Genomic DNA, 70,031 nt, shown 5'->3' on the forward strand with positions numbered 1-70,031 from the left:
GGGCCTTGAGGCCTGGAGCAGACCAGCACATCATGACCCCTTGCCCCAAGGCATCTGTGGCACCCTCCCAGGGACTCTGAGGTGCTGGGAGGGCGAGGGTGTCCACATGTTTCAGGTGAATACCAAGCTCCCTGAACCGTGAGGTGAATACCAAGCTCCCTGAACCGTGAGCGAAGTACACACCAAGAGGCCAGCTACTCAGGGCCTCAGTGGTGCCCTGAGGGTCCCTGGCCATGATCACTCTGAGTGTTGTGTTCAGGGGGGAAATGTGGGTTCCTTGTGTGGTGTCAGGGCAAGGCCTGAGATGGAAGTGTGCGCCCACCCACCCACTTCCCAGGACGGCGGCTTGTTAGCACTCTCAGGGACAGAAACGGCGTCCCCACAACACACATGGCTCCCACTCACAGTCAGAGTGGACTTTTATTAGGAAATCTCCCTGCAAACACACCGAGAAGCGCTGTGCTGTGGGTTCAACGCATTTCCTGAGGAAGGTGGGTCACAGTATCAGAGCTTCCAGGGATGGAGCCAGTGAGCGGGCGGCTGCTCAGCGCGGCCGCAGCCGGCACTCCCCCAGCGACAAGACAGCCATTGCGATCAGCACACAACGCGACAAGAGAAACACCTGGCACACACCACTGCGCTACACACATAGGAATCACGGACACAAATCCGCTGGCTGTGTTCCGTGCCTGAAACACAGGGGACCACAGGGATAAAGAAAAAGGAACCAGAAACCTCCCTTTCCATCAGACCAAGGGGAGAATATCCCCACATTATCAAAATTCCTGTTACAAAATACATTTTTTAAAATTCCAGTAGTAAAAGAATAAATAACAAAATATATAAAAAATAACTTGATAGCATCAAAATTATAACTGGAAGTTACAGCAAGAGTTTTTTGTGTGGCCTGTCTCATAGTCAAATATTGGGTCTTCAGAAAAGTCATGACGTATTTTGTGTTTTTCAAAGGTCATTTATTTATATAAAGAACAAAGATCAATCAATGATATATTGCCTGTTTTGTTCAATAACCGTTTGCCATCTTTCAGTGAGCTTCATAATTCCTCATTCATAGAAGAACCTCCCTTTATTTGTGAAAAAATGAACAAGGTGCTGATTTACGGCCTCATCCGAATTGAACATTATGCCACGCAAGGAGTTTTGAAGAGGGCAAGACAAGTGGAAGTCTGATGGTGCATGGTCAGGCAAGCATGGTGGCTGTGGCAACACATCCCACCCAAGCTCCAATAAATTTTGACGGGTGATCAAACTTGTGTGTGGTCTCATGTTGTCGTAATGGAACACAACTCCTTTACAATTAACAAACTTGGACATTTCTGGATGATGTATTAGTTCAAACTGTCCAATTGCTGACAGTACACATTCGAATTGATTGTTTGGTTTCTTGGTAGGAACTCGAAAAACACACCTTTAAAATCCCACCACATTGAGAGCATAACCTTCCTCTGATGAATGTCTGCTTTCGATGTCGTTTGAGGCGAATCATCACATCGGGACCAAGACCGTTTGTGCACCGCATTGTTGTAAACAACTTCTCATCACCAGTTATCAGTTGCTTCAAAAAAGGATCGTTTCCCTCACGCTTAATGAGCATATTGCAGATGTTTATACACGGTGTCAAATGAACTTCTTTTAGTTCATGCAGAACCCAAATATCGAACTTGCTTACATATCCCAGCTTCTTCAGGTGGTCGTGAATGGTTGAATGATGAATGTTCAATCTTTCTCCAATCTCTTGTGTCGTGTAACGTGGGGTTTGACTCCATCAATGCCTTTATTTTGTTGTCATCAACCTCGGTGGGCCTCCCTGACCGAGGAACGTCGTTGAGATAAAAATCACCAGCACGGAATTTGGTGAACCATCGTTGGCACTGACGTTCTTGTAGAGCATTGTCACCGTAAACTTTATGCAACTTTTCACAAGCTTGATGTGCGTTCTTCCCATTATGGAAGTAAAACAGTAAAATATGGCAAAAATGCAGTTTGGTTTTCCATCTTCAACTTGTTGTAAAATCTCCAAAACTCAACCAAATCACTCGATTTTTTTTTTAGAATGAAGCTAGAACTGTTAGCTATCAAATGACATAGCAATAACACAGATGCGAATGTTGCAAACATGTGTCATGACTTTTCCAAAGACCCAACAGTTAGTTTTGCTTACATTTCATTTGTTTCTCATGGTGTCCTGGTGCGGGGTCTAGTTAAAATAGTATAAAATTAATAAATAAAAATGTTAAATAAATAGCAAACATTAACATAACAGGTTGTGAATATAAATACATCTTGACAAAATTAAATAATTTACAGAATAATTAAACTAACTACTTTTTTATTTCTTCCAGGAAGAGCAATTTCTCTACTTTTAAATAACTAACTTGGAATTGCAGTCACAATCAATTTCAACTCTATTTACATGTAGGAACATTGTGTTCTTAACACATTGAATTAAAATTTACCTTTTCTCGCATCTTGACTAGATCTAAAAAAAAGTGAAACCTTGGTGGTCTACAATTAGGAATGTGTCCCCGACCTCGCTGGCATTGTCCCCATCTAGGTCAGGCTCAGCCGTGACCCAGGTAATTCGGCAGTGAGGGTCACGGGCCTGGGTGGACGCACAGAGAACCAGAGGCCCTGGCCCGGTGGAGGGGCCTGACCCCAGGCCTCACGTGTCTGCAGGTTTGGAGGGCCAGCTGCCCAAACGACCGGCCTTCAATGTGTAGCCAGCGCTGACTCAGAGGCGTCCCAGGTGCAACCCGTGGAGCTGACACTGGGCTGCAGGCCCATTCCTAACATTTCCCTGGAACAGCGCCTTGTTCCATCTTCACACAAAACGGAATTTAAGGAAAACAGAAAGCACAGTGCCGCGCTGGCCTGGCTGAGCCGATGCTGGGCTGTGCCCCAGCCCGACCGGCTCACCTCCCAGCCCGACAGACAGGAATACTGTGGTTGCAAACTCCAAAACTTCCCTGAGAACCTTGTCCATCAGCTTCCCCTGGAGACTTCGAGCTGCTCTTCGGGTTATTTCCCGGAAAGAAAAATAAGTCAATTTGTGATGCTTGGCGGCCCGCACGCACACGGGAGGCCGAGGCCCCCGGCCTGGCAAGCGTGGAGGGACACACTGGTTTGTAGGCACCCGAGGGCACCCCTGGCTGCCAGGCTGTCACTGTGAGCGGGGACTCTCCACCAGGAAGGCAGGGTGAGGGAGGTAAACACTGGAGCCAAGTGGGATACCCTGGGCACCCCAGATCCACAAGGCCAGGCCTAGACCTGGATGCCCCGCACAGCCTGCTTGATGCTGTCCAGGAGGTCCTTGTCACTGGGGTCCTGCTTGGAGCACATGTCGGTGAGCGTGCTCACGTAGGCGTCGAAGTTCTGCTCGCATATGGGCTCCTGAAGGAAGAAGCGGCTTAGCCAACCATGTCTGGGCAGTGGCCCCCTGTTCTCAGAGAGGAGGAGCCTCAATGGGAAACACTAGATACACCCCCCATGCCGCCTATACCTCCCATGTGACCTTCACCCCCCCAGGCCACCTGTAACACCTACACCACCTGAGACCACCCCACATGTCCAGGGACGACACTTGGACTGAAGCAGCACAAGGTCCCAATAGTGCCCCAGTGGGCACAAGGCTGGCCCTTACCCTCCCGTCCCTGGAGCCAGCCCTCGGCCGCCTACCATGTGTGGAAGGCGGATGTTGGCCAGACTCTGGATCAGGGCCTGGCTCAGGCCTGACAGCTCCAGAAACAGGGCTTCGTTCTGCTCCTCGATGAGCCTGTTCTCATCCTCGATAGTCTTCAGGCTCCTCTCCATGGATGAGATCTGCACGGACAGACGTGGGAGCCCAGCCCCGTGTCCTCCCGGGCACGGCGGGCATGCTCACTGTGTCCCACCCCACGTCTCAGAGTGCATGAGGAGGCGGGGCTCTGCCCCGTGGGGGCACTGCCACAAGTGAGGGCTGGTCCTGCCCTGGTCCCCGGTGGAGGCGGGGTCTTCCCACTGGGCTGGGGATGGGAGGAGCACAAAGCGCAAGCTCCAATCCCGGCCCGCCGGCAGCCATGCTCCATAGTCCTGGCCGTATTGGGAATACCACGACAACCTTGGGGGGTGTCCGGCTGCTTCTGAGCCCCCAGAAAGACCCACAGAGTGTCTAACGCAGCTGAGTGCAGCCATCCGGCCACACAATAAGTACCCAGCATAGACACACCTGCTCCAGACCCACAGGTGAGAGTCCCACTCAGAAGCCCAAACGCTTCTACCAAGGGGGCTCTCAGGGTTCCACAGTGGGATCCCACAGGATGGAGACAACAAGGCTGATGGCCGGGGCAGTCCTGCCTGCTCTAGGTGGCCCAAGCCTAGAGTCTCAGGGTCGATAGCCCTGAGCAGAGGCCCCACAGCCAGTGCAGGAAGGGTGGGCAGCCTGCCCCGCGGCCTGGTCTGGAGAAGACGTGCTTGGGAGGGCAGCCCCGAGCTGGACTAGGGCTGGAAGGAGCCTGGGGCGGAGGCAAGTTCAGCGTCTGTCACACAGAGGGCTGTCCCCCAGTGTGCAATGGGCAGCTGCCGTTTAGGAAGCTGTGCACCAGGCAGCGTGCTTTCCTCCAACCACGTGGCTCTGGGATCTGTGGCTGGGGAACATCACGCTTCTGTTACCTGGTGACAAGTCGTGGACTTGAAAAGGGCTGAGTATGAGTTGGGAGATCGGCCTTCTCTTTGCCTGAGCCCTTCTGCAGAGCCCGTGACCCAAAGCTCCCTCGAGGGTAAAGGGGTCCTTGAAAAAGGAAGCTGGTGATCATCTGTCTTTAAACAGGTGGGCCTTGGCAAACACAGAACAATCAGAGGTGCTGGCTCAGGGTTCGGACTGTGGGAGGCCCTTGGGCTTTGAGAAGGGCAGGGGCAGGGGACAGGGGGTGGCAACCACACGGCCATGTGTCTCGGCGCTGAGTCAGTTGGACACTTCCTCTCTGCTTCTACTGCCTGTGGACTTGGGAGGACACTGCACAGCACAGCGAGGGGCCTTCCTGATCTCCACGAGCTGAGGCTGTGCTTACACGGGGTTCTGAGTAACGGGGCCGGTGTAACAGTCTATTAGCCGGCAGAGGAAGCATCGCATGACCCGTCACACTGCAGACTCTGGACAGGAGCCCCACCACCTTCCCACCGTCCTCTCTGCCCTCAAATCCTGCAGGGCCTGGTCACCTCCTTGTCCCCTTGTCCCTCCAGCCATAAGGACAGGACTATGTGTGCCCAGCTCTGCTCCGGCCTACACTCATCAGCTGAGGGTGGGCCAGGGTCTTCTCTTCCCAAGAAAACCTTTACAGCTTTGCTCTGATTACAGGTGTTCATTTTAGGGAAGCAGAGATACGACACACCCACTCAGAGTGCATTGTAAGCCCATCACTCAGCAACAGCAGCTCCTTCTGGCTGAGACGCCCATGCTAGTTTCTTTCCTCATAGAAACGCATCGTCTCACAACCACCATGTGGAGTTGAGTGCGACTACTGTGTGCATCCGACCTCGAGGACACACCGATGAACAGGTTGGCTAGGTCTCTTTGCCAGCATGTGGCCATGCTGGGATGGAACCCGGCTGCAGCCAGGCTCTTAGAACCCGCACTGCGCTACAGCTCCCGCTGACAGGACAATGGCACCACTCATGCTAACAGCCACCAGCACCAACCGGGGCGCTAGCGCTGTAAAACGCCAACTCTGATGGCAGAGTGCGTGCCAGGTGTTCCTCAGCTCCCACCTCACAGGAAGAGGCCAAGAACCAAGGACAGAAGGACATCCTCGGGCTGGACCCCGGCGGCGCCACCCACCTGGGACTGCAGCTGCACCATGGCGGCCTCCATCTCTGAGTTTGACTCGTTCAGGTCCCGAATCTCCTGATTGAGCTGCTTGATCTCCTCGTCATTCTCCAGCACTGCCCCAGGGAGAAAGCCGATGGTGCTCTCCCTCCAGCCCAGGCCCACCAGTGGGGGTAAGGGGAGGCCTGGGTTCTGGATGGAACTGGGGGCTTCTCCCAGCAGAGGCCCCTGCCCCAGCTCCCCGGGGGGGTGGCTTCAGCCCACGTTTCATGATGGGAAAGTTGGTCTTGGAAACTATCAGCGGTGTCTGTGGTTTGCCTGCTGGCCCTGGGCCACAGGTGGCAAAATATAAATCCCTTTGGCAGGTATTAATTGCCAGGATAAAAATGGAAGTTTCTTCAGAGGATGCTGAATTTCCTCAGCTTCCATCTTCACTGGGACTGAGTGAGTTCACAGCTCCACAAACCCTGAGAGCACTCACTAATGCCCAGGTTAGGGAGCTCGGACATGGGGCCACCAGAGGGTCAGAGCCACGGTCAGGAGACCCATCGGCTCGAGTCAAGGGGTGTGTCTCCACCATGACTCACTCCAGGACGGGAGTGTCTCCCTAACCCCTTGCCACCGGTGACGCTCACACACCCAGGCTATAAGGGTCCCACGCAGGGATAGCAAGAGGGGCGTCCTTACCGTCACTCGTCTTGAACTTTGTGCTGAGAACCTCGTCCCCTGAGAGTTTTCCCTTCTTTCCAGCAAAGGTGGCTCTGGGACAGCCAGACAAGCTGGAAGCAAAGGCCACACACCACATTCAGAGCCAAGTGCTGACCGTCTGGAAGCCTGGAAGGATCCTGGATGGAACTTTCTAGCTCATTCCCTTTGCCTTCTGACCCCGGGGCAAGTCCCTGGCTCCTCACTCCTCATCCAGCAGCCCAGGCCACTGCCCTGAAGGCTGGTCTCCCAGACATCTTGGGGCAAGCTCCTGCCTCCTCTCGGAGGGGCCGCCCTCCCCCTCCCCACAGCGCCTATCACCTCTCGCCATACTGGACGCTTTACTCGTTTGCTGGCTGGCAGTCTGCCCCCCCCCCACCCGCCCTGCCCAGGTCTGCAGAAGGGCCAGTTGTCATGCTCCTTTTCTGGTCCATTGCCAGAGCTGGTGCTCGGTGGACTCTCAGTAAATGCTTGGGGTGCGAAGGAGCTAATTAATCTTATAGGAGGAGAGACAAGGGCAAAAAAAAAAAAAGAAGAAAAAGAGAGTTTCTGATAGGACCAGGTGGTGACCCAGGCACAACCGCCATCACCGTGGCTGCCTGGCAGAAAGAGAAAGAGGGCTGGCGAGGCGAGGCCCCAGCCCCGGGCAGGTGAGGGCCTGTCGATGCTGCCCAGGCCCACTGCCCAGGCAGGAAAACGTCTTGTCACCAGGTCCCTTGCAAAACAGGCAGAGGCCCAGCCCCAAACTTCAAAGAACAGGCCCCGTGGGAGTGGCACGGCATGAGGTTTGACAGACAAAGCTTTCCACGAGAAGCTGGCAGCCTGTTACAAGAACGCATGTGCTAGGTACAGGGCACACTCTTGTCAGGGGGCTGCATCAGATGGGGTAGGGAGGCTTATGACAACAGACACATAGGGTGACACATGTCACAAACATCATCATCTGGTACCAACAGACTTCCTGTAGCCTTCCGCGGTCGGCTACCAGACAGGCGTCGCTTTTTCCTCGAGAAACGTCAGGTCACACCTGAGCCCTCGTCAGGGCCTTCCTGGGCTCCCCACTGGAGGCATGCAGAGAGCAGGGCGGGCAGGGCAGTTACCTGCGGTGAGTGAGGAAGCTGCCGTTGGCATGGCCAGAACCATCACAGCCCGGAGTGGGGCAGGTGGGCCCCTCATTCTTCAGCGACTTCCAGGAGAAAGAGGAGCCGTTGACGGAACCCTCTTTCTGCCTCCGGGCGGCCAGCGGGCAGCCAGACGCACTTCTGTGTGAGGCGTATTTGCCGCTGATGTGACCGAGCCCCACGCAGCCTGGAACTGGGCACCTGGGTGCAAAGAGGTCAGAGGTGGGCAAGGGTGCTGGGGGTAGGAGGAAAGGCCCAGAGACCCTCCCAAGCCAGGCACTGAGATCGGCTGGTGACTCCTGCATAGACTGCCACTGTTAGGGCAGGTCCTGGAGCCTCTGGGAGCTGCAGGCAGCAGGCTCCATGCTCTCTCGCCAGCCTTGGCCTCACGTCCCCTGCATGGCTGGAGGGTCAGCAGCCGCCTTCTCTCCCTGTCCCCCAGCGAACCCCAGCATGGCCTCCCAGGGCCGTGGAGCTGGCTTGCAGGGTCCACACCTAGACCTTACTTCCAGCATCACTTCTGTGTCACTCCAGCAATGTGGAATTAAGGTGTCAGCTGAGCTTGCACCAAGCATGGGGCCTGGGAGCCTAGGAGTCACAGGATGTCAGAAGTGCACACTGAACCAGGCAGCTTGGGACAGCCGGGGCCCTGTCACCCCACAGTATCCCACAGTTAGGCTGGTCATGGCATAATGCCTGCGGATGTCCCAGCTCTGCTACTTCTGAAATGTGTGGTCTGGAAGGAAGAATGTGAGGCCACAAAGCTCAGGAGGGAAAGATGTGACTTGGACACCCCACAGTGACTCCTGTATGAGGCTGGCTTGGGGCGGCATTCCCCTTTGCTCAGGCTGTTCAAGAGGATGCAGACAGACCACCATGGAAATAACAAATTCCCCGGAGACAGGTGAGGTAGCAGAGAGAGGTTCAGAGTGCCCGCCCCTCGTGCTGCCATCAGCATCTGTGCGGTCACAGGAAACGACAGTGCCGACAGCTCTGGGCATCCCCCCTCATGGCCGTGGGGAGGGACCTGGACCCAGATCTCCCAGCTGTGCCTTCTGAGCTCCCCGACATGTTAGGCCCACCTGGAACCAACACTTGACATGGGACAAGTCCTCCGTTCTTGCCCTCGAACAAATGAGACTCATTTAGCTCTTTGTCACCCACTTTCTATGTACTACACCCAGCAAACACACAGGACCCCAAGAGGGGACACGTTGTCCAGCGTAGAGAGAGGCTCCTGGGTACAGAAGTGAGAAGCAGGCAGCCTTGGAGGGCAGGGTGTCCCGGGGCTCCCGCTATGGCAGCGGGGATGAGGACAGTCTGTGCTGCCCAGTAGCAAGGCTACGCCAGGCCCTGTCCTCATGTGAGAAGTGGCCGCTGGGGACACTTTCCTGGTCTCCTCGCTGGGACCCATGCTTACGTGTCCCCCTCTGCCGGCTCTCATCTCCTTCTTATTCATCCCACCTATGTGGACGTCAGATGTGTGGGACGTCCACTGAGCTAGTCCAAGGTCATCTCAACCCAGAGTCCAGTGTGGAAACACTGCCCGGGGCCCCCGCAAGCTGAGGAGGTTGCATTGTACACCTGCCCGCAAATCCCACACCTACTGGCTGTGGGGTCCCAAGGGACGTCAGAGCCGGGTGCTCCAAGTGCTCATAAGGCTCCATCACAAGATCAAAAGGCCAAATGAGAGGCAGAGCGCCTGAGACTAAGCTCTGATTTCCCACTTTCTCTGCAAAAGCCTAAGCAAGCCCATCAGGAGGGGCTGCTGAGTTTCCCGGTGACACGCGGGCGAAGTCCAGGCACGTCAACAATAACACTGCTGTTCCTTCCACCACACCCAGTGTCCAGAGCTTCAGGACTGTCGGGTAACCTCACATTAGTATGTGTATGGGGTGCCAAGCTGGGTGACTTCTGTACTTCCGGGGCAAGCCTGTGCTGGGGTGCAAGAGCGACGTGCCCCTGGGACCCCAGGGTCAGAGGAGCCATCTCTTCTCAGATGCAGCGTGGCCGAGGACAGTGGGACCTCCCCAAAGGCGATCAATGGGCCTTCAGCTTCCGAACTCCAGCCTGGAAACTCCACAGACTTTGATGTCCAGTTAGTCAATTGTGGCTGAAAGGATTTAGCACAAAGCGCTGCCGTGACTTAATCTCCAACAGCGCGGACACGAGATGTCAGAAACGGGATCTCCTCTTCCAATAACCCATCCAGAGTCATGGCTGTACGCGCTAACAAAAGCCCGTCACGCGTGCAGCAGGACCTCAGCACCTATGAGTTTTTGCTGCAGTCGGTTGGCACTTGTGCAAGGACACTGGTCATTGACAGATACGCTTATGGCTGGTGGCTGGAGCAGAGCCTGCGAACCAGAGGCTGAGTGGTGGCCCCCATGGAGCCACTTCGGCTGCGTCTGTCCTGCAAATGATGAGCTGTTTCTGAAAGTCACATATCCACCTGGCTGCAAAAATCTTGTTTTATTAGAAGCAAAGTTGACAGCACATTAGAAGGAGGAAAACCGTTTTTACCTTGAAAAATGCTGACCTTGACTTTAATCATTTGCAAAGGCAGCACAATTCACTCATGATGTCCCTACCAGCAGGACTCTTGCTAAATCCATCACAGCCTCACATTTCCATGTTCACTTTCTGTGCTTATGGGCAATCTCCTGGACTCTCCGAAAGAAAATACTCTCACCCCAACCCCCAGAGACTAGTAGGCAGCACTCACCAGACGGGCAACAATGTATCTGCATTTTTGATTCAGCACTCCTTACAGTGTTACTGTACAATGTAAACCAACAAACAATCCGCCGCCTGCTACACCAAACAGCTCATGGGAAGGGTGTGATGCTGGTCAGGGAGGCGCCTACTCTGGATCAGGCAGATGTATCAGCACAGCTGGTGTGAGCTCCTAGGAGCAACCAAATCCTCAGCAGAGGTGTCTGGCTGTTGCTGGCCCACAGGTAGCACAGGTCAGGCCCACTGATCAGGGCACACCTGCTCCCCCTCAACCTGACACACCTGCCCCCACCACGCCAGCCGTAGGCACCAGGCCACAAGGGAGCCAGAGCCGTCCCTCCAGTCCTCACCTGCCAGTTTTGCCCCATGTCAGCTCCGAAGCTCTGGGAAACCTGGATGGGGGGGTCACACTGCCTGCACCTGTGGCCTTGCCCCCACCTACAAGGGGAGAGGCTCAAGGGGGCAGGTTCCCTCTGGAGGGATAAGCTTGCAAAGAAGTACAGCAGCCCCCACGGAGTGGAGCTCATGGTCAGAGTGCACCCACAAGCCCCTAGTGACATGTCAGGCGCCCCTAGTGAGAAAGCCAGTATAGGTTTCCAGGACTTCAATTACTGAAGGCCCAGGATATCCTCTGTCCTCCCCACAGCTGGGTCGAGGTCCCAGGTCAGGGTGAACCTCTCGGGCTCTCTCGTGCCACACCAGCTCCCCGCGAAGGCGTGTAAGCGTGCCGATATGTGATTCACAGACCGGATATCTCCCTCACCACACTCTCCTCCTCGACTCCTGCACCTGACCTTCCCCTCCAGACCGAAGTCATGCAGACAACAGTGTCCATGAGAGCCCTGTGGGGCTGCCCCATGCCCTGAGGTCTTCCCAGGTGGCCCCCAGGTGTGTGGGCTTCAGGGTGCTTTGCCTTCCCAGCCCAACTGAGAGGCCCAGACAGGGTCCAGAGCCTGTGCATGCCCTTGACACGCACGTGGCCCATGCCTTCGAGACGTCCATGTGCCTGGTAGGGGAGCTCCTGTAAAAACTGCCATCAGTCAGCTGTATTAATGGAAAGGGGGTATAGAAGGAGCTTGTCTAAATTGTAAAACACAGGAAACGCCCAATTCTGCAAAGCGACCAAGCGCCAGCAGGACCCGCCTTACTTCATGAGCTCTGGGTCTTCCTTGTCATCTTTCGTGGGTGTCACCTTGGCTCCACTTTTCTTGGCACGTGGGCAGCCTGACAAGCTAGATGTAGAAGAGGAAAAAACAACTGTAGCCCAGATCACAGCTCCTCATGCCACCTGTCTCCCCTTCTCTCAAGCCTGGGTCACCAGCCCCGAGCGCCCCAGGGAGCCTTCCACCAGCACACACTCTGCTGGGCAGTGGGACCACGGACAGGACATGTCCCCATGAGCCCTAGGTGTGCCTGCAGAGCTCTGGGACCACCGACAACCAGATTGAAGGACTGCTCGAGCTCAAGCCAGCAACTTTGATGTTTTATCTGGAGCTCACAGCTCCACCTGAGGAAGCACCCAAGCACCCCGGGCGCAGCAGGCTCACCTCCGGTGCGAAGCGTAGTTCCCTGTTATGTGGCCAGAGCCGTCGCAGCCAGGCGTGGGGCACCTGTGGAGGAGAGTGGAGCTGGGACCAGCCCTGAGGACGTGCGGCCACAGAAAGAGTCCCAGCCCACTGCGGTCTCACAAACAGCAGTGCTGGTCTGTCCCTTCTTCTACCGTGACCTCCAGCTGCAGAACTTTGCCAGCCAGGCCCCAGGGAGACCAGGAAAGCCACGCAGAGAGCACAGCCCCATTGCAGGGTTCTAGGTGGGACTGGAAGGTTCCAGAACACACATGGGCCTTAACCTTAAACACTGCTCTGGAAGGCCCACCTAACACCTGGGACCAGGTTCCCTTCTGTGCTGTCTCTGGGAGAGAGAGGGCGTGTCCTGGGAAGGGTGATCACTGTTGTGAGGACGCAAACACATTTACTGAGCACCCATGATGGCCGCCTTGGCGTGATGTTTGCTCGATAAGCATGGAGCTCACATGGCCGGAGACTTCCGAGGGGCGGCAGGAGGTAGAGGAGCCACAGGACACAAAAGTCCAACTTCACACACCCACAGTGTTTGACAAACGTGTCACGTAGAAAGTAAAAACTCCAATATACAGGTGTGGGTTTCCTTAAATTGTTTCCTGAACATCCAGAGGAAACACGGTACGTTCCTGCTGGTGTCAGAGTGGGAGGTGTGCCCGGTTCTGCGAGAGAGCCCACAGGAAGCCTCTCCTCCTGCCGCTTCATGCCTCGCCCTCATGAGGGGCCACGCAGGGACGTGCTGCTCGCATGCGCAGAGCTCGCCCATCAGAGTGCTTATCTGCTGTTTCTGGTTCATCCTCACAGAGAGAGAACCATGCAAACCAAGGTCGTTCTGCCCCAAAGAGGCCCCAAGAGGGTAGAGAGGACGCACGCCCGCTGGAACAGGACACCGGACTCTGCCTCCCAGGCAGCAGAGGTGCTCAGGTCCCTGCGCTGTGCCCTCCTCCATGTGTGGTGTCTGGGGCAGGACAGCCGCAATGTCTGGGCCACCTCCCAGACCCCCACAGTCTGGCACTGCCTGGTGTCCACCCAAGAACCCTCACATCTACATGGCGATGTGGGGGGCTCAATGACCAGGGGTGTCCCCTGCCCCCAGCTCTTTCTCTGGCCCCAGGGGCTCTCTTGCAGTCCCTTCCTCATCCCTGCCCATAGGCCACACATCGAGTGCCTCCCTGGCCTGTCAGCCAACCAACTGGTCAAATCGCCCTCTGGCCGGGTTTTGGGGTACCACCAGCCCCACTGAGGTTACAATGGTTCCTGGCACACTCACGTGTGGTCACATTGCAACCCACACAAGTCTCGGTCAGGGAGGTTTTTGCATTTTAGTAGATACCACCCATCACCTCCACCTAGGTGGGCGTCACCCAATTTCTGCAACACCCGTCCTGATGCTGTGTGTCTGCATTGTCCCAGCTCCCAGGGTCCTCCGGGCACAGGAGCTGAGGGTGCCAGCTGTGCCCACCCTGCTCCCCTAGGTGAGTGAGGGCGGGGCTTCTCCTTCCTGGTTGGGTAGCTGCTCAGCGGCCACTGGGGCTCTGCTTCTTCTCAGCTTCAGGGCAGCGTGACAGAACTCAGAGGCTCAGCTGTGTGGGTGGTGGCCAGGCGGCAGGGCCCCAGCAGCCCTGGGCCTGCGTGGCCGTTGGTGCAGCTCTGGACCGCGGGTAAAGGCCCTGCGAGGTGCAGCCCCCGACGGGGCCCGATGTGGGTGAGGAAGGCGGCCACACACATGAGGGTCCCTGCCAGGCCCCAGCACAGGTGGGACCAGCACTCCCAGGGGTTCCACTGAGGCATGCCTTCTCCAGGCAGGTGGTGCCATCACACACTCCTGCTGAGAGACCCAACACAACGGTTTCTCCCCACTTGTGTTCAAGAGAGGACGGAGTCCATGTGGCTGGGGAAGAGGGTGTTCGTGTGAGGTGCCAGCAGCATCAGCTGCTCTCGTGACCCTGAGTACCTGCAGGGTCAACTGCAGGAACCTTCCCACGCTGGCTTCTGAGTGCATTGTCGGGGCAGAAGGAACCCCGACTCTAAGGGGCACACTGCAGCTTGGCGGCGCACACCAGGTCCTGCCTCTGAGCGCCATCCCTGTCAATGCCCTGTGCAGAGCCCCCATCACACCCTTGAAGGGTGTGTGGCTGCACACAGAGTGGGCTGAGTGGCCGTGTCCCAGCCCCTGACCACACTGGCACATGAAAGGGAGGAGCAAGCGCCCTTGAGATTTAATTAAAACACAGAAAACACATCATACGAGACTCACTGCTCCCAGGTATGGTAGGGAATACACCAGCACAGCTCGTTTGCAGGGCAGAGCATATGTGTCTGCCCCCTGGGGACAGGCCACCTTCACCCATTGCTGCCACAGGCTGGTCGGGAGCAGCCCGTGCCACGTGACCACTGGACAGGAGGAGGGCGAGGGAGAGGGAAGCGTGGGGACACCCGGCAGTGATGGGGCCCAGCCCATGCCCACGCTGAGGCCTGAGGAGGCAAGTAGACGGCTCCCCTGGGAGACCCCCAAGGGAGAGAAGCGCTTTGGAAGGAGTTGGGGACACCGTGACCACCTTGCTGAGGCTGGTGAGTGACTTGTTTTCACATAAGGAAGACTTTCTGTTGCCATTTCTAAATGTGTTTTGGGTTAAGTCCCTCACAGGCTTTTAGTCTGCTAACCCTCCCTGACAACCACGTTCCTGGACGCCGAACAAGCCCACGTTTTCCATCCAGCTGCCCTCAGCATTGCTCTGCAGGAAGGAAGGACCCTTTGTGAGTACATGTGGTCACATCTAGGGCTCAGAAGTTACCCAGGCCTCAAGCTGGAAGTCCACAGGCAGTCACAGGCAGAAAGGCAAGTAGAATTGGAAAGCCAAACAGGAGAAAGGAGCATGAGAATGAAGGGAAGAGACGAGAGGAAGGAAAGAGGGAGAGGAGGTTACGGAAAAAGGTCCCAACAGGACTGAGTGTTCCTGCTGGATTTCTGGGGCTGGACGCCATGAATGAACGAGTGACATGGACTGTGCCATGACAAGTGGAGCCTCAAGAAACACTTCTGGAAAAGCTGTGACTCCTGGAAGGGCCATTCTGGTGATGAACCCCAGCCTTCTCTGCAGGAACGGAAGGCTCATAGCTAACGAGGGGCAGACACGCTTCTCCTGGCTGCTGGGACCAGACATACCCCCAGAGCACCCTGCCCTGTTTCTAAGTCAGCTCAGCTCCCTGGAAGCCTTCAGCAACAATAGCCCCTCATCTTAGAGGCATCAGGGTCCCAGGTCCTGTCTGGCCCCAGAATGAACTGAGCATGTCCTGGATTCAGGGCCTCCCAACACAGAGGCCTGAGGGAGGGAGGGATACCCCTGCAGAGGGGCGACCTGAAGGGCAACAGTGGGACCACCTTCCTAGCCTGGGAGCCCACGGTCAGCGCTGTAAGTCACAGCTCAACAGAAGGCATGAGAACCAAAGGCAATGACAGTCACCAACTCCAGCCCCAAGAGGACACAGATACCTTGGAAACCTCTGGGTGCTTGCATGTCATTCGAGCAGGTCTGCCAAGCAGGCAAGCTTGTGCCCACAGCACCTGCCCTGCCATGCGCCAGGGGCGGGAAGGAGCAGAAGCAGAAAGAGGAACGCTCAGCAAAGCGAAGGGCTGAGCTTGGCGGAGAGGCACATGGGCAGGCGCCAGGGCCAAGGTGGAGCAGCTGGAAGGGGTGCAGCAGAAGGGAAGGGCACAGGGCTCTGGCTTTCGTCATCAGCATCCAGCTCGTTCAATAAGAGCTTCAGCAAGACTTACAAGGCAGGGCCAATGCCGGGCCTCTCCCAAACCTCAAGTGTGGTGAGGAGAGCAGGCCCAGGCAGCCCAAGGGGCTCTCTGGAAACAGAGGGTGGGCTGCGTCATCAGCAGCCGGAGGCGGGTCCTGCTCCCCTCTCCCCCGGCCCGTGGCCCTCAGAAAGGCTGGCAGGGCAGAGGGCAGCACGAGAGCCTACAGCAGCCCCCAGCTGGAGGGGACAGGTGACAGCAGCACTCAGAGCAGGGAGCCTACAGCAGCCCCCAGCTGGAGGGGACAGGTGACAGCAGCACTCAGAGCAGGGAGACACAAGCAGAGTCGGCCCCTCCATGGCCCCGCTGGGCGGGGCTGGCCTAGGGCTAGAGCCCAGAGACAGCTGATTCTGGCTGGCGCCTCATGGAGGGAGAGAGCAGAGCAAGGGAGCCACCCAAGAGATGGGAGGCCAGGAGGGCAGACATACTTGAGGTCAGCAGAATGGGCAGCCATGAGGTTTCTGAGGCTCTTGTCAGCAAGAGGGCAACCAGAGAGGCTGAAAGAGAAGAGATGGGACACCGGGGTAAGCCAAAAAGGAGAGCAGGGGAGAAGAGGAGGAAGACCCACCACGCAGCACCCCGGCCAGGCTGGACCCAAGCGGGGGACGAACCTGCGGTGGGAGGCATAGTTCCCGGTGATGTGGCCACTGCCGTCACAGCCGGGGGTGGGACAGCTGGACAAAGGAAAAAGAGCGTCAGAACAGAGAGCAAAGCACCCTGCCAGGCCTGTCCCCGGCCGAGCCTACGCAGGGAGGATGCTGGCACCTGCTCCTGGCTCACCCACGAGCCAGAGGCTCCTCCTCTGAGTATAGCCATTGCCTCTCGGACTGCAGGTTTCTCCCGTACAACTTAACTCAAGAAGGAAAAAGGAACCAAATTAAAGCTCAACCTCAAGTTAGGATGCCTCTGTGTACACGTGTTGCATGTGCGCACGTGCGTGTGCCCTTGAACATAAAAATGCCTCTATGCACACATGTGTGCACGTGTGTGCCCATTGACATGCAGGATGTCTGTGCATGTATGTTGTGTGTGTGCACATGTGTGTGCTTGTGGACACGTAAGGTGCCCCTGTGCACACGTGTGTGTCCTTATGGGCATGGAAGGTGCCACTGTGCACATGTGTTGTGTGTGTCCGTTGACATGTATGATGTATGTGCATACATGTTGTGTGTGCGAGTGTGTGCATGCCCTTGAGTGTATAGGGTGCTCTGGAGGCACATGTGTTGTGTGTGCATGTATGCATGCCCCTGTTTACACCTGTTGTGTGTACACATGTATATGCTTATGGATATGTAGGATGCCTCTGTACACATGTGTTGTACAGAGTAGGAGGAAGCTAGTGGGGTTCAGGACCAGGAGAAAAGGAACCTCAGGAACAAATGTTCATCACAGGTGAGGGCTGGATCGCCTGTGCTGCAGGTGCCAGGTACAGCCTCTCCCAGAGGCGGTTGTCAATGGGGGTTGATCAGAAGGCTTTGGGGTGGCTCGCATCTACCAGCAGCTCCCTGCTCTCCAATGACGTCTGCTTAAACCGTATAAGGACTGGCTCAAAGGGGCTGCCAGGCTGCCAGAGCCAAGGGCCTGAGTCCTGAGGCAGAGTGCACACCTGGCCTGGGCGCTGAAAGCTGGGGAGACAGCTGTGGCTCGTAGAGAGAGGGTCAGTGCCCCGCAGCCCTCTTCCTGCTCTGTGGGCACGTCCTCGTTCTCAATTGCTTTAGAGGGTTAACGCCCAGCACCGAAGACGGGGGCCTGAGCCCCATTGCCTGGCTCAGGAGTGTTCTCATAAAGGACACCCAACCTCTGCCCACTGCAGCGGTCAGGCCAGGACGATGGTCAGAGCTGGCCAGGGCAGGAGCAGGCCCCACTCCTTGACATGCTGTGGCGCTTCTCCGAGCAGGCCTGTCGGCCCAGGTGGGGACTCACGTGAGCAGCTCCTTCTTTATGTCCTTGGAGAGAAACTTCAGCTTAAAGTTGGTGAGGGTAACTTCCCCAGGGTACTTCCGCTCCTCAAAATTCTCCTCCAACACTTCCTGGTCATCTGCTTCAGAAGAAGCAAAAGAATGGGCTGCTGGCTCTGACTGCAAAAAACCAGCAGGGAGATGTTTTAACCGCTGGTGGGCCAGGCGCCCGACCCGGGGCTGAGGGCGAGGGACCCTTCAGGACAGCGTCCACAGAGACGTTTCTGCAGTCTCCTGTCTTCTGAACGAGGGAGGGGGACTTAGCACCCCAGACACAGAAAAAGCACTCCGAGGGACTGGAGTGCCCCCACCTTGGCCAGAACTGCCCCAAGAACACGGGGGCTTTGGGCACTCGGTCACCTCTGCCCAACGGCCGCTGGGCCACCTTCTAAACACAAGCGTGCCACACAGGGCGGCTCCCTCACAGGAATGGTGCTCAGCGGCAGCAGGCACTAAGAGGCGTTTGTCGAAAGGCTATGATGATGAAATGGCACAAGACAGGAAGGATGTTCAAAGGGTAGTGCAACTACTCCCAGTGACCTGGGACCACCTGGCCCCACGTCCCCGCCTAGCATGATGTCTTGGCCACAGCAGGTGCTTAATAAGCAGTTTGAACCGGAATGCTGGGTCTGGAGGGGTTCAATCACCACCTGAGGGCAGGGTGCTGTGGACTCGGCAATAAACAAGGACAGTCCCTGCTACTGAGGAGGAGGGGGGCGGTTCTGCAAGAGTCAGGAAGGTCGACGCCCTGGGCTGGTCCCTAACAAGCAGTTTGGGAGGGTCACCGTTCAGACCCCAGGCAGGTTGTTCAACCTCTTGGGGCCTGGGTGCCACTTTGAAACTGGAGACAATGGCAGTCGCTCAGGAAATGTGGGGCTCAAAGGAGGAAAGGGCCTGGAGCCCACAGCTCAGTGTGAGGACAGCTCTACCTCCAGTCACTGGTATGAACTCATTCTCCTGATGAGATGGAAGACATTGCTTCACTTCAGCTGAGTCTCCAGGATGTGTGGGGGCTCCCAGAAGCTCAGAGCAGGGACAGCATCCCCGAGGCCCAGGACATGGGACAGGGAGGCCAGGCTAGGAGGTGAGGCTGAAGGGTGGAGGCAACAGCCTCACCCAGGAGGGGTCACGAGCCTCAAGCAGAGCTGGAAGGAGGGTCTGAATCGGGAGTCCAGGGCTTTGGTGCAGGGACCGAGAGGGCCCGGTTCAGGAGGTGCTTCTGAGGGTGACCCAATAGGATGTGGGGTAGCCGTGCCTCGGAGAGGGGGCCTGGAGGACAGGAAAGGTCTGGGAGCGAACTGGGACTGCCCGGGGACTGGACTGGTGGCCACGGGGTGGAGTGTGAGGGCCGGCTGCAGTGGGCGGGAACCTCTGAGATCTAGGTCATCCCACAGATGATGCTGACAGTCTGGGAGGGGATGAGGGTGCTGAGAGGACATGTAAAGGGAGAAGGGGAGGAGCAAAGCAGCTCAGGGAGACCAGCCGGAGCTGGGGGGTGAGGAAAGGGGCAGTGAAGGAGCCGGGGGGACCGCTGAGGGCGAGGGGTGAAACGAGGCCGAGAGTGGACGTGGAGACATGGCACCGATGGCCCCGCCTGCGGCAGACAGGGCTCCCGCCAACCATAGGAAACTGCCTGCACGGCACAGCCCCAGGCGGGCGCTCAGGCCAGCCTCCTGCACTCGGGGGGCACCTCTGCTCCGGGGCCTAACACCAAGCCACAGCCCGGTGACCCAGATACGTGACCCCCAGGCTGTCTGGGGAGGAGGTGAGCCCAGCCAGCCCTCAGCCCTGTGGCCCAGCAGCCCACACCCACCTCCTCAGGTTCCTCCTCTCGCTGGCGGCTGGGCTTCGTGTAGTCCAGGGGCCGGTCCCACTCGTCCTGGCGGGGGGCCTGGCTGGACCGGGACGAGGTCATAGAGCTGCTGGGGGTGCTGGCGCCGCCCTGGCACTGGGAGGCGTCGGGGGACCTGACGCCTGGGCTGCCGCCACCGCCGCCACGGAGGGTGTTCTCCCGCCTGCGGTGTGTGCGCATGCTCAGGTCCAGGGTGCCGTTCTCGTCCACCTCGATGTCTGCAGCCTGCGGTGTGGGGGCCTGTGCTCGTGACCGCAGTCTCCCATGGGCGCCCTGGCCTGAGGGAAGCTGGTCGAGGGTCCAGAACACCGTCCCTTGGACGGGGCAGAGCCAACAAGACAGACTGCCTCCAAGGAGGAGTCCTGAGCCTCTCCTGCAAGTCTCCCCAAAACCATGAACCAGCCCCTCGAGGCCGGGACCGTGGTGGGACAAGCACATGTGCACGACCCTTGGACTCGGGGAGACACGGGGAACGTACGTGTGTATAGCCATGTGCCCCCCTAGGGCACAGCACACGAGCTCTCTGGGTGTCAGCCATGGGTAGGGGGAGGAAAGGTGAGAGTGAAGATCACCAGGTAGACACTGGGAGTTTCCAGCCCATCAGATTTGGGGCTGTGAGCCACCCATCCCTGCCTCAGAGGCTCCCTGGGGGAACACCGACCTTGTTGGGCACATCCTGCGGCTTCGTGCTGAGGTTCTCCGGCATTTCCCAGCAGCGCGTGGAGAGGTTCAGGATGGCGGTGGCGGCCATGTGGGCAGCCTCGGCGTCGTGTGTGTAGTCGAAGCCTGCGGGAGAGGATGCAGTGCGGGAGCTGTGCCTGGGGGGAGAGGCCTTTGGGAAAGGTTTGGCTGCAAAAAGGGAACAACACCAGGCTGCTATGAGCTGGACCAGGACGCGGCCACGCAGACGCACATGGCACAGCTGCATGGAGGGTGGGCTTGGGGCTCACTCAGCACACTCCCACTCACCCCTGTTTGGTGCTGGGGAGGCTATTTCTGGCCCAGCCAAAATTTGTGAAGAGCGAAGCCCTTTTTAAAGACATTTCAGCATCCCTGAGATTTCAAACCAAAACAAGCGTCTGCTGGTGGACAGTTACTGAAGGACTAAAGAGCTCTGAAAGCAGCGTGGGTGTCGGACAATTATGTCACGCTCTCCAAAGACTGCTTTTGCTGCCCCCATAATAGTCCATCTTTAATAAAGTAGCTTCATTGTTCAAATAACAGTGAAAAGTGAAGGCATAAAGTATTATCTGCTGTCGTAATTGTGCAGCAGCCGTAAAATCACTCAGGTTGCTATTGCTGCGTAGTCACAGCATCACCAGCAAATGTGCAGACCTAAGAAGGCTCCACAGCAGTGGGTGCCTGGGCGCGAGGCCCTGAGGCCCTGGCCCTAGCAAGAGGGAGAGGTGGGCGCACTCCAGATGGCAACTGTGTCATCGGTGTGTTTATTATTAACGCAGGCACTCGTCAGCGGCTGCATTTGTGGGCTGATATCCACCAGGAGACGCCAGGTTCCATCTCATGTGCACTGAGAGTCCTTTTCCATTTCAAATGCATTTCCAGGGCTAATGGGCTTGCAACCCACAAATTAGTACAGTAAGTGACAAAATGCACAGGAAGGATTATTCTCCAAGGTTCACTTTTGTTAGTACAAGTACTCAGAAAATGTGTTGCTAATGTCAGATAACATCTGCCTCCAGCACGATGGTCCCCGGGCAGGGAGGCAAACAGCCCCTGTCAGGGTAACCAGGCTCAGCATAGCAGTTGTGTGACTCGCCCCAGACACCACACACACCACCACCACCACCACCACCACCGCCCTCCCCCTGCCTGCCGTGTCGCGATAAACGGGCTGGGAGAGGGCGGCCCGGAGAGGGAGTTCTTGCAGGGTGGACCACGTCAGCCAAGTTATTCTTAAGCCTTTGGACACGAACACCACAAAGGACCCATTTTGTGTCGCAAACAGTGGCAGGTTACATCAAATCTGATGGTGAACATGGAGGCGGCAACACGGGCAAGACACAGACTCCAACAAAGCCACCGCAATGGATGCTGTGACAGCTAGGACCCTGGGGTTGGAGGGTCGAGACCCCCACATGCTCCTGACCAGGGGACCCTCCTGCACTGCTCCTCACGCCGCACCTCCCAGGAGTGACTGTCCCCAACTTACATTTAAAGGCTTTAGGTGAGGTTTCGCTGGTCTGAATCTTTGGGGCAAGCATGCGTTTGCCAAAAACCTGAGCATCAAAACTTGCGTAGTCGAAGGTGACCTTGGAGAACTTCTCCAGCTCCCTGGCCACGTTGGCCCTGGGCGTGGTGGGGGCCACACTGGGCCGGTAGCTTCCGTATGGAGGGACCTCGAGCTGCTTCACAAAGCACATAGGTCTGGGGTGCAGGAGAGAGATGCAAAACCATGAGGACAGGACCCAGAGACCCCATGCTGCTCATCTCCATTGCCCCGTCCCCAAGGGCACAGGGACCCCTGAGGGCCCAGTGTGGACAGACCTGGGAGACCCGCCCCCCATGTCCCAGCGCTGAGGGTGGCGGGGCCTGATCTGTGTCAGGAGGAACGGCATGTCCCCTTGAAGACAGCATTGGCCAAGGGAGAGAGGGCCAGAGTCTTTCCCCCAGAACTCAGGAGAGCAGGTTTCCAACAGCTCAGCCACACTTAGCAAGAGCCCTTAGCCAGCGACTCCAAGGCAGAGCTCCCCAGTGAGGGGGCTTGGGTGCGTGGAGGGGACGTGGACCCGGGATGTGGACCACTGCGGATGGCCAGACATGGACACTTCCAGTTTCTTGGAGAAACAGGGAGCAGGGTGTCCACTGAATGTGGGCAGCAGTAGGGAAAGGAGAGGGCGAGTGTGTCTCCAGCCAGGTAGGCACTGCACGCCCCAGGAACTCCACTGGGTAGAGAATTGTGGTCAAGGACAAGACTCTGAAGCCAGGCTGGCTGGTGTGGATGCTGTTTCCCCGGCCCCATAAGGGTGGTCTTGGGCACGCTCCTGAGCCTCTGGCCTGACTTGTGGCACCCACTTCCCAGGGTCACATGGAGGGAGGGGATGCTAAGTAGGTGTGTTCTGAATGCTCTTTGAAAAGGCCCCTTATTGATGAGACACATCTACACTCACACACACACATATGTGCACACACATGTGCACATGCACTCACACACAGGCACATGCAGCTAAGCACACACACGCCTGCTGCTGTCTCAGAACCTCGGAGGCCACAGGAGGCAGCTCGCTGGACAGCTCCGCCTGCACCCGCTCCTGTCCCTTGACTCAGGGTCTGTCCTGGAGTGAGGGAGGCTGAGGCTGGACAGCAGGGACGAGCGGCTCCGTGCTTCCTGGACGGCATGGCCCTCAGCTGGGCAGTCAACTCCCTCCAGACAGGACCAACGTCTCCACAGACATCTCCGACAATCTCGAGCGCTGAGATCAGGGAGAGCACGGCAGGCGACCGAACGGGCGGTGCCCCTTCAGTCACTGGCAGAGGCAGCAGACGTGACTGTCCTGTGTGCCTGGGATGGCTCACAGCACCTGAGGCCTCAGCACACGCGCGCACACACATGTGCAGCCTAGCGAGACGGAGCAGCCCTCTGTGCTGCAGCCCTGCCACTCACCTGAGTATCCGGTCTGAACTGGAGCCGTTCTTAGAAAGTTCTCCCGTCTGCGGCTGTTGCTTCTCGTGAGATTTGGCTAATTTTTCAGCAGCAGCAATGGGACACCCAGACAGACTAGAGAAAGGACAAGGACAGCTGAACCCTCTCTTCCAGCCCTACCAGTCGGAGCCGGGAACTGGCACCAGCAGGAGCCCAGGAAGGCCGTCACTTCTGGGTTTTCTCTGCTCTGTGTGGAGCCTTCACAGTACCAGCTGCTCAGGTGGCTTCTGTTTGGGGAAATTCTAAGCCAATGACACACAGACGAGATACACTGTAATGGCCCTCAGAGCTCTAAGCAATGGCGCCTTGTCTGGGTGGGTCCGAGCAAGTCTGGATGGGTCTGTGCGAGTCTGGGTGAGTCTGAGCAACCAGCCTGCCTCTCACCTCCCTGTCCCCTTGCCACCAACCACAGCTGTATTTTGGACCCGTCCAGCTCTTGTTCTGGCAGCCGACTCAGGGAAGCCCAGGGCCCCACAGGCCATGACCAAGGTGCTGACGCCAGAGAACATGGACTGCCAGGGTCACACCAGGAGGGTGAGGCCCTTCCCCAGAAAGCTTCATCTAGCAGAACAGAGTCAACTGCCATTCTGGACAGGTGGCAGAATCATAACAGTGCTCAGAAACTAGCCTCTCTCCTTGAAGGCGTGACCTCGAAAGCTCTGGCCATCCCTTCAGCTGACCGTGTGCCCTCTGGAGCAGGGGCACATCCCATCACAGTCACCCATGCGCTCAGGTGAGGTGGCAAACATGCTCACCTGTCACCGTGGAAGGCAACAGGCAAGTAAAGTCCAATGCAGCTGGAAACCTCGCTTCTAGCAGGTCCCAGAGCTCCCATAGAGCAGCCCAGAGCCGACTGGCCTGCAGAGGCTTCCCCAGGGATGGCAGCACGGGAAGCCTGTGTGCCCATGGGTCTCTGGTAACCCCACTTACGGAGCACAAGTGGCAACACCATCAGGGGACCGCACGCCCAGGAGCTCTGATCTCACACCAGCTCTGAGGGGCAGCACATAGGGACACAGCAGGCCCACGCCCCGGCCCCAGCCTGCACCACGCCCGGGTGCCCAAGTACCTTCTGTGTGTGTTGCGGTTGCTGTTCACGTGACCTTGGCCCGTGCAGCCAGGGGTGGGGCACTTGAGGACATTCTCGTGCATGGCCAAGACTGCAAGAGGACAGGGGACAGTGAGCAGGGCCAGGCAGTGTGGACGAGCCCCGTCTAAAGGCTACAGCTTTGTCAGACGGGGACAGGGTGGCTCCAACCCCCAGCCTCTGTCCAGTCAAGGCACCCCCTCCCACCATGGCCCCCTGCCTCCCTGGGGCAGAAACCAACTCAGCTTTATAACTCTGGCTGTTCTGTGACTCCCTCGTATCACCTAATGTTCACCGTCACTGCCTCCAGCCAAGAAGTCAGGGCAGGCTTCTGTGGAGTCCTCCCCAGCTGGCTGACTGGGGGCCCTCCTGTATGCCTGTATCTGTGGCAGGGACCCCGACCCAAGCTGCCATCTCAACATGAATGACCGGGCACGCTCTGTGTCCCCAGCCTTGTAGGGCTTGAGTTTGAGCGTGTGGACAGTGCCAGTCCAAAGGCACAGGGCCCTGAGTGGCCACTCCTCCATGAGCACACCATCTAAACACCTGACATGGCCCGAGCTACGCAGACCTACTCACTCTCTGGAGGGATCCTGTCCTTGTGGGGGCAGCCGGACAGGCTGCGGTGGTGAGGGTACAGCCCAGTCACGTGGCCAGTGCCGTCACAGCCCGGTGTCGGACACTTGATCTCCCGTTTCTCAGCTCTCGAGGAATCTAAAAGCATAGGTCAGTGGGTGGTGAGGAAGCCGTGTGGCACGTGACAAGCGGGGGAGGACAGAGCAGGCCCTGGTCCTTCACTCTGCCATCCAGAGAGGAGCATGGCCAGACAGCCCAAGAACCCAAGCAGGACCAGGGGCTGGACAGTGAGGTGACCCTGGAGAAACTGGTCCACACCACTTGTCTGCGAGAGACTGCCCAAAGTGCCCCAAACAACAGCACGTACAGTGTTTTAAAGACCACCCACAGGGCGCTGGCACCCTGCCTGCCCTCCCACTGGCTTCCATAGGGGGTGCGCCGCCAACAGCCCCACGCCTCGAGGTCTGGCCTCTGCACAGAGAGGTGAAGGTACGTGACAAGTCCCTGCCAGGACATGTCTTTGGGATTTGACAAAATGATAACAAAGAGCTTAAGTAACCTGCCAAAGTCACGTGACTAATAAATGCCTGGACAGAAATTTAACCTCGAATCCCAGTTACTGGCCTCATCTGGCCCAGAGAGGTCACCAGTGAGTGTGGGGACAGAGGGAACACTTGTCAGGATGCTGATCTCAGAGCACAGTTGATGTCCCCATAAAAAGCCCTGGATGGAGCTGCCCCCCTGGGAGAAGCTGGAAGTCACAGAGCCATATTCCTGGGGAGGGCCTATCCATAGGGGCTCACAAGCCCATCCCCAAGGCCTGCATCCTGGCTTGACACCTGCCCTCTGTCCAGGGAGGCCACCGTATCTGCACCTCAGTGTCAGGCCCATGTGATCCCAGCTCTGCCCCCTGCATCACCCCGATGCTCGCCCCCTGGGTCCATACCCTCGACTTTATCCCTGAAGGCAGGATACCCTACATCTGGGTCCCCTAATGTTTGTCCCACAGGTAGGAGTCCCGAACACATGGCCTGGGGCTGTCACTCTGTCTGTGTCCCCGTGCCCTCATCATGCCTCTCTCCAACAGTGCCCCCACTGATCGGTGGGCTCCAAGCCCACCCCCAGACTGACACCCTACACAGGCTCCTACACCATCCCTGAGTCTGTCACCCTCACCTGGGTCTCTTTGTGTTCATGTCCCCTCAAGGCCTGTGCCTGAGGCTGTGTTGGTCTGATTATGATTCCCAAACAGCGTCCCTCCAGTCTGTGCCACCCTGAAGGGTATCCCCTCAATAGCTATATTCCAGGTTAAAATAGCCCCACCTGTGCTCCCTCAGCTGTGTCCCGAAATATCTGTACCCAAGCTGGTCTCATGTGAGTAAATGTTCCAGAAAATGTGGCCATGTGTCCCCATCAGCTAGGGTCTCCTGAGCAATAGCTCACTCAAGTCCCTCCGTGACCCCGGTGTGTCCCCCAGGCTGTGGCTGAGTCACTGGGCCTGGCTCACTGTTCTGCCACCCACCTCCGCCCACCAGGTGTCTCAGCTGTGCGTTTCTCCCTGATCACCATATGTGAGCCAATTTCCTTGGATTCAGTGACCACAGTCTGTGGTCAGGTGTGTATTCGCCTCTGGTCTGCGTCTGCCCTCAGCAGGAAGGGGCCTCAGGCCACGTCTCGCAGGCATCACCCCCACCCCTGGGTGAGGGACAGGTACGGTGCCAGCCGCCCTACCTTTGCTGCAGCAGGCCTTCCTGGTGGCATCCAGGGGCCTCGTCACTTTGGCCGGCTCGCCGGGGCCCAGGGGGTCCTGCTCTGCAGGCGGGCAGCCGGGCTCGCAGACGGCTTGTCCCTGCTCGGCCTTCAGTGCGATGGCCTGCTCCAGGAGGCCCAGGTTCCCGCGGGTCATCATGTCGTACATCTCAGACTCGTCTGTGACTGCGGACTTCTGGGAGCGCGTGTCTTCGTCCTTCCCATCGTCAGAGCACACCTCCACGATGACTGCGTATTCCGGCTGGGGGCTGGCGGGCTCCGCAGCCTTCGGGGTGGGGCCGCGGGGGGCGTCCTCCTCGCAGATCACATCGGGACCGGCGTCGTCCTCGTCCTCAGCCTCATCCTCGTTAACCAGGGCGACTTTCCGCTCGCTGGACTCCTCACCAGTCACACCCTCCAGGGACTGGGGACACAGCTCCTGGGAGTGCTCGCTGGTGACTTCGATGACTTCCTCTGCATCCTCTGGCTGGATAAAGACATCCTTGTCCCCTTCGTCGCTGGTGGCCCCTTCTTCAGCTTCCTCCTGAACCAGGCTCACCGCCCCAGGGCCCGGTCTGGCTTCTGGGCCCAAGTCCTCCCGAATCAGGGTCTCTTCGGCGATTTGGCCCAAGTTCAGGAGCGAGGTTGCAATGCTCTCCTGGTAGCTGCTGTAGACGCCCTTGCAGGGGCCCGTGGGGCTGCTGACGGGGTTGGGTCCCAAATGAGACTTGATGGGGCTCCTTCCTGCACAAAATCGGAAATGCCACGTGGGAGGAGCACGTGGGGAAGGCGGAGGGGCCTCCAGGCCTCTGGTCCCTGCGCCCTGCCCTGCCACAGCCGAGGGGACCGAAACCCCTGGAAATGCACCTCTGCCTGGAAGTGGAGGTCACGGGCACTGATTTTAGGAGATAGATGGGTCACTGCTGCTGTATTTCACAGCCATTATGTGCACTTCCTCAAATCAGAAAAACCTGCATTCCACACAAGAGCTCAAAGAATACACCACAACCTCAGTTGTTCCACAACTGAGAAACAGTAAACACCCACATTTAAATCTTCTATCCGCCGTGACTAAGATGCTGTGGTTTCCTCGACAAGCACTCAGGCTCACAGGAGCCAGCCCTGCCATCAGCTCGTGCCTGCGTCCGGAGGCCAAGCCCCAAACGGCACCTCTATAAGGAAGCAGGTGAGCTGGGCCCTTCTACCCGGAGCCCAGGAGGCTATGCAGCACTTGAGGCCCGCCAGGGCCCCAGGAAGAAGGCAGGTGTGGGGCCCTCCCTGGATTGGCTCCAAAATATAACAAAAGTGCTCCTCAGACCCTGCAAGGTCAGACGATACCAGAAGCCCGGGGGTGCAGGCAGGCTTGGACCTCAGGCCTCCACACCAGCATTCGCCACAGGCTGGGTGCCTGACCAGGCCAGTCCTGCGGGACCCCACAGGGACCAAGTGCGGGCAGGGGGACCCCCCAGTACCCCTCCCCCTCCTGGCTTCCTGGGTGCCTCCACAGTCTCGCCCGGCCCCAGGCAGCTCTTCCCAAAGGCCGACACACAGCCCACGTCCACGTGTCCGTCCATCTCCCACCCACAGGCCCCAGACTCGCTGTGCCGGCCCCTCTCCAGGAAACCCGGCCAGTATCAGGACAAGACATCACTTGTTCTCAGGAAGGGCTCTGTGGGCGGGAGTGGGCCCCCTGCTCACAGGCTGCGATTCACCAGAAGCACACTAAGCGCCCTTTATTGGGAGAGGGAAGAACAACAAAGCACCTTCAGCTGCCTCAGGGCGATGAATCTCGTCCTGTCCTGACATCTCGGCCTCGTCCTCCTCCAGAGTTCCTTCCGATTCATCCGAAACAGAGGCGTCCTTCACCTCGGCGTCCTCACTACCGTCGCTGTCCACGCTGTAGCCCTCGTCGAGAGCCAGCTTCAGGGGGTGTGACTTCCGCTTGCACGCCAGGCGCTGGGCCGCGGCTCCCTCCAGCTTCCTCTTCTTGGCCAGCGGGCAGCTCTGCAAACTGGGAGGAAGGAGACAAGGCCGGGGCCACCCTGTCAGTACCTCCCAGGGTCCTCCTGTGCCCTCTTCCGTTTCCCTTGGCGTTCCCTCGCACCCCTCGGCTAGCCACCCAGACGCCTGGCAAGCTGACGTGTTTCAGGTGACTGTCCACATCACAAGGTCCTGATTGTGCTTTGACTGGCATTTCCTGCTTTGCTCAGACCTCCCCTCAGTGGCCCCTGCACTGGGGTGGCCCAAAGTGTGGGTCCTGCCCAGCAAGCGGGTCCGGGGAGAGCCCCAGCCTCCAGCACCCCCAAGACCTTCACACCCCAGCCACAGTCTGTCTAAACCAGGCACTGCAGTGGGGGTGCCTGAGCTCAGTCTGACCCCCTGGGATGACAAGAGTGACACCCAGGTGGCAGGTCAGTTGGGTCACCCTGATGTGTACCCGGTCTGCTCCGGGCTCTCCCAGTACGCACACCGCGGCCACTCGGCCTCAGCGGTGAAGGCCCCGTGGTAACAGGGTCACGTGGGACGACACTGCGCCCAGCAGCCATGGGCAGACACGGAAGTTTCTAGATCCACAAAGGGCCCAGGGCGGGAAAGGGGTTCCAGTGCCCCAGCAACCCATCCTCGCTCCCCGGAACCCGGGGGGGGGGCCCATGAGCCTCCTTACCTTCGGTGCCTGGAGTACTTGCCTCGGACATGTCCCGAGCCCGTGCATCCTGGGGTGGGACAGCTGGGGGGGACAAGCAGGAGCGGTCACTCGGGGCAAGGGCTCCGCCCGGGTGGGGACAGGGTCTGAATCACAACCCACCCCAGATCCTCACCCTGGGGAGCAGAAAACTGTCTCCAAACAGTTCATTTCAGGACACCTGTGTGCAGTTTGCTAAAAATTTATGAAATAACCCCCACTTAAATAAATGAACGGCTCGTTACAATTTTATGAGTGTGCTTAATTAAAGATCTGTATGTATGAGATATAGCTCCCAACATCAGCATCTGGACAGCTCCCTTTTTCCACAGATAAGCGTCCCCATTGCAGGCAGACTGCCACCAGGTTGCCAGGGGCTGGGACACAGGCCCCTCAGGGGTGTCCCCAGAACCATCACCCAGGCTGGCCCAAGGAGAAGCAAAACACCGGACTCCACATGGGCACCACCGATGACCTTCATCCCTACCAGCTGTGCCTCTGCCTGGCAAACCAGGCCAGCGCCAGGCAGGTGAACTCTGTGACACACAGACATGGCCTGAGCCACAGGTCCCCAGCAGGAGGTGGGCACAACGCAGTGGCAGAGAGCCAACTCCAGAGCCAGCAACCTTGTGTGGTCAGCTTCCCATGGAGGGAGGTGAAGCCAGGGGGACCCAAGACTCAAGAGCTGCCTGTGAGACCTCAGTGTGGGGGTGAGACCCCAAGAGCGCCTCACCTTCACCATTGTCCATCTCCCACAGGCCCAGCCGTGGGCGGCTCTGCAAACTCCTGGTCATGGCCACAGGCCATGCCACCCAGCCCACCTCCCCAGGACGGCTCCCAGGGCAGCAAGAACCTTTATGGGGTGTGGGTCAGGGTCCTGTGGGCTGTGGGGCCCAACTGGTCTTCGGGCACACTTACTGACCTGTCAGGGAGAATAGAACAGGCTATGGAGGCAAAGCACCACCCTCAGCTCAGCAGTGGCCTTTGGGGGGCAGGGGGGAATCTGACGGGGACACTCCCTGCAGCCCTCCATGTTGGGACCTCCTGGCTGCCCTCAGTGCTGACTTTCACTGTGTTTACAAAGAAAGGAAAGGAGAGCGGGAGGACATGCCACTCTCTGCTGTAGGTCTCCTTTCCAGACAGGCAGGGGCCACCGCTGTCCCCCAGCTCACTGCTCTGGTCCACGCCCCCCCCTTGCTTTCACTCTCTCAAGAACCAGCTCTGCGACTTTTCACAAAAGCTCCTTGTTGGTGGGGATTTGAAGCTGAGGTCCCAATTAGTCGATTAATCACCAAGTTAATCAGGCAATTAGGTGACAGCTGCTGTGGAGGCCTGTAGGGCACTGGCACTGCCCCCAATCACGTCACCTGCTCCAAGACACACCTCCTGGCCTCCAGCCGGCCTTGGACGGAGGAGGGACAGCTCTGAGCCCATGTGCGAGGGCCACCCTCGGAGAGTGAAGCCCCTGGACCCCTGCTCCCCATGTGGCAGCACAGGGAGCACTCAACACGGATGCCTGGATGGGCAGGGAGGTGCCCAGAGGGCCCTCACGCAGCACTGAGCAGGGCCTGGTGACCCCTGTGAGGGACCCAAAGGTAAGCAGTAGGTTGTGTGACAGCAGAAAGGCCAGGCTAACATGCGGTGGAGGCGTCTGCTGCTCCTTCACCGGCACAAAGGGAAGAACCCCAGATGCATTTGTTTTCTCTGGGGTGCTTGAACTCACAAGCTGGGGGGGTCCCCCCGTCCCCGCCTCTCCAATCCTCAGCTCACCACTGTGTCACAACCACCATGCCACTGCCCAGAGCACAGGGGCTCCCGGGAGCTCTGCTTGAGCTGGGATGGGACGAGCTGGGGCGGGGGTGGCTGCGGAGCTCTGGGATGTAAGTCCCTCATCTATGAAGTGAGTCGTGTACGTGGCATTTGGCCCCTCGGGTGACTCCGCAAGAGCTGTGTGATATCACGATGTCCCTCTGCCCAGCCACAGCAGCTTTCCCTGTGGGTCATTCTCCCTGTGCTGCCACCCATGGATCTCGTCCGCAGCCCGGGGTACGCTGGAACGGGGAGTCCTGGCTTGCAGGGTCTGCCCTTCATGTGGCAGAAACGTGCCCATGGTGGCCGATGCAGAGACAGAGCCACGAGCGGCCACAGCTCAGGTCTCCACATGCAGCTTGCGGCACAGGCAGGAACGGCGCTCTGCACAGAATGTGACTTCTGCCACAGTCTGCTCTGTTTTACTCCAAGTCTTGACTCAGAATCATGAAGACGTCATTGCTAGAACGTTAGGTGCCTGTGGTTTGTCCCCAGTTTCCCATACAGATGATAAGGGTCTCACTGTCACCAAGTACATTGGTTGACCCATAAGATTAACGAAGGTGGACAAAATCCAGATGCTCGCATAAGCCCCTCACTTACACTGGCCAGGTCCTCGCTTAGAATATTTTTTAAAAATCTGTTTTGAGAGTCATTTTTGCTTCTGATGTTTCAGTTACAAGAGACTACCCAGCCCTTTGAGTTTGCCTTTCCAACTTCTTCCTGACTTCATCTGTTGCCAAAATTAATTGCTCTTACCAAAGCATGGAGCTTCCTGGAGTCATGCGTCCAGGCTCTGCCCCGTCATTGTCCCCAGGATGGCCCCAGGTGGGGCATGTCCCCAGGATATCACATAGCCCAGGGGAAGAAGCACCCTTCCTGGAAGCCTGCCTCTGCCCTGCGCTCTGCCCCCCTGAGCATCACACGCCTGGGGACAGCCTGTCAGAGGCGCCTCCCTCCAGGGAGCTGACCTGCTCTGGTTGCAGGTCTGCCCCCCCCCCACCCCCCCGGCCTGTGACCTAGGTCTGGGCTTTGAGCATGTGATTTGTTCTTCTGGTTGGATAAACTTTAATCCCCTCTGCCTCCGTTTCCCCGCCCCACACACACACACCCCTTCCCCTTCCATCTCCAACCTCACAGGTCAGAGGAACTCTGGGACACTTTGGGGCCCTCTCATTTTCATAATTGGCAAAGCCCATCCATTCGACTATGATCTGGTGAAGAATTCAACAGTCTAGGCCTCAAGTTTGTTCACAGCTTAGTGAGAGTCTTTACCCCTAAGAATTAAGAAGCAGACAAGGCTCTGGCACCATGGGCTCTGTGGACAGCTGCTCTGGGCTGTCACCCCATTCTCTGCATGGGCACAGCCCCCCACTGATGCAGCCCACCTGTCAGCTGTCTCGGCACCAGGGGCTGGGGGACCAGAGCTGATACTGGGAACGGGGGACAGAACCTTTTCATCCTTCCAGGAGGAGCCTCGGGCAAGCTGTGTCAGCTGCAGTTCAAGTCTGGCCCTGTCACACAGGGAATTTGTGGAAACTCCATGGGTACCCGATGCCCACATGCCACACTGGGGGCCCTCGGCAAGCACCACGTCCCCTCCTCCTCTCGTGCTAAGACCCAGGACGCATCAGCACTACCCCTCCTCAGAAAAGAGGGCGCCTGGGGGCCAGCTCTCTTGGCCAGTTACTGGACACTGTTCATCAGAGCTGCCTGAGCATGATGGCACCAGGGCTGGCCCTGGAGACCCCAGAAGAGCCCAGGCCCACAGAGTCCGAAGTCCAGAGGCCATGTGGGTGCTGCTGGGACAGCCCAACACACAGGCCTTTGGGTGTCTTTCCCTCTGGCCTTCCCACACCTGCAAAGGCTTTGGCCACACCAGGACAGAAGCCAGCAAGCGAGGACAAGTCCGCCTAAGGGGCGAAGCACCTGGCCCCTCCTGCTTTGACCCAGCAAGTCCTCCTTAGGACATCAGCCCCTACGAGACGTGGCTGGAACCCAGAAAGTCATAGGGCTCAGCCGCTGCCGAATCGCTAGCACACACACCACTGTCTGTGTTTGACTCCGTGGAAGACTCAGGACTGGGGACAGCCAGCACAGAAGCATTTGGGACAGCCCACTAATCCAGCACCTTGTTGCTGGCTGGGGACCGTGGTGACAGTCAGGTCCTGGGGGTGAGCAGGTGTGCACCGTCTGTGCGCCTGTCGTGAGGTTGGCTGCATGGTAGGGCCAGGATGTGGGAATGGGGGCGAGGAGGGGAGAGGCACGTGGCAAGGAGAAAGGCGGCCTCGTTACAGAAAACAGAGACCCAAGGGGGCACAAGTGGTCAAGCCGAAGTGCCCAGTGTGGGACATTTAGGACGTCCAGCATCACAGACACACACAGTGCTCAGTGCTAGCAGGAAGTGTTTCTTACCTGAGGTCGGCGCCTACGGGCTCTGGAGGTGCTGGGGGAGAGAAAGAGAACGACAAGGACACACGTGTGGGAGTCAGCACTGAAAAACCACATGAATGCAGTGAGAAGCGGGGAGCACCCCACCCCATAAGGACTGAACCCCACCTTCTCCTGGCCACCTAGAATGCCTCCAGGGTCAAGTGCAGCAAGCTGCCTCCTCCAACCCAGGGCTCACGCCAGCCCCTCCCCGTGTGGGGCTGATGGCCCTAGGAGTGGGATGGACACCCCACCTAAGCCAGGCTCTCTGGGCGTGGGCGCCCAGGGCTGGGATGCCATCTCTCTCTAATTGCACACAGAAGTTGGATTTGGGCAGATAAGGCTGGATGGAGAGGAGAGGAGACGGGCCAAGTGACTGGTCCCTCAGTGATGAGGCCACGTGGGGCAAAAACACACAGGGGTCCGACGGGCAGCACTCCCCTCCCCCGGTGTGTGCTTTGTGGTGTCCAGGGGCTGAGGCTGGTCAAGGGGACTGCCTCGGTCCTTGCAGAGCCCCCTCCTTCCCCACTTCACTGCAGTTCAATCCAACCACCTGCTGGTCCCCACCAGCACCACCACTGACATCCTGGGAGGCAAAGAGGCGAGTGACGAAAGGCTGGCAGCCTTTCCTTTCCAAACAGACGGTCTCTAACAGTTTTGTTTCCCCAGCTCTGTGCAGTGTGTCTGCATCCTCATCTCCGCCCCATGCAGGTTTGTCTGGACCAAAGGCTCCAGGCCACGTGCCCAGTGTAGGGACAGGCCAGGGCTACACACTACTGTGGGGCTCTGTCTTCCTGAGGGGAACTGCTGGGGAAGTGACATTCACGTCTCTGGCACCTGGGACCCAGGCAGGAGGGAAGGGCGCGCTCACTGACCTCGGAGGGCCTTGGATCGTGTGCGAGCTCGCTTGTCCTCAGTCTCTAAGCTCATCTGTAAGAAACACAATGGCCATGTTAACGGGAAAGCTGAGGGTTTCTCCAGGACCTCCAGTCACTTTCCAGCTCAAGCATCGCTGGTGATACAGAATGGCAAGGGACAGGCTCACAGGACAGGAGCAGCCTGGGACCAGGAGCAGCAGGCACGGGGCACGGGATCCAGCGCAGAACTTCCCACCCCTGGGGCCCCCCCCTGCCCCACCCACTGCTCACGGGGCCCAGGGGCTAAAGCCCCAGGGAAGGTCGTCGCCCCAGACTCTGCCCACCCTGGCGCCCCTGAGCCCAGACTCCCCGGTGACAGAGCCAACATGCCAGGGTCAACCTGTTAGAAGCAGGTGGCTGGGACCCAAACGGACCTCCACGAAGTGCCCACAGATGGGACGGCTTTAGTTTCTATTGTGCAATATCCCAGGAAGAGCCCAAGGAGAGGTGGCCTGAGCTGGGGGCCATCCCTCACGTGAGACGGCATGCCCCGTGCATGTGTGTTCCTAGAGGCATAGGGGCTGCCCGTGTCACTTCCAATTTTCTAACAGCCACATTGAAAACAGAAAAAGAAACAGCTAGACTTGACTCTCATACTAAACTTACTTATCCCAATCTATCTAACATATCATCATTTCTACAATAATCAATATAAAACATTATGAATGCTTTCTGTGAATAACTTAGTTTTGTGATAACTTAGAAGCCTTGATGTGACCTGGGCTCATGGCACACCAGACTGTGACCAGCCACATGCCACGTGTCATGGCCACTGTGCTGGATGGTGTGGCTGCAGAGGCAGGAAGTGTCTCAGGTGAGAAAGGCAGGAATGTGGCCAAGGGGTCATCTGGACCCACAGGCCACCCTCCCAGAGCTGTCGTTTCTCCCAGGGGTGGGTGAGTAGAGCCCCCTGAGGGGTCAAGGCACCCCACACAGTCTAGGTCCCACCATCCCCTGGTCGCCCCACTAGCCCATCAGTGACCCCTCCCCACCTACACTCTCTGCCCCTCACCCACCCCCTTCAACTCCCTTGAAGGAGTTGAGGGACAGCCCCCAGGAGGGTGAAGCTTGGGGATAAGGGACGCCCCTGGGGCTACAGATCTTCACACAGAATCCTTGATCTGCCCATGACAGATCTGGGCAGGCAGTGACGACCACGTAGGTGGTGGGAGAGAGCCCCAACAATGTGCTCCGTGTCTCCAGGGCAGAGAGGCCCGCCAGCAGAACATTTGGCCTGGGCCGTATGCCCCAGGAGGCCCCCAGGAGAGCAGGGGCTCAGCACCTGTCCCAGTGGTCCGGAGGAGGAGGGAGCAGTCACTCCTGTCCCAGGCCACCGCTGAGGCTGCCAGAGGGACAGCCGGTGTGTAACTCACCGCCCGGGGAAGGGACAAACAGGAATTCCCTCAATCAGTAAGACGGAATTTGCAAAGCGGACCTGCCCCATAGGCAGCACTGACACACTGATTTCCGTGTACGGTCCAGGGAGAGACACCAAGGCTGGGGACGATTTATGCAGCCTGCCTTGCGGCGTTTGCTGCAACCCTCCGACTACGGCACAGAAGACAATTGCTACCGTTTCTATGGTGGAAGCGAAGGTTCCCATGGACCGATGGCCCAATTTAAAGCGAAGGGAGGAGCAGCTGTCAAAGGGGCTCCTTGCATTTTCGGGGCTCCCAGCGCCCTCTGCACAGAGCGCCCCTGACGCAGGACAGACATGCAGCTGCTGTGGCTGATTGCTGGGCGCCTGCTTCCAGCTGAAATGCAATCTACAGCTTTTTTTTTTCCTTCCTTCCTTTCTTCCTTCCTTCCTTCCTTCCTTTCTTTCTTGGGTTTGTTTTTTTTTTGTATTTTTTTTTGTCAGTTTCCCAAGGAAGCTGTCAATATTCGGCTAAGTTAAGGCGTGCCTTGGCGACTTGGATTCCTTGCAGATCAATAATGATTCAGAGCCGAGAATGGGAGGGCAGAAGGTGTGGTGGGCGGGGCTCGCGGTGGGAGGGGCTTGTGAGCGCGAGTCCTGAGAGGCAGACAATGTGGCTGCGGGGTGGAGCGCCTCCCATGGGCAATTTATCAGCACCAAATGATCAATAAGTGAGGCGTCCTCTTTAGTGCAGGTGGCCATGGTTTTAAAAGGGAACACAGCAAACTACCGGAAGAAAAGCGGGTTAGCTCTCTGTCGCGGGTGACTGGAAGAGCCTGCGGACTTAGGGCGTCAACAGCGAAGCCGGAAGCTCTGATTTCTGAGTTTCAAACCAGCAGCGCCTCGGAAGCATCTGGGCAGAACTGGGGTGAAACCTGACACGCCGATGTACACTTCTCCTCGGAGAACACAGAGCATGTCAGAGGTGGGTTCTCTGCCGTTCTCACGGCCTGGACATCAGGGCTCCAGGTCCGCAAGAGAGAGCGCAGGGCCACCTGGTAGCCCCCACCGCACTGTGCCAAGAGGAGGAGGCACTTCCCAAGTTTTCGTTGATTCATTTTTAAAAAGCCTTCATGGGCCGGCCGAGTGGCACGTTGGTTAGGAGTTGGCTTGGGACGCCAGCTCTGAGCAGCAGGGCCCCGGTTTGGATCCCACATGGGCCAGTGATGCTGCGCCCTCTACAGCTAAGATGGTGAACAACAGCTCAACCTGGAGCTGGGCTGCCGTGAGTGGCCGGCAGCCAGTGTGAGCTGCCATGAGCTGCTGTGAGCCAGCATGAGCGGCCGTCCAATGGCCGGTGACCGATCTGCCTCAGCCAGAAAAAGCACAATGATCACAATACCAACATGGGCCAGTGAAGTGACGTCCTCCACAACTAGACTGAAGAACAAAAGGACAGCAACTTGTTTGTTCCTCTTCCCCGATTCCCCAACGCTGTTCCTTCCCCCCAATTCCCCAATAAAACCTTTAAAAAATAATAAATTAAATAAATAAATAAATAAAAAGCCTTCACTTGCTCCAAGCACAAGCTAGTGAAGTCCCTATTTTTGGACAGCCCACAAATAAGCGAGTGGCTTCTCTCCTTGAGGGTAAAAAATGCCCCCTTGACACAGCCCAGCCAGCATCAACCCCCACTCTCACTGAGGGGCCCCGGAGCTGCCTCAGAGCATGTTCGTGTAATGCTGTAGCACCCTGCCACGGGGCGTGTCACAGCCCCCTGGGTTGCCAACTGGTCTCTTCACCCATCAGTATTCATTGGTTCTGTCCTTGGGAGAGAAACCATGGGGAGGAGAAGAATTCGCAAACGTAAATACACCCCTGTGCTGCCACACCTACTACCAGAGAGCCCTGTACACACCCTCCATTTCACTTGCTTTGTTAGACCACAGAACAGTGGTCTCACTCCAGAGGCTTTGTTCCACTTTCTGTTTTCATAAACTCAAGATCAACTATGTGAGCTATTTTTAAGTATCAGCGGTTTCCACAGTGACATGCTACACAGACCAGTCTCTCTTCAGACCCGTCTGCAGAGCACCACTGCTACACCTGAGACCCCTGACTGGGATGGTTACAGGCTCGGGAACCAAAACAGCCAATGAATGTATTCAGCAGCCTCAAAACCTGTAGATTCATTTGGACTCAGGCTGTGATGGTCAGAAACACACTCAGAACCCAACACACAGCCAGGGACAAAGAGGGGAGGGTGGACTTCAGTGTCCCACAATGTCCACTCAGAGGTTTCTCACAAGGGTGCAACCAGGCCCCACAGGCTATGTGCCAACCTTCATTTTATCCCCGGAGGCCAGGGCTGCCTACCTTCCACCCAAGTTCAGGGGCTTTGTGCTGGTCTCTGGAGGGGTGTCCCTCCCCCCACTCTCTTTTCTTCTTGGTTCTGCCCAGGCCTTCCCTAGCCTGCACCCTGTGCCACGTCCCCGCCCTTCTGCACAGGTGGCTAAAGGCTGGACAGAGAACAGAGTCCGTGCAGCCCAGACATTGTCCCTGACCCCTACAGGATGTCCTGGCTCAAGTAGCACCATACTCAGTGCCCGAGGGTCCCTCACTCCAGGGAAGGGGGATGTCAGGGGACAGTCCAGACTTGGGAGCCTCAGTGGGGGTGAGGAGGCTCCATGGATCAGTGAAAACAGGACGCTTAGGGAGGGACCCCTCAGGCTGGGAGCAAGGAGCATGCTTGGGTGGCCAGCACCTGATCCTTTCACTCACGGCCCCACCTAGATCTAAAACAAGCTCATTAGTTCCTGTTTCGAGGTCACTGTGTCTCCCTGCAGAGAGTGAGGCGCCATGGTCCTGTCCCTGCTCAGTGCAGACTATGTAAGAACGGCAGACGGACAGGTGGCTCTGACACCCTGGAGCTGGGTAGGGGTCCAGGCCCCCTGAGCCCTAGCTGGAGGAGGAGACACAGTGTTTCATTTATTTAGAATTTGTTCCAACAGCGAGCAAACCTGGAGAATTAGAATGGACTTAGGACAATTTTTTAATCCACAAGATTATATGGATTATAGAGTCCTTGTGGGAGGATGGAGGTGCTTTTCCTCCCGGAAGAGGGAGGAGACCACAGGCAGCCCTGCCTAGAAGGAAAGAGTGACATGGGGACATAACAAGAGGTGGCAGGGAGCTGGCTTCCATCTGCCCTGTTGGCTCCAGCAGCACCTGCCCAGTCTCCCCTTTGTCCATGGGATGGAAGGAGAGGGGGCGGGCACCAGTATGGACTGGCTTTGTCCTCTCACTTGTGCACAGGTATGTCCACACCACATGTACTGTGGTAGAGCCATGTCCCCACCACTGGGAGACGCTCCACTGAAGAACGTGAGGGCAGCATTCAGTGTGTTCCTTGCTCCCTCTCCCACCAAGTGTGGCTATGGAACCCTTCAGGCCCCCATCCCAGGCCCATCTGCTGCCTGCACAGCTTCCCTTCCTCATGCCGGAAACGGGTCAGCCCCACAGGCAGCCTCTGCTTCAAGGAGGTAGCGCACACACCCTGCTTCCCATTCCCTGGTGTCTGGGGCTATACCACATGCCCCCCACACCCCTGACAGCCATCACAGCACCCCTGGTTCCCTGAGGTGACAATTCTGTCCGCACTTTGGGGGCACCCCACTGTGTGTTGGAAATTCTCCTGACATCCCACGCATTGTCCGACCTACTGGCAGTTGAACAGAACAGCCTCCTCCTTGGCTTGTAGAAAGGACATCCATGGAGCATTATTTAACTCGTGTCTTGGGAAGGGTTCTCCTGACATCTGCAAGCACAGGATCAGGGCTCATGCAAACCCCAAATTAAACATTATAGCTACATAATGACACCCTGGTACAGCACATCTGGGACCATTTTGAAACTCTGACATAAATAGAATTTCTACCTACCCAGAGAAAGGAACCTGGCCACATCAAGTGAGGTAGGACAGGAAAGTCACACCCAGTGCTACCTCCCTCCCTCGTCAGGACCATCTGGTCAAGGCAGCAGGAAGAAAGCCTGGCTGAGCAGCCTGAGGTCAGCCTTCCCCTCAGTTGCATCTCTCTAGTCATCAGTTTAATATTTTGTGATTTGGGCCCAAGGGTTTCATTGTTCAAGATCAAGAAGAGGTTTAAGGACCTACCATCAATGCCTACTTCTGTTCTAAGTGTAAACACACACACACAAACACACACACAGAAAAACCACACACACACACACACACACACACACCCAGCACACCCCCAAACACACACACACCCCGAGTACACCCCCAAACACACACACACATACACAACCAGCACTCCCCCCAATCTCTTCTAATGCACCTCCTGACCCACCTCTGAGCTGTCCACACGCCTGGTGCTGAACTCCAGGCTGACCCGGGAGACAGCTGTGGACAGATACCTCCCACAGAGCTCTGCTCCCAAGGCCGTCCAGGCCAGTCCTGCAGTTGCCATGAGAGACTCTGCTCTCCACGCCAGCACTTCAGGGCGGCAGCCTTCTCAGCCTCCTCAGTCAAAAGCCACCAGCTTCCCCCGCCCTGCAGTTCTGGGAAGTGGCCCTTTCACAGGAAGGTGCTCCCTCCTTGTCTAGCCCAATCTTCATCTCAGCTTCTCTGCTCAGAACAGCACCTCAGGCCCTGTCTGCCCAGACTAAAGGAGAGTGACTCTTGAATGGAGAACCCGTGAGAGCGATGCTGCTAGGGAACCTGAGCGTGGCCACCAGACGTGTTCATGGCAGGCCCCACACCCTCCGAGCTCAACGCTCCAGAGCCACAGGAGACAGCCACTCCTACCACCGCACCCAGCTCCAGCAATGCAGACACACGTCACCCAGAGCCCCGGCTCAGGTTGTGTCCAGGCACGCCTTTTATTGCACCTCGCAGACACTGCACTTTTTACAGATGGAAGGTCTGCGGCCCCTGCGTCAGCGAGTCCTCCGGCGCCATTTTTCCTACAGCACTTGGTCACTTCATGTCTCTGTGTCACATCTTGGAAATGCCATATTTCAAACTCTTTCACTATTATTATACTTGTCATGGTGATGTGCGTCAGGGACCTTTGATGTCGTTACTATAACTGTTTTGGGCGCCGTGGGCCTCACCCACATAAGACAGCAAACTCAATATCGTGTGCGTCCTGCCTGTGAAAAGATTTCATGTGACTTGCTTTATTGCGAGACTCGCCTTATGGTGCTTGCCTGGAACCAAACCCACAACATCGCTGAGGTCCAACCGAAACTTTTTGGTCGCGGAATCTCTGTTTAGGTGATCAGGGCTGGGGTGGGCTAAGGCAAGTGAGTCATACACCCAGGTGCAAATTTAAGGGGGAAACAAAACTCAGTGATCGAGGTTAAACAAGAGTTTAATGCAATACCTGAAAACATCAAAATTAATGCAAAAAATTCATGATGAACACAATGCCAAAAATTAAAAAAAAAAACAGGATTTGTATCACTGGCCTTTCCTTGTGCCTTCTGGCCCCAGCATGGCTCAGCAGGACAATGACAGTCCCACAGGAGTAAGGGGATGGGTGATGCTGCTTAACAAGTTGCTTCCCCAGACCCACTAAAATGCAAGTTCCAGTCACCAGATTCAAGAAAAAAATGCTGAGCATCCAGAGTAAGACACAAGCACCCTCAGATGAGGCTGCCACCTAAACTCTGTAGCCCTTCCCACCTACACTCTAGGCTGTCACATCTTGGTGGCCATGCCCTGGGTCATGGCTTGGATCCCTGATGGACGGCATCTACATGTCAAGAAAATGAGAGACCAGATTCTGAGATCAGGGAAGGGGTGCCCACCAAGCCTGTTGTCACCTCCATTTCCATTTCTGAGGGTCACGTGACCCTGGGGACCTGGCTTCACCCAGGGTGCTCAGCATGGCTGTATGCGCATGTGATATCATGGGTTTGGGAGCAGCACTGGGAGGGGGCCTGAGTCACCACCGCCAGTGAGTGACAGGCATGCACCATCTGCTCCCACTTGGAGAGATCGAAATGAACAAGGTCATCAGACCTCACGAGTCCCTAGGGATTGGCAGCCTGCCCAGGTCACAGCGGGGAGAATGACAACAGTGACAGGCACGTCAGGAGCCCAGTATGACCTGACCTCAGAGCAGCAACCTGACTGAAGTGAGACCCCACTGTCATACTGTAGATTTACTCCATTCACTCGGTTTCTTTCCTTTAACTTTTTTTTTTCCTCTAATTTTAAAGTGACAAGATCGCTGATGGTCCTAGCCCCCTCCTGTGCTTTGCCGATCTAGACCGATGCTGCCTGGACCAAAAGGCAGCTCTGTGCTGCATGCCTGCTGTGACAAGGACCTTTGCCTAGACCCAGGCCCAGGGCACAGCTGCGCTCCGAGCTCCTCACCTTGCTGCGTCCGTCCAGGAGGCTCGAGGTCCTGCAGCTGCTGGCCTTGTCTCCGTGTGTCCACCTCTGACTCAGCAGCTCACCCCGGAACTCATTTTCTGAGGGTCACAGAAAGAAACGTAGTGAGTACCAGCTGCACGGCTGGAGGGCAGAGGCTGCGAGCTGTGGGTCACTCTTTTACCCAGTGGTGTGCAGTCCCCCCATTTCCTGGAAATCACTGAAAGGCAAACAAGGTCTGGCCCATGACAGTTCAGGGACGAGGGACGGGAGCCCTTTGGGGAAGAGCACCGTGCAGTGGGGCTCTGCAGCTGTGCCTCGGGCCACTCCTCGGAGCGGCTGGCACGGCCGGTGAGGTCGGCACTTGGCGGCCCTTTGCCCTGGCTCCTGGCACCTTTCCTCGCCAGGTCTCTGCCTCTCTGCAGGGTAAGGCCTCCGGTTAATATTCAGTTCCTCTTATAAATTCACATGTCTACACAGAGGCTGAAGGCATCAGCTGGACATGACAAAGAAATGTGTTGTGTACCTATTCCCTGCAAGGCACTCCCCGTTTCCATGACAATCAGCTTTCTACAACCGCAGCGTCTGCAGGAAGGTCATTAAGTAACCAACAATACAAACAGGAAATGAAAATTCCCGCACTCAGCTAGCTCTCTGCTTCTCCTTGGAAGTGATTTGCAGTGTGCTGAGGGCCGATCAGGCACGCTGTTTTACGCCCATTATCTTCCTTCCCCTTGTTTTTGAACGTGCATTCCCAAAGGTTGTTTTTCTAGAATTCCGCCAAGCCTGCCCCAGGCAGCCCTGTGGCTCTCAGCCACAGCTCCTCCATCTGGAATTGCCTCCAAGCCCTTAAAGACCTCCTGTGACCTCCAAGGGCACAAACACAGAGAAGCAGACTGGTTGTCAAGGAGACGCCTAATGTGAGGTCTTCAAAGGAGCAGCTTGGTACCTACTGTGCGCCTCCCCCACTGTGCTGTTGGTCACCAGCAGGGGACCCCTGTGAGGACTGGCCTGCACTGGAGCTGTGAGCTGGTGGACTCTCCCAGCTATAGTCCCCACCCACGGGTCATCAGCTCTAAATGTGGCAGCCCTCTGCATGGGGATGGAGAAAGGTGACTCAGGGGACAAGTCACTGGAAGACACATGCAGGTGGGAGCTGTGTTGATGGATGGTGACAGCGGAGGCTGGGAGACCCCCAGCTGCAAAGCACATGGGGTTCACTTCCCACAGGTACTACCCCGGAGAGAAGACACCACAGAAACCCATGCACTGGGCTGGTTTTCAAGGCTCAAGTGGCTTCTTGTCACAGCGACATATGTAAATATGTGAGGTAACTGGCATGTGTCAGTGACAGCTGGAGGGAAGTACCTAAGATCCTGGGATCTGTGTCACCAGCAGGATTGTCTCCCCTGCACCCCTGCCCCCGCCCAACAGGGTGCCCTGAAGCCCCCACACACACCCCTGCGACCCCCTGAGCTCTGTCTCCTCGCACTCTTGCCTGCTTCCCAGGGAAGCCCAGCGGAGGGGCCTCTGGTTCAGTTCGATGGGTGACAATGAGCTCACAGGTGCGCTAACCTGCCCGGGGAATCCTGGGAAGAGCCCTGTGGGCCCTCCCCACCCCCACTCCCTGGGTTCCCCACCTCTGCTGGGGCCCTAAAAGCATCATCACCTCTAAGGCCACTCCTATCTCCTCCAGGCACCTTAGTGATGGAGCTCACGCCCCTGGGTGCCAAGCGAAATCAAGCGCAACCAGACCCTCACTGACAAGGACCCAGCTCTACCTGGATATGAGTCCTTCTTTTTCCTGGGAAATTTTTTTGCAGCAAACTGTCGTCACCACCAGTGCTTCTTCCCCTGGCTGGGGAACAGGCCACAACCGCTTGCACAGAGGCAGCATGTGAAGCCCCCACACACCAAAACAACTGCCAAGGCCTTGGGGTCCTATCAAGATGCCCCTTCCAGAAATCACGCTGCCACTGGATGCTGCCTGAGGGGGGTGGGGGGGGGCAGAGCTGCTCTCAACCCTGACCCACCTGTCACCTTCTTCAGCATGGAGTGGGAGGGAAGAACCGTCAAGAGACTTAGAGAAGGTAGGGACAGTGTCCGCACAGCGTCCGGTGCACAGTGGGTGTGCGAGGATGTCGCTGCCTTTCTTACCAGCAATCTGAAGTGAGGGGGACGTTGTGCTCAAGATGAGCCCTTTCTTTGGGTTCTTAGCTCTCTTTTGAGTTCCTCTGAACCTCTGCTCATGGACTCAAACAGCAAACAAGCCGCTTGGGAGCAGGTGGTATGGACGGGGGTCCATCTGTCCCCTCAGAGACCCCAAAATCACTTTTACGAGACTCTGGCAGGCAGACAAGTTCAGGAAAGCAATGCGGGCCCAGGGGAGGGGCGTCTCCTGGCGACCCAGGCTGTCCCCCTCCTAACAAGCTTGCCTTCCCCACTGGGCAGGACTGTAGACCCAGGACCAGTCCAGCCAGGCCAGACCCAGAGCCCCTCAGCCCAGCCCTCCCCTGTCACCCCTCTGTCCCCACAGAGGGAGGGGGTTCTTGCATCTCGGCTGAGCCAACCTCTCCCTTCGGGCTTATTGCCTCCTCCTTCCCACTTCTGATTAAAGGGTCCCAGGGGCATCAACCATACCCCACGTTCCTCTCAACTGGACCCTTCCTGAGGCTTTTTGGCTCTCCAACAAGCTGCTGACATCCACGTTTAAAACACCATCTGGGTGGAGCCCACCCGGCCCCGCGACCTCTCAGCTCACGGCCCTCATAACCATAATTCTTAAGGGACCCAAACTGGCCGTCTCTACTCCCACTGCCCACTCCCCACTCCCACCGGCCTCCACCAAAACAGGCATCCTTGAAGGGTCACCCACAATGACCCGTCACTTCCCCACTGCACACTCGCTCCCTGCTGCCCCAGACCCAGACCCCCTTCTGTGCCACCCGCCATCCCACAGGCGCCTCTTCTGATTTGCGTCCCTGTTCGCCAGGTCTGCTTCTCACAGGACTTGAGCTTTTCTCCCCTGTCTCAGCCACCTGGAGCCCAGACATGGGATCATCTTGGGTGCCAGGTCCTGCCACCGCTATTTTCTGAGTCTCGCCGGAATCTGACCACTTCTGCCTCTCCAGCTGTTTTGTCCTGTTTGCAAAAGATGACAAACCGATTCCAAAATGACAATTCGAGGAACATAGATTAGCCAAAACAATGAAGTTGGACCCCTCTGGCACCACGCGTTAAAATAAATACAATAGATCTCACATCTAAATGAGAGAGCTGAGACTTAGAAAACATAGGAGTAAACCTTCCTGATACTGAGTTAGGCGATGGTTCCTTAGATATGTTGGCAAAAGCACAAGCAACAAAAGAAAAAATGGATAAGTTGAACTGTATCAAAATTTAAAATTTTATACATCAAACACCATCAATAAGGTGAAAAGACAACCCATAGACTGGGAGAAAACATTTGCAAATCATGTATCTGATAAGGGCCTGGAATCGAGAACAACGAAGCGCTCTTATGACCCCATAAAAAGACAACCCAGTTCTAACATGGGCAAAGGGGTCTGAACAGACGTTTCTCCAAAGACCACGTATTCATGGCAAAATGAACAGACGCTGCACACCTTGTCACCAGGGAAATGCAGACCAAAGCCACAACGCAGCACCATGCGCACACACCGAAGTGGCTTTAATTCTTTAAAACACACAGACAACGACAAGTGTTGCAGAGAATGTGGAGACGCTGGAATACTCGCGTACAGCTGATGGGAAAGCAAAATGGTACAGCTGCTGTGGGAAGCGATCTGGCAGCGCCTCAGGTACAAAACAGACTGACCAGACGACCCAACAACCGCACCCGAGAGAAACGACAACGTGCGTCCACACAAAGCCTTGCCCACAACTGTTTATCTCAGCTTTATTCCTCAGCCAAAATGTGAACACAACCCAAACGTCCAGCAGGGGCTGAAAGTTTGTTACAAAACATGACTGACCTGTATTTGGCAGTAGAAAAGATTACAGCACTCCTACACGGTTCAATGAGAGAAGGCAGATGAACCAGTCCGTACTCATGGACCGTCCAGAACGGCAAACAGGCAGACAGGACGTGCACAGGGGCTGTGGGGCCGAGGGAGGGGTGATAAAAGTGCTTTGAAATTAGATGGTGGTGACAGACACACAGCTCTATAATATGTGAGACCACTGAAATGTGTACTTCCGACTGGTGAATTATATTTCAATAAAGCTGTTTTTAAGTCTGTGGCACGCACGACAGACCTAAGTGTGAGGTGTCACCACGTGCTCCCCACTCAGCATCACTGTGGACGCCCAGTCCCTGAAGGAACAGGTGCCATGACCAGCTCTAAAGAGGGGAGAGGCCTGCAGGTCAGACACCCCTGCAGTGTCCTGCTCAGCCCAGGCACGGCTCCTGCCACAGAGCCCGCCACCCAGGAACTGGAGTGCTGGTGGCGAGGGCCATGCGATGGGAGGGCGCTCAGGGCGTCTGGGTAGCTTCAGGAGAAACGTCCAGAGGCTGCTCGTCCGACAGTCATTTCCTGATGACAGGAGCTGCCCAACAAGAGTGAACTGCCTCCTGCCGTGGCGTGTGAGCCCCAAGGCAAGGGCCTGGGTAGTGAGGCCGTGTCCAGGGACTCTTGCATAGGACAGGAGGCCCGGGGCGGGGGGGTGTTGCAGTTGGCTCCCCCAGCTTGGGATCTGTGAGCCTGTGTCTTGGTGCAGCCTGGACTGCCCACCGACCCTCATCCTGGAGGCCAGGGGGGACTGGGTCCAGAGTGCAGGGGGAGGGTGAGAGTGATGGTGACGATGGGGGCAGGCCATGGAGGGCAGCGGGAGGCCCCTCAGACACACCCCCACCCCAGCGCAGCTTGGTCAACATGGGCCAAGAGAAAACACTGCCCCTGTGCAGCCAGGAGGCATCTGGACTCAGAAGAGCACAAACCCAGCTCTCAGTGTGCGTGGGCAGCCACCCCCCGGCCCCAGCACTAGACATGACAACTTGCGCCAGTGCTCATGCAACACGTGTTCCTGCCTCCCAGACCCTACTCGACCTCAAGCCACAAACAGAATATGCCTTTGGGAAGCAGGCGCTGGGATTCAGTATAACACGTCTTGCCATTTAAAAGGGGAAAAAATGTTTCCCAGCCTTTCATCTCAATTCTCACCCATCTCCTGCTGCTCCTCAGGCTCGAGGCAGAGCCCAGAAAATCGGGAAGAAAAGGGTTAGAATAAAAGAGTAGAAACAACTTAAGGTCACACAAAACCAGCCTCAGGTTGCGGTACACATTTGGGGGGGACTACAGCCCAGAATTTCCTCTGGGCCCCAGGAACCTCCGACCCCAAAGCCCTGAGACTGGTCCCACAGGTTCCAAGAGCTGCAGAAGAGGCCTCCCGTGTCTCTAAGTTCAGCGTGAGGGACCAGACTCCTGTTCCCGGGGCTTCCCCGAGGTCTGCGACCAGAACCTTGAGGAGGAAGCGCATCCGGGAACCTGCCTGAGGTGGAGACTGTCTTAGGAAGCATGCTGGGCCGGCCGAGTGGCGCGATGGTTAAGAACTGGCTAGGAAGCATGCTGCCTCCAGTGTGGACAGGTGGGCAGGCACAAGGACAGAGCCGGTGACAGCTGACAGCAGGTGGGGCGGGCAGTGGCGGCTGGCATGGGAGTTATTCGGGAAGACTTAAGACCGTCACGTCTTTCTTCTCCAATTTGGAAATAAACTATAAAACTAAAATTAAAAATATAATAGAAGATTTGGGGGCTAGATCAAAGAAATTCACTAGAAAGTGAATAAGAAAAACACAGAGTCAGGAGATAAGGAGAAAAAACTCAGTACAAGCTAACATCTGACTCCCGAGTTCTGGAAAGAGAGAACCAAGAAAATGAGAGGGAAAGGATAGAAAAATAATGAGAAATGATTTCCCAGAACTAAAGGAAGTTGTATTTTTACATTTAAAAATCCATTAAGTGCCCAGCACAGTGAATGAAAAAAAGACCCTCTCCATGGTTCTGAGACACCAGGGATGCGAGCCGGTCCTAAAAGCTTCCACAGGTAAAGGTTACAAAGGAAAGGTGTCATAGGAAAGGCATCAGGTTTCTCAGCAGCGAAGCAAGACCTCCAAAGTCCCACGGCTGAAAATCAACACACCCTGTGTGCTGGGACAAAACGTCAATCAAGGGAAACAGAGTAAAAACACTCCCAGGGAGGCTGATTCAAACGCTCCCCCAGGGCACAAAGTAAGTCAGGGAGGGGCGGGGATAATTATCTACCAGGAACACAAAATGGTACCCAAGAATCCAGCCCGGCCTACCTGGCCAGCGGCGGCAATGAATGAGCCATGATGGTGCTCAGTTCAGGAAGGAAGCAGTTTGCTGCACTCGCTCGATCGACAGTCCAGAGCCCAGGGCCCAGGCCGTGCACCAGCTGGGTCTGTCCTGTTTCGGGCTAGTGGGTCACCCTAGTGCCAGACCCTGAGCAGGGGGAGAAGGTGTCCCCACGAAGGCCTGGCCTGGAGTGTGGAGTGAGGGGCAGCCCCGGAAGAGGAGATGTGGGCCCAGCAGGGGGAGGAGGGGCTGCCAGGGCTGTGGGCACCTGGGTGGAGGGACGGGGTGGAGCCAATAAGTAAATAGATCAGGGGAGTAGGTACCCGGCTTCTCACTGTTGTGGGACGAAGTCACACATGCAGAAAGGGAGAGACCTAGAACGCGCCCTGTGGGGGCTTCGGAATCAGAGGTCTCAATGTGAACTTGAGGTGTTCAATGTATAGAAAATGGAGACATGAATACGGACGTAGGTGTATGTATGCACATGTGCACACGTTCCTTGAGAGACGGGCGCACACCCAGCACCAGGTCCCCACAGAGGAGCAGCCCGAGGGGTGGGCTGTGGGGCGAGCAACGAGCCATGGAAATGCGAAGACGCGTGGGAAGGACACACGTCCAGCTTTGGTGGGTTCCACGGGTCAGCAGGGACAATGTGAGCATCAAAATCATGATGACAGCCCCCTGATAAAGTCAATCATCAGATTTACCGGATAAAATAAGCCCTCACAGACACCAGCAACGAGGAGTGAGCGGGCAGTTTGATGAGGAATGAGGTGGTTTCACAGCATCACCCCCTGCGTGCTTGCTGCTGGCCAACGAGTGTCACTGCAGCAAGAGCTGTGGGTGCCACCGTCCAACCCAGGGACCTCACACCTGGGTCCAGTCACAGGCACAGCCGACAAACCCAAACTGAGGTCCTACAAAAATGAAAGACCATGACTGAGAGACCGGCGAGGCGCCAGGACCCAAACGCACAGCGAGGTCTGGAGCCCCAAGGCCGCCGAGGACCAGACGGCGGAGCTGCTGAGGGTGGCTCTGGAGCAAACACCCAAACAAGTGTTCCGGGTTTGGGGCATGACCTCGGCAAATGGTCTCTCCAGTGGTTCAGGAAAAGCAGTTTTGTCCTGTATTTGAAACATTTCTGTGAGCTTGAGATTGTGTCAAAAAATATTTTTAAATATAATGAGACATGGGGGTGCGATTTCAGCAGGGGGGTCAGTGGAGGTCTCTCAGGCCCCTCCAGCTGCAGGTCCCCACCTTCTGCAGCCCCAGGACTGTTCCTGGAAGCCCAGGGTGGGCCACGGCCAGCTCTAGCCAGCCATCCTTGGCTTCCCCAGGGACGCCTGGCTCCACCTTGCGGGGGACGTCCTGGGTGGTGCTGGTCCTTGGAAGAGTCTGACGGCCAGAAAGTCAAAAAGGAAGTGGCACCTGTGCCCTGGACACTGTGGGTCCCAGGCAGGGGCTGCAGAGGACGTGGGGCACACTCGAGGCCCCACATTCGTGCCCCCACAGACTCTCCTGCAGGCCCGGAGCCCCCAGACCTGGCGCCCTCCAGCCTGGACTCCAGGCCTTTGCCCACCCCACCCTGGAACACAGTAGCAGTGAGGGACTTGTGTTCCTGGGTTTCGGGGGCTCAGGCAGCACTGGCACCCCACCTGTGGGCCAGCTTTGGGCAGGAAATGCAAACCGGGCCGAGGGGCAACTGAGGGCACATTTTGCTCTTTTTCTTTCCTTTTTTTTTTTTTTTTTTAAAGCTGGAATTCAGTGAGAAGTAAAACGAAGACTTGCTGAGTGGAGCAAAGACAGACCTGCTTTTGCTGAGTTTAGGTGAAAATGAGAAAAGAGAGAGGTGGGGGCAGGGGGAGCTGGCAATTCTATAGCTTTGCACATTTCTCTCATTATTGGCTCCTGAATCAGCCTGGCTGGTACTTTCTCTATTCAATAAAAGCCAAATGCAGCCCTGTCCTTTAACGGCTCCAACAGCAGCTCTCTGCTGAGAAAATAATACAGATGTAACTTCCAGCATCGTACACTTTCTTTTCCATTTATATGCAAATGGTGACCTTTCACCCAGGCTGTCTCAAAGAAGTGTTTCCTTAAAAATGCAAATAGCACGTTGCTGGCAATCACGGTGGCAGTCTTTCTTATATGATTATTATTATTTCTTTTAACCTTCCCAACGCTGTAAAAACCACAGCTAAACTGCTCGGCAGTAATAATGACTTTCCAAACCAAATCACAGGACTGCTCTCCAGGCGGCCTGTCACCGAGTCTGCCAGCAGGAAAGGGACGGGGGAGGAGGTGCTCAGCCCCAGGGCTGGCCGAGGGCCAGGATGGGCACAGACATGGCAGGGGTTTCTACCTCAGAGTCGCCAGGCCAGGTCTCCAGTGCCCAGGCAGGTGCAAACCATCAGCACTGCACGCAGATGCCCACAGGATTCCACAGAGAACTTTCCACCTCAAGTGGGGTTCAACACCTTGACCCCAATCCTGAACTGCATTGGGCTGGTGAGGCCCCAGGACACTCCCTCTCAGAGCTCAGAAGAGGAGCGCTGGGGGAAGCGAGCCCCCAGGCCAATAGAAAAGGCTGGGGAACAGGAGGCTAGGAGAAGCCAGGGGAGCCCAAAGGGAACGGCCTCAGCTACCACGTGTGTAGAAGGCATTGGGATGGGGCTCCCTCACACTCCCCGACCCACCCCACTGACCAAGTCAGGCCACAGGCCAGGCGTCTCCTGCACAGCCCACAGCTCCCAGGGACACTGCAATTCCCACCCATCCTCTGTGACCGAGACTGCTGCCCCCCAAGGCCCAGAGCCTGGGCCACCCCAGGAAAGGAGGGCAGTGGACGGCCAGATGACCCGCAGGCCTCACTGAGCCAGCGGCAGAGACGCTGTTCAGACCAGAGCCCAGAGAAATAAGGCAGTGCGGGGGGACTGGGCTGGCACAGGCCTTGTCCATCAAGTGGGGGTCCGTCCGAGGGCTAGCTTAGGGCCCTCCCCCCAGATCTTTGGGGTCTTCAGAGGATACATGTGCCTCCTGTGACCAGTGGGGCCTTCTCCTGAGTTCTGCTCCAGTGCCACTTGTCCTGGAAACCCCTGTTATCAGGACTCTGCAGCCCAGGAAGAAGGAATGGCCACTGCCTTCCGCCTTGAAACCACCCTCGCTCAACTTAGGCTCCTAAAGGTAAGCGAACTAGAACAGGCTCTCTTGCACACAAACAGAATAAGCAGAAGCTGCTCAAAACTCCCTGTAGGGTCTGTCTGTGCCCTTGCTCAGGTCCAGTTCAGAAAGGACACTCCAGCCAGGCCAGACAGCTCTGGGATGCAAAGCCCTTAAGAGGGGTGTTGGGCCGGCCGAGTGGCGCGATGGTTAAGAACTCGCTTGGGATGCCAGAGGGCCCCGGTTCGGATCCCACATATGAGGGCCAGTGACACTGCCCTCTACAGCTAAGATGCTGAACAACAGCTCAACCTGGAGCTGGGCTGCCATGAGTCGCCGGCAATGGCGTAGGCTGCAGCCCCTGTGGCAGTGGGTTGCCATGGGCTACTGTGTGTAGCCAGCAGCCAGCGTGAGCGGCCAGCAGCCGCAGTGAGCGGCCGTCCAGAAGCCGGCGACTGATCTGCCTCACCCTGGAAGAGCGCAATGATGGTGTCAACTTGGGCCAGTGAAGCAACGTCCTCCACAACTAGACTGAAGAACAAAACGACAGCAACTTGTCTGTTCCCCTTCCCCCAATTCCCCAGCACTGTTCCCATCCCCCCAATTCCCCAATAAAAATCTTTAAAAAAAAAAAAAAAAGAGGGGTGTTGACAACCAGCCAATTTCCCTTCTCCCACCCCCAGTTTCTCTAACTCCAGGAGATGGAAGCATCCATGTTTGAGGGGAAAAGAGCCAGCTGAGCCCCAGAGGCTGACTCAGGCAGCTGCTCGCTGGTGAGTTCCACTGTCACCGGGCTCCGGGGCTCAGAGTGGCCCAGCAACCCACACACAGTCTGTTGCTGCCTGTTCAGCCCCTGAGTGACTCTGGCAGAAAAGAGCTCACCAGGGCGGGTGGGACAGGGAAGCTTCTCACCGTCCCCGACGTCATGCCCCTGGGAACACAACTCACATCACAAGAAGGACTGCACCCTAAGTCTCCCATCAGAGCCCCTTTGGGGTCCTCCAGGTGCCAGAGATATGGGGAGCCCCACGCCCCTCAGCAGGTTCTGAGCTAGAAACTGCAGGTGGGCTGGCAGCTGAACAGCAGAGCAGAGGGTGGGGGAGCCCCAGAGCCAACAGCCAGGCCCACAGGCTTCACTGGAAGCCACTCGGGTAACAACCCCACCCTTCTGCCCTCGGGCTGACCACTGGGGCTGACCACTGGAGCAGAGGGGTTTTCTGGGTGTTTCCGGGAAGCATCGGAACCCTTGGATGGGAGAAGGTGGAAGCCCACAGCTGTCACAGGTTGTGTGTTGGGGACGGGAGCCCTCACGTGACCCGCTGGAGAGACCTCAAGAGCCACCCATGCTCGGGTGAGGACCTAAGGAGGTGACACAAAAACCTGAAGTCCAGCTAAAACACTCGGGCCACGAGAAAGCGACAGCAGGGCCCCTTGGGTCTGACTCTGCCCCGTGGACCGTGCAGGGGTCTCTCTTCCCTGAAGGCAGAGCTCAGCCTCTGCAGTGGATGGAAACCAGAAAACTCAGCTGAGGGTCCCGTGCTTTTCCCCCTTCTCCACCGCTCCTACCTCAAAACTCAAACTGAGAGCCTCCCCTCCACCCTCACCCCCACCCCCCGCAAGCACTCAAAACTCCATGCCCATGTTGACAGGGGACCCGGGGCAGCAGCAGCACCTGGGTCAGTACCCAGGCCAGGTGGGGGCTGGGCGTCGCAGGGACGCCTACCAGGCTGATGCGCCAAGGAGAGCAAGGGTGACACATGGCGGGTACAACCAGGAGCCCTTGGAAGACAAGGAAAGTTTCAGCTGCAGGAGGTGAAAGGGGCCAGGAGGCAGGTCGGGAGCGGGACTTTGGGGATGGAGAAGGTGGGAGGCAGGCTGGACACAGACGGAGACGTGGGTGGTGAGCAGGTGGCCAGGTCACAGAGAGGGTCAGGCTGCAGCCTGAGGGCGACCTCTGGGATGTGCGGGCTGCTGGCAGCATGGCTGGGGGCCTCTCAGGGCAGCTCCTTGGAACCATTTCCTATCCTGGCTGCACCCCTCATCTGGGAGGCTACGGGCCTGTGGGAACCGGCTGTGGTGGTGTGTGCCCACTGGGCCTGTTCATGGCACCAAGTGGGCCAGCAGCACCCAGGCACCATGCTTGAAACAACAGCATCCAATGTGTCTGTTTGCCCCTCATGATCAGAGCCATGCCTCTGGTCCTGGTTTGTAGGTGATGGCGTAGTCTCAGGGAAAAACGTTGAATGTCGTAAGCCCTCCCTATTTCCAGTCCCTGTTTTTGCCAATACAAAGCTTTGGTGAGGGTGGAATGTGTGAGAAACGGCACACTTCCACGTGCAAACCTGTGATTGGCACATCAGATAATTGTTCGACTAAGTCTGGTGACTGACAGGCTGCTCTGAACCACCACGTGGGGGGTGAGGGGGGGGGCCTGCACAGTTACTGCTCCTGGAAAGCGAGGGCTGGGAAGGCCCTGGTTCCCAAGCCCATCACCGGTCACAGGCGAAGCCCCAAGCCTCTGAAATGCCTCGTGGGGGACAGCAGCACCTTTACCTGGAGCCACTTGGCTGCTCAGAGAGGACGACGACTACAGCCGTTTTACTTCCAGAATACAACAAACCTTAGGGCTTTGGGAACTCAACTCAGCAAGACACACATGGGAGGCAGGAGGCCTGGGGCCCTCGGAGTGGTGCGTCTGGCACAGCGTCCCCCGTGGCGGAGAGGCGCTTGCTGCTGTGGGTTTCAGGTCTGGGAGTCCCGGGACCCTCTCAGGCCCTGTAAAGCAAGCAGGGGCATAACAGAGCATCCAAGCTCCCACCCAGCACAGAGAACTTGGGGCCCTCGTCCCACCCAAGCAGGGGCAGGTCAGCCCAGGGTCCAGTGTAAGCTGAGGCTTGCAGGGGCTGTGGCCCGTAGGGCTCTGGGGCCATGTCACTCATGCTGCTCCTCCAATGTAGTTTTTAGGCAACAAAACGGGAAAAAAGGAGAGGAACCAGATGGCTGCTGCTGGAGCCCTCAGATGGATGTCCAACATGAGCAAGGGGTGAAGCCAGGCGTGAGGATGGGGTGGGGCCGGTGGGCTGATCTGTCAGCAGCTCGGGCCAGATGGAGTGACACTTTTCCTCCTGACACCGATATCCCACATTCACATGCACACCTGGCCTGGCACCCTGAGCGACACAAACGCCAGTCCATCAGGGCCCACTCCACACGCACCCTCCTCGCAGGCTCTGCTCCAGGCATAGTCCCAAATCAACCCCACAGCACACTGCTGCTCTGAACAACTCCAAGCCAGACACCCCCAGGCAAACCCACCCTCTGCAGCTGCCAGAAGGCGCCTGTAGGTGGGGCTGCAGATGCAGAGCCTGGAGCAAGCGGATGGGGTGGCCACCAGGCTGTGGATGCCCCCCACTGCCCTGGACCACCTGTCCTCCTGCGGCCCCACTAACCCGGCAGAGGCAGCCCTACTCACAGCTTGGCGGGGATGGATTAAAAACATACTCTGAGCTAGTCATTCCCTCTGATTAAAATAACATTTAATTTTGCAAGTGAAAATTTAAAAATGGAAAAGGGGTGAAGTGATGGGTGACGACTTTTCACTCCTGAGGGAGCCCATGAGGGCATGAGGGCACCAACTTTGGCGGTTTTGCTCCAGAAACGTCTCTGATAACAAGGTCTCCAACTGTATTATCTATAATATTCTCTCCGAAGCGACCTCCGTGGCAGTCTGAGAGCAAAAGCATTCAAGTCGGGTGAAAACTGTCTCTTTCTCATCGTTTCGAGCTTTTTTTAAGCAACATGTGGAGCATGTCCTTGAAAGACAGAAAATAAGCTGAGAACCAGGACACACTCCACCCCAAAGCCCCTGCAAGCACTCAGGGTTGGGCAGGGGGCTGCCCAAAGACGGGTCCCAAGACAGGACAGGCTGTGGGGTCTTCAGGGAGCAGGACGTCTACCAGGGGCAGCTGCTCTCATCCCCCCTGGGAAACACAGCACTTTCCAGGCTGACTAATCTAATGAGGTCGGCTCTCAATGACCGTTTTCCTGTAAACTCACACCGCAAAATTCCCGTTAAAAGTACATCTGCAGACTCAACTTCTGGTTTATTCATGAGAGACCACAAAGAAAGCACAGGAAGGTCTAGGACCTGGGGGACATGGAGGGAGGCGCTCAGGCCGGCACCGCTCTGGGCTCTCCTGCCCAGCTTCCTATGCGAAAAAGCCAACAAAGGATCTGGACCTGGTCTTCCAGGGCCAGGATACACGCAGGTTTCTCTTTCCAGCCCAAGTGACGTGCAAGTCAGACTGGCTGCCCAGTGCCCTGCCAGCCTGTGCGTGGATCAGGTGACTGCCGACAGCCCCCACCCGGCCAGTCCTCTGCCTCCCAGTGCACGATGGCCCAGCACTGGCCGCTCCTGGTCTCCACCTTCCCACCCAGGTAAGGGCTGGAGCAGCCCCACCTCGCTCACTTTCCACCACGGCAGACGTGCCTCTCGCACCACCAAGTCCATCCAGGAGGAGCTCAGCCCCCACTGCCTGCCCACCGCCATCAGGGCAGCTGCACGTGCTCAGTCTGCAGACCACCACCACCACCACCACCACCACCCCCCCGTCCTGCTCTCCTGCCAGTGCTGGGCCATGCAAACCAGCTTTCCAAACTGGGCAGCCATCTCCAAGGCATGCACTCTACCATGAGACAGGTCAGCTGGGCTCTGGGCTGCTTGCACAGCCCCGCCTCCTGACAAGAGTTGGCACAAACCCCTGTCACCCCCACATGCTCACAAAGAGTCACCCATGTCCTCATGGGCACATTCAGGGACCCCAGGCCAGAGAGGATAGTGGGGCCCAGAGAGAAGGGGCCCCCCTGCTCTGAGCAGCACCAGGGACAGCGCCCGCGCAGCCCTGCCAAGCTCCAGCCAGAGCCAGCACTGGCTGCAGGCCTCGCCCGGACTCCCAGGGCACTGACAGGGCTTCCCAGTGAAAGCTGCTGTGACACCAGAGGCAGAGCAACCTTGCAACCCCAAAGGCTCTGCCCACTGTGGGCCGTCGCTGAGCGGGTTCTCCCTCAGGCACCAGGAGCACTCGGGGCAGTAGGTGACTGCTGCCTTTGCCAGAATCTTCTAAGACGGTGTGTTGGCTCTCAGTGTTTGGGGCTGCCTCCAGACCTGTGGGCAATGCCTGGGGGTCCCTCACGCCCTTTGGGTCACACTTTAAACAGAAGCAGCCCCTTGCCCTGCACGAGCTCCCAGGCCCACACCTGGGCTCCCAGGAGCCCAGGTGGTTACAGGATAGAAAGGTCTCCATGGCCCCTGCTCAGCCCCCTGGATCAGCAGACATGCCTGTGAGGTCTGGTGCTGCCAGGTGCCCAGAGGCTGAGGGGTACTCTGTGGGGAACTCGGTCTCCAGCTCCATGGGGCAGCAGGTTCAGGAAGCTGCCTCCTCCTCTTTGCAAACAAACTGCCCTCTAAGCCCTGACCCAGCCCCCTCTGCACAGTAAACAACTCTGGGAAGATAGGCAGGGCCCTGCCCGATGGAGAAACCCTCCCCGCTGGCACCACAAAACTCCAATCCCTGCTCTGCCACTCTTTTGTTTACCATTAATTAACAGACCATATGGAAGGAGGTGATAATCACAGTCAAAGACCAATGGGAGGGGAGCCCTGGTGGCGAGGACACCCCCCTCCACTTCTCCCCCAGGGCCAGAGCAAGGGCAGGCCAGGCTCTGCGAGCATCTCGTGGAGGCCGAGACCAAGCTCACCTCCTCTGGGTTTGTCGACACCCGCCTGCCTTTTGTTCACTCAGTCACTAGCTTCGGAGACATTCTCAGGTTTCTCTGATTTTTTAATCCACTGGGGCAAAATTCCTTACCTCTGTCTCCCAAAAGGGTAATGACAATAATTGATGTCATCATCGCCATGAAAGTGACACGGTGGGATGGCCCAAGACAGAGCCCACACCCTGCTACCAGACCCACCTCGCAGATGTTTTGTTTCAGTAATTAAACACAACTTTACCAGCCAGCGTTGCCCACTGATGACATGGGTGCTGAGACAAGAAAGCCGGTGGTGACTCAGAAAGAGCAGGTGGGACTCTTACAGTGAGGACCCAGCGCACCACATGCAGGAACCCCGTGGGCCCCTTTATTTTCCTGATTCACAAAGAAGAAAGTGAATCCAGCGGACAGAACAAAGTCCACAGCCCAGAGCACGTCACCCTACTGGCAAGGGCATGACGTGGCTCAAAGCTCACACCAACGACTTGGCCAACCCTGATTGTTAGTGTTAAATACACAAATCCAGTTACACTAATACATAAACAACTGGTCTGTCTCGTGACCCCACCACGTAGCAAGAAAGGAACTGAGAGGAATGCGATTTAGTTCTGTGCACGTATCCCACAGACATGCACCCTAGGTGTCGTCCCTTAAGGCTAGAAATACGTGACATGCAAAGACAAAATGCTCACATGACCATCTCCACTCCGTGTCTTGGGTGGGGGGCCGCACACGAGGTGCCGGCTCTGAGATCCCCACTCCAGAGGTCTTCTGCTTACAGCGCCAGCGATACCCCCGGCACGTCGCCGCCGGGTCCCACAGCTGCAGATATGTCTGTGTTGCTTCCAGAAACGCACGCAAAGTTTCTCGTCTTGATACAAGGTCCCCCCAATGTCTTTTCTGTCAGACGCACACCGTGTCCACTAGACTCTCAGGCCAAGCGGGTGAGCACACGAGGGAGGGGCAGAGAGAGAGGAGGAACAGCCACAGGCAGACCCAGGAGGAGAAGAACAGAGCAGCTTTAAAAAGCCATCCCCAGACCTGCTTTTCCTGCAAAGAAAGCCTTCATCTTAGAAATTTGCTGCTCGCACGCCCTCTCCCCGTCTCCATCCACGGGGAAAAGCCAAGCACTGGATATCTGCCTTTGTCAGCGAAAGAACATAACATTGACTTACCTTTCCCCACAGCTATTGTCTGTCCTCTTTCAAAATGACATCACGGAAAGCAATCATGAAATTTACATGGGGGTGTGCAGGGTGGACGGGGAGGAGAGGGAAAGCAGCTGCCTCCTCACTGCGGTCGCATGTGGGGGAGCCTGCGTGTGGGTTTCAATTAAATATCCTCTCCCCTTGGTTGCGAACTCCTAAGCCAGCTCAAGGCGCCTCTCATTTACTTAATGACTGCTCTCATTAGCAGCGGTGGCACGGGCTGGCAGACAGGCTCCTTTGTAAATACGCTACCCATGAACCCTTGGGGCTCCAATATATCTGTTTACTCTCCGAGGTGAAATAAATTTACAGTACGGCATCAGAAAGATGGATCTGCTGACTTGGGGAGTGAGAGGTGTGCAGGCTGGCAAAGCCCCCGTGACCTGCTCAGAGCCTCCGCCTACAGAAGCTGCCTGCATTTGCCCACACTGATTTATAATTGATATGCAGCATGACTGGGGGTTTTTTATGCAAAACACACAAAAGGGCAGACAGCGTCACAACCGCTATGCTCACCCCCCTCTGCTTCGTCCACCGGTGGTTCAGTCCAATAATTTCTAATAGCAGCAACCGGGGTGACAGATGCCCTGGGTTAGCACGGCTGCAGCCAAAGTACTTCACAATATTTATTGGTGGTTAGGATATGACCTACCACCATAAAGAACGGACTGCAGGATTTGTCATGCAGGTTGGGGGGAGGTGTGGGGGGGGGCTATCTATGGGCTCATCTGCATATTCAAGTGTCAGTGACTTAAATGGATATGGGTATTTTTTAAGTGCATAAATAATACCTATGGCCACAGACCAAAAAATAAAGTCATAGACACAAAGAATAGATAAGGAAAAGATACCTTTTTTTTTTAATCTATCACACATTCCCTTTTTGTTTTGAGTTTTAAAACAGTGAAACTCTCTCCATGAGAGCATGGGTATTCCCTGAGGCAGAAGCATTCGGAGCCCTCAAACCAGTTGGTCTGTCCCAGCCAGAGGGACGCGCACCGCTCGAGTTCTCCGCTGTCTTTTTGAGTCTTTTAAAAACTGCCTGTAAGGAGCTGTGCAATGAAACCAAGGGGAGAAGGCCCAGCACACACACACACACACACACACACACACACACACACGCACGCACGCACGCGCCCCCCTGCCCTCTAGGCAACCCAGTTGTCTGCCTTCTCCCCTGTCAGTTTGTGACTGTTTTTCACTCTCAAGGGTAGAAGTAGGAGCATCCGTGGTGAGGGCACCCAGGGGCCAGGGCACCCTTGCTTACCATTCAAGTTCCCTTTTCTTAATGATACATCAGGCCAACAGCTGTCCACCGTCATAACCAGGCTGTTAGAAGCCATACCGTGAAACGCGACACAAACTGAATTTCAGACCCCTGCAAAGGATGACGGTCGCGGCCCACGTGTCACGGCTCAGAAGTTCAGTGCACAGATTTCAACAGACAGCAAGCATCGCTGCTGAGCTCATTCAGTAACACAACGCCCCAACTTAATTGGCACTAAAGGCTCAGGCCACCAAAAGCGTGAATGAGACGAAACTAAAACATTCAGCCTTCTGTGTTGAAAATCATCTAAAACTTCCACGAGCGGCTGTTTCTAACATGTAGGGCTGCTGTCCACACTCCATGTAAACAAACCGAGGAGCTTCATCCTGAAAGCAGGTATGTTCAGATCCCACACACACACACTATTCTCGACAAATAAAACGCAAACTGTGCCGAAGGCCATCTTTCAGGTTGAGCAAAAAGAACTAAACGCAAGCCTTCACTGGTCAACCTGAGGATGAAATATTAATTAGCCCAACGAGAGCACAGCAGGCTCCTACGATGCTTTCCTGCCATTGTTTTCCTTCCTTCCCAAGTTCATATCCATTAGCACAGGACAGTCAGCGGAGAGCTCTCCTGAAAAGCCATTTTCTGTCTCCTCTGGACACGCTGTGAGTGCTGGGATAGTTTACATCCCAAACCTTTGGCATTCAGAAATTCTATTAAACTCTTATCGGCAGGCTGCAGGCTGCAGGTCATTGTTTGGTGGAAAGATAGAATCAGAGGGAGGGCCAGAGCTGAATCAGCCGTATTCCCCAACAATACCCCGCGTTTCATGGAAGTAGTTAGCTTGGATATGTGACAGTCAGACTCAGGGAACAGCAACAAACAGAGGTGACAACAGGGAGAGCTCGGAATGGAGGACAAAAGGCTGGTGTGGCACCATGATTGTTTCAGGTGACAGAAATGGGATTTGCACAGACACAAGTGTCTGCATGTCACACCTCCCCCACTGAGCAGGGCTTCCCGAGCTGTGTGGTCAGCGACGGGCCTCCGGACCCACCGAGGTGGCTTGGGTGAGCATTTCAAATGTGCTGGAAACTTCCAACCGCGCCGGAGGGAAGCCCCGAGAGCTCCCACCGGGAGCTGCTTCTGAAGGTGGTTTTCAGGAGCGTGGGTTCAAAATCTTTAGCTGACTCCATCAAGAGAACAAAGGAGGAGTTACAAGAAAGGGGCAGGGAGGGGACTTTGCCCGCAAGCCCCCAGGTCTGGCGGCTTCCTTGAGCCTGAGCGGCGGGGTGGCCCACACGCCTGCGATACGGTCAGCACTTTGGACAGCGCCGCACCCGGAGCCCGGCCCTTTGTTCTCGGCCGCAGCTGGGACCGACGCTCAGCCGCCGCGGCCGGAACTGCGGGCTGGGAGAGCCGCCTGCAGACCGAGCTCCAGCCCGCTCCCGAGTGCCCGCAGCAAGGGGAAACCGAAAACTTCCTTACGCGGGTGAAAACAGTCGGCATTTTTATCCTAACATACTTTCTTCTCCATAAGCGAGCATTGAGATGCTTCCTTCAACTTTATTTCATAAAAATATGTGGGGATGTGGCAAGTGACTGTTAAGTTTAGGGGGATCCCCAGGTTACCGACCTCTGTCTGACGGGAGAGGCCTGGAACTCCACAGGGGGAGAAAGGCAGAGCCCTCGCTAAGAGAGAGCTTTGTGGGGAAGGGGGCTTAATGATCATTTCAAATGTGTAATTACGTGTGCAAAGCTGCACACAGACATTCCAAGTGTCAGTTCATTTGCTTCATAAAAACTCTTTCAAGTAATTTTGGTCTAAACTTCCCGCATCTGTAATTGGCACCACCTTCTCCGGTGACCAGCTGGGGGTGAGGTTTTCTTGTTTTTTCCTGAAAGCCTCCCTGCAGATGGGCGCCCGCCTTAAAGCTGCAGACGACAATTAGGGCCGTTGTGTGTGGAGCTGAGATGGCCAGCATTAATATTGTATAGTAACAGCTGAGGGCGAGGGGGGCGCTGCCCCAGGCAGGCTCTGGCAGATGGAGCAAACAAAACTGACAGCCACTCTCACCAACACCCTGGGCTGACTCTCTGTGTGTGTGTGTGTGTGTGTGTGTGTGTGTGTCTCACACGCACACTCACGCACACACACTCGGGCCATATTGTGAGACTGTTCATGCTGAGACTTCAAACACACCAACCCTTGGACACTGTGTGAACACACACACATTGGGAGGAGATTGTGGGGCTCACACACTAACTCTTGCTCTAACACTGTTAATGTCACACACAGAGTGACCCAGCCTAAGCCCCTTACCCCAACTGCACATCTCCAGTCACACACACAAAGATGTGAGGGGCACACAGGTCTCCCCTCCACTCCACATCCCCCCCACAGCCGGGCAGCCCCTCGGCTGACACCCCACGCCCATTGCCCTCCCCACCTACAACCTGTGAGGCGGCAGGCTGGCTTCCAAGGGCCCTGGCCTCGTTCAGGAAGGCGCATGTGTCTGTCACCTCCTCTGCTGCCCAGAAAAGAGCACTGAGTGCTGACGGGGACACACAGCTAATCAGCCCCTTTGGCATCACGGCAGAAACTTGTCAGAGGTCTAGGGAGGAGTGTGTGGGGCTAGGGGAGGTACGCACCCAGGAAGGTCCCGCAGAGCATCATCCTGGCTGGGTGGACACACCTCCACTCTGAAGCCTGGACACACGGTCACTTCATGCTGGAAAAAGTTGCAGCACAAACTTCTGTGTCCCAGGGCCCCGGAGAACCCCCGTCTCATCCAGCCAATCAGAGCCAGGGAGCAGATAATCACAAATTGATGCCCTGCCAATGAGGCTCCCTTCCCCACACAATGGACCCCAGGCTGGAGACAATGAGCCCCGCCTGCAGGTGGGTGGAGAGAAGACAACAGCCCCTCAACCCAGGGACTCACGAGGAAGAGGGGGGCCCCTCTCAAACCTCCCCCTCCCTCCGCCTCCGCTTCCCCCTCCCCTTACTTTCCTCTCCCCTTCCCCACCTCCCCCTCTTCCCCTCCCCACCCTTGCCCCTTCCCCCCACCTTCCCCCCACCTTCCCCCACTTTCCCTCTCCCCCACTTCACTCCCTTCGCTTCTGTGAGGCCAGAAACCTGGAGGGAAACCAGTCAGGATCAGGTGGGATGGGACCAGGTCTGAAGAGCTCTGGCTGCCCCCAACACAGCCACTGGCTGCCTATGGGGCAGGCCCCTGTGGCTCTGAACTGCGGGGTCCCCCCACCCAGGTAGGGAGCCCTGGACGGGGGGAGGGGGGGTGTAGGGAGGACCAGGATCCAAGGCCTTGAAGTCTAGAAGGTTGAGGGGAGGAACTTGGGTTTGGACCTCCAGCTGCTCAGTCCAGAGCAGGGATGGGCAGGGGGTTGGGAGACCTTTCTGAGATGAGTCCTCCTGCCTCACCCTGTCTGACCCTTTGCTGCCTACAGGGGCCCTCTGGAGCAATAGCCTGGCCACCGCCAGACACCACTGGACACTCCCAGCCTAGAGCTTGACTCCCACTCACCCCTGAGACAACTCAGGTGTCACCTCCTGGGGAGGTCTCCATCCCATCCTCCGTTCTGGGTACTCACTGCTTATGTGCAGGTGTCTGCCCCCGACAACTGGGGACCTGGGTACAGCGCCCAGAGCAGGAGCCCTCCATCCCTGGCTTCTATGAAGGGGCCCACGGATGGACCCCTGGGAGGCAGGAGGAAGCACATGAGGCCCAAGACTTCCTGGAGCACTCCTCTGCAGCAGCAAAGCTCAAAGCTGGCCCCTGGGGTGCTGGGGTCTAGAAAAGGAATCCCAGTTCTTGTCCCCACAGACCCACCCTTCAGTAAAGGCTGAGGGTGACACAGACCACCCCTTAGGCCAGCAGTGAGCCCTCGGCAAGCAGGAGGGATGGGTGTTGGGGGTCAGGCTTCACTGCTCTAGAGCCAGGAAGAGGTGGCTCTGGAGAAAGCCTGGTTAGTGTGTCCCTGTGCCCCTCACCCCCCCCCAGCCCCGTGACTGCCAGCAAACAGTTGAATGTCTCTATGCTGCGGCCAGGCCTCTGTGCAGAATGGGCAGAAAATAAAGCGGCGGGAGGTTCCAGGGGAAGCAGTGAGGTACAGGTGGGAGAACCACCAGGCTGCTGAGGGTCTGGATGTGGGATGGGGACAAAACAAGGTCCATGTGAGACTCCAGGGGTCGGCCTGAGCCACTTACTGAGGGGGGCGGAGCAGGTTTGTGGGACTCAACTACTCTGGATGCGGGTTCAGCCTGAGGCTCCGGGCCAAGGTCGGGCTGGAAATCAGAGGTGAGTCACCTGGTTAGAGGAAAACTCGAGAAGAGCAGGGTAAGGGCACAGGTTACAGATGCTGCTGGCACAGGGTGGGAGGTCCCTCTGCCTGTCACTGTCCCTTGTCTGCAGTGATAGGTGTGCTTACAGAGAAGTGGCCTTGGGCGAGTTACCCAACTCCTCTGAGACCCAGTTTCCTTGTCTGCACTGAGGCCCTGGTGGCTCAGGTTGGCTGCTGCTGCTGCTGAGTCAGGGCTGATGGCCTCCCAGCCTGGAGCCCCCAGAAGCCCACAGGCCCCTGTGGCACCATGGACACCAGGTGCCAGCAGTCAGCAATTCCAGCCCCTCCACTTCAACGGCTTCCTAACCTTGGGGAAAATGCCTTCTCCAAATGGAGTTAATTAAGATTGATTATTTAAAGAAACAAGGGGGGGAGCTGTGCTCACTTGTGCTGTTTCCTTTAATGAAACCAAACAGCCTCCTAATCCATCAAATGACAAAACCACTCGGACAAGCTCAGAGTCAGGTGAGAGGAAGGCGGCTGTCATGTGAAGGCCTGAGGGGCTACAGGGGGCGGGGTCCTCAAGGCTCCTCCAGCCCCACTCAATGTGGGCTCCGTGCCCACGAGCCCCAGGTCCCCACAGAGCCACGATTAACAGGACCACAAGTGGCCTGCAGCCCCTTAGGGTATCAGGAGCGTTTGCCTCTGGCCACAGTGGCCCCAGGATTCTGGCCGTGGAGGGCAGTGGTCACAGCCAGCCTCCCGCAGGGGCCATGGCATGTCCCTCCCCTGGACTAGAAGCCACCCCAAGGGAAGCCCTTGGAACATCATCTGCCACAGCTGTGTTCCCAGCTGAGCCCCACACAGGCCCCAGCACTCAGCATCATGGCCGAAGTGGCAGCCGGAGCAGGGCCTGCCCTGTGGTGGCCGTCAGCAGTTCAGCTGGCACCAGCTTCCAGGGGTGCTTTGGTAGAGCCGCACATGTGCACCCAAGAAGCCCCTCGGGTCGGCCCCTCTGGCTCCCATGCCCACTCTGCCATGACCCAGGACCTGCCCAAGGCTGCTCGTAGCACAGTCTGCAGCACAGAGGCCCAGGACACCCTCCCCTCCCCTCCCCTCCCCTCTCCAAGGCCAGAGGCGCTTCCAGAGTAATGACCAAGCTGTGGGCCTGCTACTCAGAAGCACGAGAGAACGTCCCCTTGGAAGGAGCCCTCCCACAGGGCGGAGTGAAGGGTCATATGCAAGCTGAGGGGAGGTCACCCCCAGATGTGGGGGACCCAGGAACCTGAGTGCAATGTCAAATGTCCCCAGCCCTGACCTGGCCATCTTGGGTGAGGAAGGGCAGACAGGTCCGGACGTGAGGGGTGAGTGAATGGCCTGCCAGGACAGAGAAGGGAGAGAGCCACTGACACGGTAGGAGGCAGGAGACAGACACAGAAGGAGTGGAGGAGGCAGTGGTGGGGAGGGGCTGGAGACCAGGGTCAAGGGGGGCAGACAGAGATGCCACAAACAGGCAGAAGAGGAGCTGGGTGGGGACAAAGGCAGAGAGGTGAGGCAGAAATCAGCAGGGCTCAGACACACAGATGGACAGAAGAGTGAGGAAAGCCGAGAAAAGGAGACAGACAGACAGCCGCCAGGGCTCCCGGGACAGTGAGTGCCTGGCAGAAATCTCCCTGATTTTGTCCTTTTCGTGACCTTGCACCCTGCAGGGTCACACCTCATCCGTGGGGGAGCACACGCTTGCACAGGCGGATGTGTAGGTCTGAGGACAGGAGGGCTCAGCCACTTGCCCTGCTCCGGAGTCTGCTTAAATGGCTTTGGAATTCTGCTCCCGGAACAGATGGCCTCGGAGATAAAGCCGCCCGGAGCCTGGACAGAGAGTGAGGCCAGGGCTGTTGCCATGGCAGGCCAGGCTGGTGGCGTCTGCTTATGGGGCCATGAGAGAGCCACCCACAAATGTCAAGACAGCTCGTGGGGAGGGGAGCCCCTCGCCTGAATACCAGCCCCCACAGCAGCAGCAAAGGGAGCTTGGTGGAGCCATGGGCAGGGGCTGGCCAGGCTGGGGTTTGAGGACAACAGCCGGCCACATCGGGAGAAACGTGTCCCCCCACCCAAGTCTCACTCCCGAGATGCCCAGGTTGGAGCTCAGGACATGCTGAGCCTTGGGGTGGTTCCAGCCGCATCCAGCATCGGAGCCCAAGGGCCAGCCCGGCCAGCAGCGCTGGGTGAGTGGAGGAGGGAAGTCCCGGTGTCACACAGGACCCTGTGGAGGGCCAGAGGTGACAGGACCTCCCATCCCAGCTGGCGCCCCAGAGCCCTGAAGGGGTAAAGTGCAGCTGGAGCCCCTGGCAGAACTAGCAGTAGGGGACAGATCCTGGGCCCAGCCACTCTATCATCCCAGCAAGCACACTCACCCCCTTAGCGAGCCAGGCAGGTTGTCCCACTGGTCACTTGGCCCAGGAGACATCACATCTGTGCCAGGCACCATGTACCTCCACTTGTAAAGTCCCCCAGCAGGGTCAACAGTGCTGTCTCCAGCCTGCAGAGATGACTCCAAAGTGCCAAGGGCCAGCCAGACCCCAGGACAGCTGGGACCGCAGTACAGGGCCTTCTGGAGCCAAAGCCCGGCCTGGGCTGTCGGCACCACAGACAGCTCTCGGTGCAGCCTCCAGCAGGGCTCACTGTGAAAGGGCTCCCGGCATGGCCAGTGAAAGCCTCTAGTGAGACCAAGTCCCCCCAAGCTTCAAAGGTGTGACACGGGCAGACAGAGCTCAGAGGCCTCTCCCACCTCACCTTAACGCCGTCCTGCAGTGAGTAGGGGACGTGAGCAAAGCCGGAAGGGCAGGAGACAAAGGGAAGCTGCCGGGGTCGTAGGCAGGTGCCTAAAGGACACATCCATGGGGACAAACGCAGGGAACACTGAGCACAAGGCCTCATGGCCTCAGGCCAGGTAAGCCTGGGATGTCTCAACTAGCCAAAGAGCCTGAGCAGATGGACAGTGGATGGATGGATAATGGATGATGGATGGATGGATGATGGATGGATGGATGGATGGATGGATGGATGGTTTATGGATGGATGGTGGATAACAGTCCACAATGCCCTTAGAGCCCAGAACCGTCTGTGTGTGTCCCTGCCTACCTGGCCCCCACTACAAACACACACTCACACACACACACACACACACACACACACAGACCTGAGCACATCCAGGCAAGGCAACCCCAACCCCACATGCTGGGCATCCTGGGCCTGGAAGGAGAGAAAGACAGGCCAACAGAAGACGGCCACCCCTGGCCCCAGGAGCACAGGCTGAGGTAGCAAAGGAAGAGCCTGCCTGAAGAGGGCCCAGGGCTGGCTGGGGGTGGGTGCCGTGAACCCAGAGCCTGCCCCACCTTCACCAACGTGATAACCAGGGCCTGAGGATATCAGGAGAGTGGGGCTCCCTGGCTGATGGAAGACAGAGAAGGCCAAAACAGTGGTACAGAAACAGGGGGGCATGTCCAGTGTTTCCCTGTGGAAGTTCAACCCTTTTTATGGTTGAACTATTCCTGGGTAATTGATGAATTAATAAACGGTGAGACGCACATGGAGCCAGGGTCTGTGGATAAGTCTGCCAGCCTCACCATCCTGCCTGGGTGAGCTCCACCTGTCTGGGAAGACCCCCACCCGCCACTGGCCGCACCTAGGAGAGGGCCGCACCTCCCCCTCACACAGCCCTTGCAGGCTATTCCCCTGAGGCCTGGCCACCATCACCCCAATTACGAACAAGGAACTGAGGCTCAGACAAGGCTCCAGGTGGAGCTAACAGCAGAACAAGGGCCCCCCAAACACCCCAAACACCAGAGCCCACATTCCCCACTGGCCTGGGAGGGAGGCTGCAGCTCTGAGGAGGTGACAGAAGACTGAGACCCGCTTTTGGAATGGCCATTGTCCCACCACCTGTGCTCCCTGCTGCTAGCCCCGCCCCCACCCTTCAGCTGCACCAGGCGGGACACCTGTATGCAAATGGCAGAGGGAGGGATGGCTCAGTGGACCAGGCTTGAGACAGGCCCTGGAGAGGGGGGATTGGGGGAGTTCGGACTCAGGGGAGCCCCAGTGACCTTGGGTGACACCCAGGTGCTCAGGGCAACAACAGGTCCCACCCTGGAAAGGGAGCCCGGAGGACGCTCGGGGCGTGGGCTTGCAGCAGACCTTGGCGCAGCAGTCAGTGCATCAACCTGAAGCTGCCCGGCCACCCATTCTTGCAGCTGCACAGCACGCTTGGAAACACCACAATGGACCAGTTTGAGTTCACATAAAACAATCATGAAGGTCGCATGGTGGCAGGAGAAAGAGCAGTGACTGAGCCCCAGCACGTGGCTATATAGTAATCAGTCATCACAGTGACCCGTCCGAGTTTCAGGCAAGACTGATTCTACCTGTTTTGTGGGCTCAGAAAGGTGAAGGGCTTCTCTGAGGTCCGTGGACTTGAGCCACGATGTGGCCACCGCATGGCTCCCCGTCCTGCACCAGCCAAGATGGAGCTCAAACACCATGCAATGTCCCACGGTATCATGCAGAACATGGGACAGACACACATGTGCGCACCGTGTACACGCCAGGCACGGGCAGTGGGCGGGACACACAGCCCTGGGGTCAGATTGGAGGCAGCAGACTCAGCTGGACATCCAGCGTGCTCAGAAGGATGAGCACACCCTGTCCACAGCCTCCCTGCTCCTCTTGGGCCCCCGGCCAACCTGACTGAGGACCCAGATGCGTGGGCACATCCTGGCACTTGCTTCCAGATCAAAAAGGTTCTAGACTCTGCGTTAGGCTCCAACTTGACAAGCAGCCAACACTCTCCTTCCATTTTCCTTCGTGCAACTGAGTGCTCACTACAGCTGCCATGAGCTATGTGTCCCTGTGCCCCTCGAAGAAACCACAACCAGAAACAGGAACCTCTGTAGTCCAAGACCAATTGCCCTGGAGGTCTGCGAACCACACACTCGCTCACCCACATCTCAGCAGGCAAGCTGGTGCCTGGAGTGGCAGAAAAGCCCAAAGCCACACTCCTGTGGTCAGAAACGGGAGCGCGGCCCCCCCAAAGCCTCCTACCAGCGAGTCCTGCCCACTCCAAGCCCCAGGCACAGAGGCCAGGCCAGGTATGGCTGCCCCACCCAGCTGGCCTGACCCGAGGTGGCTGCATGCTGACCACCCTGCAGGGGTAAGGGGGAAAAGCCACCCGTAGGGAATCAGCTGGCTCAGGGGCTTGGTGGGCAGGCTCCCAGAGCCCATCCCGGGGTGGCGCAGCCCCAACCCAGCCAGCCCTCCACAGGTCTGCAGACTTTGTCCTTGAACCAGGTTCAGAGGTGAAAGTTCTCAGCTCAGCACGACCCTCCTGACCCTGTCTTTTTTTTTTTTTAAGATTTTATTGGGGAACTAGGGGAGGAGAACAGCGTTGGGGAATTGGGGAAGGAGAACAGACAAGTTGCTGTCCTTTTGTTCTTCAGTCTAGTTGTGGAGGACGTCGCTTCACTGGCCCATGTTGGTAGCATGATCATTATGCTCTTCCCAGCTGAGGCAGTCGGTCACCAGCCATTGGACGGCCGCTCACGGCAGCTCATGAAAGCTCACGCCCGCTGCCCACCAGCCCCACTGCAGCCTATGCCGGCGCTGGCAACTCACAGCAGCCCAGCTCCAGATCGAGCTGCTGTTCACCATCTTAGCTGTAGAGGGCGCAGTGTCAC

At 57.1% G+C, this 70,031-nt stretch overlaps 1 protein-coding gene across 8 annotated transcripts; it reads right to left on the reverse strand.

Moving 5' to 3' along the window:
- Window positions 1-2,122: 2,122 nt before the first annotated feature.
- Window positions 2,123-59,075, reverse strand: MYT1 (myelin transcription factor 1). Of its 8 annotated transcripts, none has more exons than XM_019637316.1 (25): window positions 58,695-59,074; window positions 58,212-58,569; window positions 46,246-46,369; window positions 42,254-42,351; window positions 34,449-34,503; window positions 33,559-33,589; window positions 29,317-29,379; window positions 28,415-28,662; window positions 26,634-27,395; window positions 24,906-25,040; window positions 24,309-24,399; window positions 23,201-23,314; window positions 21,749-21,963; window positions 20,240-20,427; window positions 19,540-19,803; window positions 17,692-17,846; window positions 16,380-16,442; window positions 16,197-16,265; window positions 11,931-11,993; window positions 11,532-11,615; window positions 7,627-7,848; window positions 6,509-6,600; window positions 5,834-5,937; window positions 3,697-3,840; window positions 2,123-3,411 (listed from the first exon to the last, which is right to left on the reverse strand). In XM_019637316.1, exons 5-25 carry the CDS (start codon window positions 34,501-34,503, stop codon window positions 3,283-3,285), a joined length of 3,291 nt encoding a protein of 1,096 aa, XP_019492861.1. In that variant the 5' UTR covers window positions 42,254-42,351; window positions 46,246-46,369; window positions 58,212-58,569; window positions 58,695-59,074; the 3' UTR covers window positions 2,123-3,282. The 8 variants fall into 8 exon arrangements, with proteins under 8 accessions (XP_019492861.1, XP_019492862.1, XP_019492864.1 ...); XM_019637317.1 differs by lacking the exon at window positions 46,246-46,369 and adding an exon at window positions 54,368-54,522; XM_019637319.1 differs by lacking the exon at window positions 58,212-58,569.
- Between the last annotated feature and the right edge of the window lie 10,956 nt (window positions 59,076-70,031).

The sequence above is a fragment of the Hipposideros armiger genome, unplaced genomic scaffold (assembly GCF_001890085.2).
Source record: "Hipposideros armiger isolate ML-2016 unplaced genomic scaffold, ASM189008v1 scaffold_32, whole genome shotgun sequence".
NCBI classification, from domain to species: Eukaryota; Metazoa; Chordata; class Mammalia; order Chiroptera; family Hipposideridae; genus Hipposideros; species Hipposideros armiger.

Coding starts and splice junctions, on each gene's coding strand:
- MYT1 (XM_019637314.1), bottom strand. CDS start 34,503: ATGAGCTTAGAGACTGAGGACAAGCGAGCTCGCACACGATCCAAGGCC. Junction 28,663..29,316: donor AAGTACTCCAGGCACCGAAG/GTAAGGAGGCTC, acceptor CCTTCCTCCCAG/TTTGCAGAGCTGCCCGCTGG. Junction 5,938..6,508: donor AAAGTTCAAGACGAGTGACG/GTAAGGACGCCC, acceptor TCCCTGGGGCAG/TGCTGGAGAATGACGAGGAG.